This window comes from Pseudophryne corroboree, unplaced genomic scaffold (assembly GCF_028390025.1).
Source record: "Pseudophryne corroboree isolate aPseCor3 unplaced genomic scaffold, aPseCor3.hap2 scaffold_745, whole genome shotgun sequence".
Classification (NCBI taxonomy): Eukaryota; Metazoa; Chordata; class Amphibia; order Anura; family Myobatrachidae; genus Pseudophryne; species Pseudophryne corroboree.
The window spans coordinates 184,954-250,866 of record NW_026970325.1 but is presented as its reverse complement, the minus strand read 5'-3'; the positions used below and the strand labels follow the sequence as shown (position 1 = coordinate 250,866).

Sequence of the window (65,913 nt, the reverse complement as noted above, 5' to 3'; positions counted from 1 at the left end):
CGCCTACTGCTGCTGGCGCTGCTGTTGTTGCCGCTGGGAGTCGATGGTCATCCCAGAGGGGAAGTCGTAAGCCCACTTGTACTACTTCCAGTAAGCAATTGACTGTTCAACAGTCCTTTGCGAGGAAGATGAAATATCACAGCAGTCATCCTACTGCAAAGCGGATAACTGAGGCCTTGGCATCCTGGGTGGTGAGAAACGTGGTTCCGGTATCCATCATTACTGCAGAGCCAACTAGAGACTTGTTGGAGGTACTGTGTCCCCGGTACCAAATACCATCTAGGTTCCATTTCTCTAGGCAGGCGATACCGAAAATGTACACAGACCTCAGAAAAAGAGTCACCAGTGTCCTAAAAAATGCAGCTGTACCCAATGTCCACTTAACCACGGACATGTGGACAAGTGGAGCAGGGCAGGGTCAGGACTATATGACTGTGACAGCCCACTGGGTAGATGTATGGACTCCCGCCGCAAGAACAGCAGCGGCGGCACCAGTAGCAGCATCTCGCAAATGCCAACTCTTTCCTAGGCAGGCTACGCTTTGTATCACCGCTTTCCAGAATACGCACACAGCTGAAAACCTCTTACGGCAACTGAGGAAGATCATCGCGGAATGGCTTACCCCAATTGGACTCTCCTGTGGATTTGTGGCATCGGACAACGCCAGCAATATTGTGTGTGCATTAAATCTGGGCCAATTCCAGCACGTCCCATGTTTTGCACATACCTTGAATTTGGTGGTGCAGAATTTTTTAAAAAACGACAGGGGCGTGCAAGAGATGCTGTCGGTGGCCAGAAGAATTGCGGGACACTTTCGGCGTACAGGCACCACGTACAGAAAACTGGAGCACCACCAAAAACTACTGAACCTGCCCTGCCATCATCTGAAGCAAGAAGTGGTAACGAGGTGGAATTCAACCCTCTATATGCTTCAGAGGTTGGAGGAGCAGCAAAAGGCCATTCAAGCCTATACAATTGAGCACGATATAGTAGGTGGAATGCACCTGTCTCAAGTGCAGTGGAGAATGATTTCAACGTTGTGCAAGGTTCTGATGCCCTTTGAACTTGCCACACGTGAAGTCAGTTCAGACACTGCCAGCCTGAGTCAGGTCATTCCCCTCATCAGGCTTTTGCAGAAGAAGCTGGAGGCATTGAAGGAGGAGCTAACACGGAGCGATTCCGCTAGGCATGTGGGACTTGTGGATGCAGCCCTTAATTCGCTTAACAAGGATTCACGGGTGGTCAATCTGTTGAAATCAGAGCACTACATTTTGGCCACCGTGCTCGATCCTAGATTTAAAGCCTACCTTGGATCTCTCTTTCCGGCAGACACAGGTCTGCTGGGGTTGAAAGACCTGCTGGTGACAAAATTGTCAAGTCAAGCGGAACGCGACCTGTCAACATCTCCTCCTTCACATTCTCCCGCAACTGGGGGTGCGAGGAAAAGGCTCAGAATTCCGAGCCCACCCGCTGGCGGTGATGCAGGGCAGTCTGGAGCGACTGCTGATGCTGACATCTGGTCCGGACTGAAGGACCTGACAACGATTACGGACATGTCGTCTACTGTCACTGCATATGATTCTCTCAACATTGATAGAATGGTGGAGGATTATATGAGTGACCGCATCCAAGTAGGCACGTCACACAGTCCGTACTTATACTGGCAGGAAAAAGAGGCAATTTGGAGGCCCTTGCACAAACTGGCTTTATTCTACCTAAGTTGCCCTCCCACAAGTGTGTACTCCGAAAGAGTGTTTAGTGCCGCCGCTCACCTTGTCAGCAATCGGCGTACGAGGTTACATCCAGAAAATGTGGAGAAGATGATGTTCATTAAAATGAATTATAATCAATTCCTCCGCGGAGACATTGACCAGCAGCAATTGCCTCCACAAAGTACACAGGGAGCTGAGATGGTGGATTCCAGTGGGGACGAATTGATAATCTGTGAGGAGGGGGATGTACACGGTGATATATCGGAGGGTGAAGATGAGGTGGACATCTTGCCTCTGTAGAGCCAGTTTGTGCAAGGAGAGATTAATTGCTTCTTTTTTGGGGGGGGTCCAAACCAACCCGTCATATCAGTCACAGTCGTGTGGCAGACCCTGTCACTGAAATGATGGGTTGGTTAAAGTGTGCATGTCCTGTTTGTTTATACAACATAAGGGTGGGTGGGAGGGCCCAAGGATAATTCCATCTTGCACCTCTTTTTTCTTTTCTTTTTCTTTGCATCATGTGCTGATTGGGGAGGGTTTTTTGGAAGGGACATCCTGCGTGACACTGCAGTGCCACTCCTAGATGGGCCCGGTGTTTGTGTCGGCCACTAGGGTCGCTAATCTTACTCACACAGCTACCTCATTGCGCCTCTTTTTTTCTTTGCGTCATGTGCTGTTTGGGGAGGGTTTTTTGGAAGGGACATCCTGCGTGACACTGCAGTGCCACTCCTAGATGTGCCCGGTGTTTGTGTCGGCCACTAGGGTCGCTAATCTTACTCACACAGTCAGCTACCTCATTGCGCCTCTTTTTTTCTTTGCGTCATGTGCTGTTTGGGGAGGGTTTTTTGGAAGGGCCATCCTGCGTGACACTGCAGTGCCACTCCTAGATGGGCCCGGTGTTTGTGTCGGCCACTAGGGTCGCTAATCTTACTCACACAGCTACCTCATTGCGCCTCTTTTTTTCTTTGCGTCATGTGCTGTTTGGGGAGGGTTTTTTGGAAGGGACATCCTGCGTGACACTGCAGTGCCACTCCTAGATGGGCCCGGTGTTTGTGTCGGCCACTAGGGTCGCTTATCTTACTCACACAGCGACCTCGGTGCAAATTTTAGGACTAAAAATAATATTGTGAGGTGTGAGGTATTCAGAATAGACTGAAAATGAGTGTAAATTATGGTTTTTGAGGTTAATAATACTTTGGGATCAAAATGACCCCCAAATTCTATGATTTAAGCTGTTTTTTAGTGTTTTTGGAAAAAAACACCCGAATCCAAAACACACCCGAATCCGACAAAAATAATTCGGTGAGGTTTTGCCAAAACGCGTTCGAACCCAAAACACGGCCGCGGAACCGAACCCAAAACCAAAACACAAAACCCGAAAAATTTCAGGCGCTCATCTCTAGTTCTAAGTACTTCAGCTTAGTATCTTTACTGACCCCTCTTTACCCCACACTACATAACTGACCCCTCTATACCCTACACTACATCACTGACCTTTCTATAACCATCACTGCATTACTGACCCCTCTATTAGAGATGTGCACTTGAAATTTTTCGGGTTTTGTGTTTTGGTTTTGGGTTCGGTTCCGCGGCCGTGTTTTGGGTTCGACCGCGTTTTGGCAAAATCTCACCAAATTTTTTTTGTCGGATTCGGGTGTGTTTTGGATTCGGGTGTTTTTTTCAAAAAACACTAAAAAACAGCTTAAATCATAGAATTTGGGGGTCATTTTGATCCCAAAGTATTATTAACCTCAAAAACCATAATTTCCACTCATTTTCAGTCTATTCTGAACGCCTCACACCTCACAATATTATTTTTAGTCCTAAAATTTGCACCGAGGTCGCTGGATGACTAAGCTAAGCGACCCTAGTGGCCGACACAAACACCTGGCCCATCTTGGAGTGGCACTGCAGTGTCACGCAGGATGGCCCTTCCAAAAAACACTCCCCAAACAGCACAAGACGCAAAGAAAAAAAGAGGCGCAATGAGGTAGCTGTGTGAGTAAGCTAAGCGACCCTAGCGGCCGACACAAACACCTGGCCCATCTAGGAGTGGCACTGCAGTGTCACGTAGGATGGCCCTTCCAAAAAACACTCCCCAAACAGCATATGATGCAAAGAAAAAAAGAGGCGCAATGAGGTAGCTGTGTGAGTAAGATAAGCGACCCTAGTGGCCGACACAAACACCTGGCCCATCTAGGAGTGGCACTGCAGTGTCACGCAGGATGGCCCTTCCAAAAAACACTCCCCAAACAGCACATGACGCAAAGAAAAAAAGAGGCGCAATGAGGTAGCTGTGTGAGTAAGATAAGCGACCCTAGTGGCCGACACAAACACCTGGCCCATCTAGGAGTGGCACTGCAGTGTCACGCAGGATGGCCCTTCAAAAAAATACTCCCCAAACAGCACATGACGCAAAGAAAAATGAAAGAAAAAAGAGGTGCAAGATGGAATTGTCCTTGGGCCCTCCCACCCACCCTTATGTTGTATAAACAGGACATGCACACTTTAACCAACCAACCCATAATTTCAGTGACAGGGTCTGCCACACGACTGTGACTGAAATGACGGGTTGGTTTGGACCCCCACCAAAAAAGAAGCAATTAATCTCTCCTTGCACAAACTGGCTCTACAGAGGCAAGATGTCCACCTCATCATCATCCTCCGATATATCACCGTGTACATCCCCCTCCTCACAGATTATCAATTCGTCCCCACTGGAATCCACCATCTCAGCTCCCTGTGTACTTTGTGGAGGCAATTGCTGCTGGTCAATGTCTCCACGGAGGAATTGATTATAATTCATTTTAATGAACATCATCTTCTCCACATTTTCTGGAAGTAACCTCATACGCCGATTGCTGACAAGGTGAGCGGCGGCACTAAACACTCTTTCGGAGTACACACTTGTGGGAGGGCAACTTAGGTAGAATAAAGCCAGTTTGTGCAAGGGCCTCCAAATTGCCTCTTTTTCCTGCCAGTATAAGTACGGACTGTCTGACGTGCCTACTTGGATGCGGTCACTCATATAATCCTCCACCATTCTTTCAATGGGGAGAGAATCATATGCAGTGCCAGTAGACGACATGTCCGACTCCGTAATCGTTCTCAGGTCCTTCAGTCCGGACCAGATGTCAGCATCAGCAGTCGCTCCAGACTGCCCTGCATCACCGCCAGCGGGTGGGCTCGGAATTCTGAGCCTTTTCCTCGCACCCCCAGTTGCGGGAGAATGTGAAGGAGGAGATGTTGACAGGTCGCGTTCCGCTTGACTTGACAATTTTCTCACCAGCAGGTCTTTGAACCCCAGCAGACTTGTGTGTGCCGGAAGAGAGATCCAAGGTAGGTTTTAAATCTAGGATCGAGCACGGTGGCCAAAATGTAGTGCTCTGATTTCAACGGATTGACCACCCGTGAATCCTTGTTAAGCGAATTAAGGGCTCCATCCACAAGTCCCACATGCCTAGCGGAATCGCTCTGTGTTAGCTCCTCCTTCAATGTCTCCAGCTTCTTCTGCAAAAGCCTGATGAGGGGAATGACCTGACTCAGGCTGGCAGTGTCTGAACTGACTTCACGTGTGGCAAGTTCAAAGGGCAGCAGAACCTTGCACAACGTTGAAATCATTCTCCACTGCGCTTGAGACAGGTGCATTCCACCTCCTATATCGTGCTCAATTGTATAGGCTTGAATGGCCTTTTGCTGCTCCTCCAACCTCTGAAGCATATATAGGGTTGAATTCCACCTCGTTACCACTTCTTGCTTCAGATGATGGCAGGGCAGGTTCAGGCGTTTTTGGTGTTGCTCCAGTCTTCTGTACGTGGTGCCTGTACGCCGAAAGTGTCCCGCAATTCTTCTGGCCACCGACAGCATCTCTTGCATGCCCCTCTCGTTTTTTAAATAATTCTGCACCACCAAATTCAAGGTATGTGCAAAACATGGGACGTGCTGGAATTTGCCCATATTTTATGCACACACAATATTGCTGGCGTTGTCCGATGCCACAAATCCACAGGAGAGTCCAATTGGGGTAAGCCCTTCCGCGATGATCTTCCTCAGTTGCCGTAAGAGGTTTTCAGCTGTGTGCGTATTCTGGAAACCGGTGATACAAAGCGTAGCCTGCCTAGGAAATAGTTGGCGTTTGCGAGATGCTGCTACTGGTGCCGCCGCTGCTGTTCTTGCGGCGGGAGTCCATACATCTACCCAGTGGGCTGTCACAGTTATATAGTCCTGACCCTGCCCTGCTCCACTTGTCCACATGTCCGTGGTTAAGTGGACATTGGGTACAGCTGCATTTTTTAGGACACTGGTGAGTCTTTTTCTGACGTCCGTGTACATTCTCGGTATCGCCTGCCTAGAGAAGTGGAACCTAGATGGTATTTGGTAACGGGGGCACACTACCTCAAGAAATTGTCTAGTTCCCTGTGAACTAACGGCGGATACCGGACGCACGTCTAACACCAACATAGTTGTCAAGGCCTCAGTTATCCGCTTTGCAACAGGATGACTGCTGTGATATTTCATCTTCCTCGCAAAGGACTGTTGGACAGTCAATTGCTTGGTGGAAGTAGTAAAAGTGGGCTTACGACTTCCCCTCTGGGATGACCATCGACTCCCAGCAGCAACAACAGCAGCGCCAGCAGCAGTAGGCGTTACACGCAAGGATGCATCGGAGGAATCCCAGGCAGGAGAGGACTCGTCAGAATTGCCAGTGACATGGCCTGCAGGACTATTGGCATTCCTGGGGAAGGAGGAAATTGACACTGAGGGAGTTGGTGGGGTGGTTTGCGTGAGCTTGGTTACAAGAGGAAGGGATTTACTGGTCAGTGGACTGCTTCCGCTGTCGCCCAAAGTTTTTGAACTTGTCACTGACTTATTATGAATGCGCTGCAGGTGACGTATAAGGGAGGATGTTCCGAGGTGGTTAACGTCCTTACCCCTACTTATTATAGCTTGACAAAGGCAACACACGGCTTGACACCTGTTGTCCGCATTTCTGTTGAAATACTTCCACACCGAAGAGCTGATTTTTTTGGTATTTTCACCAGGCATGTCAATGGCCATATTCCTCCCACAGACAACAGGTGTCTCCCCGGGTGCCTGACTTAAACAAACCACCTCACCATCAGAATCCTCCTGGTCAATTTCCTCCCCAGCGCCAGCAACACCCATATCCTCCTCATCCTGGTGTACTTCAACACTGACATCTTCAATCTGACTATCAGGAACTGGACTGCGGGTGCTCCTTCCAGCACTTGCAGGGGGCGTGCAAATGGTGGAAGGCGCATGCTCTTCACGTCCAGTGTTGGGAAGGTCAGGCATCGCAACCGACACAATTGGACTCTCCTTGTGGATTTGGGATTTCGAAGAACGCACAGTTCTTTGCTGTGCTTTTGCCAGCTTGAGTCTTTTCATTTTTCTAGCGAGAGGCTGAGTGCTTCCATCCTCATGTGAAGCTGAACCACTAGCCATGAACATAGGCCAGGGCCTCAGCCGTTCCTTGCCACTCCGTGTGGTAAATGGCATATTGGCAAGTTTACGCTTCTCCTCCGACAATTTTATTTTAGATTTTTGAGTTCTTTTTTTACTGATATTTGGTGTTTTGGATTTTACATGCTCTGTACTATGACATTGGGCATCGGCCTTGGCAGACAACGTTGCTGGCATTTCATCGTCTCGGCCATGACTAGTGGCAGCAGCTTCAGCACGAGGTGGAAGTCGATCTTGATCTTTCCCTATTTTTGGAACCTCAACATTTTTGTTCTCCATATTTTAATAGGCACAACTAAAAGGCACCTCAGGTAAACAATGGAGATGGATGGATACTAGTATACTTATGGATGACGAGCGACTGCCGACACAGAGGTAGCTACAGCCGTGGACTACCGTACTGTGGCCCTCATTCCGAGTCGTTCGCTCGGTATATTTCATCGCATCGCAGTGAAATTCCGCTTAGTACGCATGCGCAATATTCGCACTGCGACTGCGCCAAGTAATTTAACAATGAAGATAGTATTTTTACTCACGGCTTTTTCTTCGCTCCGGCGATCGTAATGTGATTGACAGGAAATGGGTGTTACTGGGCGGAAACACGGCGTTTCAGGGGCGTGTGGTTAAAAACGCTACCGTTTCCAGAAAAAACGCAGGAGTGGCCGGAGAAACGGAGGAGTGTCTGGGCGAACGCTGGGTGTGTTTATGACGTCAAACCAGGAACGACAAGCACTGAACTGATCGCAGATGCCGAGTAAGTCTGAAGCTACTCTGAAACTGCTAAGTAGTTTGTAATCGCAATATTGCGAATACATCGGTCGCAATTTTAAGAAGCTAAGATTCACTCCCAGTAGGCGGCGGCTTAGCGTGTGTAACTCTGCTAAAATCACCTTGCGAGCGATCAACTCGGAATGAGGGCCTGTGTCTGCTGCTAATATAGACTGGATGATAATGAGATAAAATTAAAATATATATATATATATATATATCACACTAGTACTGCAGCCGGACAGGTATATATTATGTAATGACGGACCTGCTGGACACTGTCTGTCAGCACTGCAGACTCCTAAAGTAAGCTACTAGTATCAAGAAGATAGAAAAAAAAAAACCACGGGTAGGTGGTATACAATTATGGATGGACGAGCGACTGCCGACACAGAGGTAACTACAGCCGTGGACTACCGTACTGTGTCTGCTGCTAATATAGACTGGATGATAATGAGATAAAATTAATATATATATATATATCACACTAGTACTGCAGCCGGACAGGTATATATTATGTAATGACGGACCTGCTGGACACTGTCTGTCAGCACTGCAGACTCCTAAAGTAAGCTACTAGTATCAAAAAGATAGAAAAAAAAAAAACCACGGGTAGGTGGTATACAATTATGGATGGACGAGCGACTGCCGACACAGAGGTAGCTACAGCCGTGGACTACCGTACTGTGTCTGCTGCTAATATAGACTGGATGATAATGAGATAAAATTAAAATATATATATATATATATATATCACACTAGTACTGCAGCCGGACAGGTATATATTATGTAATGACGGACCTGCTGGACACTGTCTGTCAGCACTGCAGACTCCTAAAGTAAGCTACTAGTATCAAGAAGATAGAAAAAAAAAAAACCACAGGTAGGTGGTATACAATTATGGATGGACGAGCGACTGCCGACACAGAGGTAGCTACAGCCGTGGACTACCGTACTGTGTCTGCTGCTAATATAGACTGGATGATAATGAGATAAAATTAAAATATATATATATTATATATCACACTAGTACTGCAGCCGGACAGGTATATATTATGTAATGACGGACCTGCTGGACACTGTCTGTCAGACTCAGCACTGCAGACTCCTAAAGTAAGCTACTAGTATCAAGAAGATAGAAAAAAAAAAAACCACGGGTAGGTGGTATACAATTATGGATGGACGAGCGACTGCCGACACAGAGGTAGCTACAGCCGTGGACTACCGTACTGTGTCTGCTGCTAATATAGACTGGATGATAATGAGATAAAATTAAAATATATATATATATCACACTAGTACTGCAGCCGGACAGGTATATATTATGTAATGACGGACCTGCTGGACACTGTCTGCAGAATGCGTTTATAAAAACACCACACGACGAGTGTTTTACTTTTTCAGGCAGACAATCACAATATACTGGTGGTCAGCAGACAATCACAATACTGGTGGTCAGTGGTCACTGGTCAGTCACACTGGCAGTGGCACTCTGGCAGCAAAAGTGTGCACTGTACTTAAAATATGTACTCCTGCTATAACTGCTCCCCAGTCTCCCCCACAATTAAGCTGTGTGAGCAGTGAGCACTCAGCACAGTCAGATAATGATATACAGTATTACATATAATGCAGCACACTGGGCTGAGCACAGATATGGTATGTGACTGTGTCACACTGTGTATCGTTTTTTTTCAGGCAGAGAACGGATTAATTAAACTGGTGGTCACTGGTCACACTATCAGCAGCAAGTAGTACTCCTCCTAATAATATGCTCCCCAAAATTTGTGTCTCTCTCTAGTACTCTAGTCTAAACGGAGAGGACGCCAGCCACGTCCTCTCCCTATCAATCTCAATGCACGTGTGAAAATGGCGGCGACGCGCGGCTCCTTATATAGAATCCGAGTCTCGCGATAGAATACGAGCCTCGCGAGAATCCGACAGCGGGATGATGACGTTCGGGCGCGCTCGGGTTAACCGAGCAAGGCGGGAAGATCCGAGTCGCTCGGCCCCGTGTAAAAAAACCTGAAGTTCGGGCGGGTTCGGATTCCGAGGAACCGAACCCGCTCATCTCTACCCTCTATACAGTACACTGACCTCTATATACCTGCTAGTACATCCCTGATGCCTATATTCCCTAAGCTAAATCCCAGACGCCTCTATTCCCTACGCTACATCCCTGACGCCTCTATTCCCTATGCTACATCCCTGACGCCTCTATACCCTACGCTACATCCCTGATGCCTCTATTCCCTACGCTACATTCCTGATGCCTCTATAACCTACGCTACATCCCTGACGCCTCTATACCCTACGCTACATCCCTGACGCCTCTATACAGTACAATGCATTACTGATCCCTCTAGACCATACATCAGAGAGATAGTGAAACACTGGAAAAAATAAGAATTTACTTACCGATAATTCTATTTCTCATAGTCCGTAGTGGATGCTGGTGACTCCGTAAGGACCATGGGGAATAGCGGCTCCGCAGGAGACTGGGCACATCTAAAGAAAGCTTTAGGACTAGCTGGTGTGCACTGGCTCCTCCCCCTATGACCCTCCTCCAAGCCTCAGTTAGGATACTGTGCCCGGACGAGCGTACACAATAAGGAAGGATTTTGAATCCCGGGTAAGACTCATACCAGCCACACCGATCACACCGTATAACTTGTGATCTGAACCCAGTTAACAGTATGATAACAGAGGAGCCTCTGAAAAGATGGCTCCCAACAATAATAACCCGATTTTTGTAACAATAACTATGTACAAGTATTGCAGACAATCCGCACTTGGGATGGGCACCCAGCATCCACTACGGACTATGAGAAATAGAATTATCGGTAAGTAAATTCTTATTTTCTCTAACGTCCTAAGTGGATGCTGGGGACTCCGTAAGGACCATGGGGATTATACCAAAGCTCCCAAACGGGCGGGAGAGTGCGGATGACTCTGCAGCACCGAATGAGAGAACTCCAGGTCCTCCTCAGCCAGGGTATCAAATTTGTAGAATTTAGCAAACGTGTTTGCCCCTGACCAAGTAGCTGCTCGGCAAAGTTGTAAAGCCGAGACCCCTCGGGCAGCCGCCCAAGATGAGCCCACTTTCCTTGTGGAACGGGCTTTTACAGATTTTAGCTGTGGCAGGCCTGCCACAGAATGTGCAAGCTGAATTGCACTACAATCCAACGAGCAATAGTCTGCTTAGAAGCAGAAACACCCAGCATGTTGGGTGCATACAGGATAAACAGCGAGTCAGATTTCCTGACTCCAGCCGTCCTGGAAACATCTTTTTCAGGGCCCTGACAACATCCAGCAACCTGGATTCCTCCAAGTCCCTAGTAGCCGCAGGCACCACAATAGGTTGGTTCAGGTGAAAACGCTGGAACCACCTTAGGGAGAAACTGAGGACGAGTCCTCAATTCCGCCCTGTCCGAATGGAAAATCAGATAAGGGCTTTCACAGGATAAAGCCGCCAATTCTGACACGCGCCTGGCCGAGGCCAGGGCCAACAGCATGACCACTTTCCATGTGAGATATTTTAACTCCACAGATTTAAGTGGTTCAAACCAATGTGACTTTTGGAACCCAAACTACATTGAGATCCCAAATTGCCACTGGAGGCACAAAAGGAGGCTGTATATGCAGTACCCCTTTTACAAACGTCTAAACTTCAGGGACTGAAGCTAGTTCTTTTTTGGAAGAAAATTGACAGGGCCGAAATCTGAACCTTAATGGACCCCAATTTCAGGCCCATAAACACTCCTGTTTGCAGGAAATGTAGGAATCGACCCAGTTGAATTTCCTCCGTCGGGCCTTACTGGCCTCGCACTACGCAACATATTTTCGCCAATTGCGGTGATAATGTTTTTTGCGGTTACATCCTTCCTGGCTATTGATCAGGATAGGGATGACTTCATCCGGAATGCCTTTTTTCCTTCAGGATCCGGTGTTCAACCGCCATGCCGTCAAACGCAGCCGCGGTAAGTCTTGGAACAGACAGGGTCCTTGCTGGAGCAGGTCCCTTCTTAGAGGTAGAGGCCACGGATCCTCCGTGAGCATCTCTTGAAGTTCCGGTTACCAAGTCCTTCTTGGCCAATCCGGAGCCACGAATATAGTGCTTTCTCCTCTCCATCTTATCAATCTCAGTACCTTGGGTATGAGAGGCAGAGGAGGGAACACATATACTGACTGGTACACCCACGGTGTTACCAGAGCGTCTACAACTATTGCCTGAGGGTCTCTTGACCTGGCGCAATACCTGTCGAGTTTTTTAATCATGTGGACGACTTCTGGGTGAAGTCCCCACTCTCCCGGGTGGAGGTCGTGCTGAGGAAGTCTGCTTCCCAGTTGTCCACTCCCGGAATGAATACTATTGACAGTGCTATCACATGATTTTCCGCCCAGCGAAGAATCCTTGCAGCTTCTGCCATTGCCCTCCTGCTTCTTGTGCCACCCTGTCTGTTTACGTGGGTGACTGCCATGATGTTGTCCGACTGGATCAACACCGGCTGACCTTGAAGCAGAGGTCTTGCTAAGCTTAGAGCATTGTAAATGGCCCTTAGCTTCAGGATATTTATGTGAAGTGATGTATCCCGGCTTGACCCTAAGCCCTGGATATTCCTTCCCTGTGTGACTGCTCCCCAGCCTCGCAGGCTGGCATCCGTGGTCACCAGGACCCAGTCCTGAATGCCGAATCTGCAGCCCTCTAGAAGATGAGCACTCTGCAACCACCACAGGATGGATACCCTTGTCCTTGGTGACAGGGTTATCCGCTGATGCATCTGAAAATGCGACCCGGACCATTTGTCCAGTAGGTTCCACTGGAAAGTTCTTGCGTGGAATCTAACGAATGGGATTGCTTCGTATGAAGCCATCATTTTTTCCCAGAACCCTTGTGCATTGATGCACTGAGACTTGGTTCGGTTTTAGGAGGTTCCTGATTAGCTCGGATAACTCCCTGGCTTTCTCTTCCGGGAGAAACACCTTTTTTCTGGACTGTGTCCAGGATCATCCCTAGGAAACAGAAGACAAGTCGTCGGAACCAGCAGCGATTTTGGAATATTGAGAATCCAATCGTGCTGCCGCAACACTACCTGAGATAGTGCTACACCGACCTCCAACTGTTCCCTGGATCTTACCCTTATCAGGGAATCGTCCAAGTAAGGGATAACTAAAATTCCCTTCCTTCGAAGGGATATCATTTCGTCCATTACCTTGGTAAAGACCCGGGGTGCCGTGGACCATCCCTACGGCAGCGTCTGAACTGATAGTGACAGTTCTGTACCATAACCTGAGGTACCCTTGGTGAGAAGGGTAAATTTTGACATGAAGGTAAGCATCCTTGATGTCCCGAGACATCATGTAGTCCCCTTCTTCCAGGTTCGCAATCACTACTCTGAGTGACTCAATCTTGAATTTGAACCTCTGTATGTAAGTGTTCAAAGATTTTAGATTTTAGATTTAGAATCGGTCTCACCGAGCCGTCTGGCTTCGGTACCACAATAGTGTGGAATAATACCCCGTTCCCTGTTGCAGGAGGGGTACCTTGATTATCACCTGCTGGGAATACAGCTTGTGAATGGCTTCCAAAACTGCCTCCCTGTCAGAGGGAGACGTCGGTAAAGCCAACTTTTGGAAACGGCGAGGGGGAGACGTCTCGAATTCCAATATGTACCCCTGAGATATTACCTGAAGGATCCAGGGGTCTACTTGCGAGTGAGCCCACTGCGCACTGAAATTCATTGAGAACGGGCCCCCACCGTGCCTGAGCTTGTATAGCCCTAGCGTCATACTGAGGGCTTGGCAGAGGCGGGAAAGGGTTTCTGTTCCTGGGAACTGGCTGATCTCTGCAGCCTTTTTCCTCTCCGTCTGTCACGAGCAGAAAAGAGGAACCTTTTGTCCGCTTGCCAACAAAGGACTGCGCCTGATAATACGGCGTCTTATTTTGAGAGGCGACCTGGGGTACAAACGTGGATTTCCCAGCTGTTGCCGTGGCCACCAGGTCTAAAGGACGACCCCAAATGTCCCCTTTCAAAGGCAATACTTCCAAATGCCGTTTGGAATCCGCATCACCTGACCATTTTACTGGTAGAATTGGACAACGCACTTATACTTGATGCCAGTCGGCAATTATTCCGCTGTGCATCATGCATATATAGAAATGCATCTTTTAAATGCTCTATAGGCAATAATATACTATCCTTATCTAGGATATCAATATTTCCAGTCAGGGAATCCGACCATGCCAACCCAGCACTGCACCTCCAGGCTGAGGCGATAGCTGGTCGCAGTATAACACCAGTATGTGTGTAAATACATTTTTGGATACCCTCCTGCTTTCTATCAGCAGGATCCTTAAGGGCGGCCATCTCATGAGAGGGTAGAGCCCTTGTTCTTACAAGCGTGTGAGCGCCTTATCCCCCCTAGGGGGTGTTTCCCAACGCACCCTAACCTCTGGCGGGAAAGGGTATGCAGCCAATACTTTTTAAGAAATTATCAAGTGTTATCGGGGGGAAACCCACGCATCATCACACACCTCATTTTATTTTTCAGATTTAGGAAAACTACAGGTAGTTTTTCCCCCACCGAACATAATACCCCTTTTTGGTGGTACTCGTATTATCAGAAATGTATAAAAACATTTTCCATTGTATCAATCATGTAACGTGTGGCCCTACTGGAAATCACGGTTGTCTCTTCACCGTCGACACAGGAGTCAGTATCCGTGTCGGCGTCTGTATCTGCCATCTGAGGTAACGGCCGCTTTAGAGCCCCTGACGGCCTATGAGACGTCTGGACAGGCACAAGCTGAGTAGCCGGCTGTCTCATGTCAACCACTGTTTTTATATAGAGCTGACACTGTCACGTAATTTTCAACAGTACATCCACTCAGGTGTCGACCCCCTAGGGGGTGACATCACTGTTACAGACACTCTGCTCCGTCTCCACATCATTTTTCTCCTCATATATGTCGACACAAACGTACCGACACACAGCACACACACAGGGAATGCTCTGATAGAGGACAGGACCCCACTAGCCCTTTGGGGAGACAGAGGGAGAGTATGCCAGCACACACCAGAGCGCTATATATATACAGGGATAACCTTATATAAGTGTTTTTCCCCTTATAGCTGCTGTATGTTTTAATACTGCGCCTAATTAGTGCCCCCCTCTCTTTTTTAACCCTTTCTGTAGTGTAGTGACTGCAGGGGAGAGCCAGGGGAGCTTCCCTCCAACTGAGCTGTGAGGGAAAATGGCGCCAGTGTGCTGAGGAGATAGGCTCCGCCCCCTTTCCGGCGGCCTTATCTCCCGGTTTTTTGTATATTTTGGCAGGGGTTAAATGCATCCATATAGCCCAGGAGCTATATGTGATGTATTTTTTGCCATGTAAGGTATTTCTGTCGTGTTTTATTGCGTCTCAGGGCGCCCCCCCCAGCGCCCTGCACCCTCAGTGACCGGAGTATGAAGTGTGCTGAGAGCAATGGCGCACAGCTGCAGTGCTGTGCGCTACCTTATTGAAGACAGGAACGTCTTCTGCCGCCGATTTTTCCGGACCTCTTCGCTCTTCTGGCTCTGTAAGGGGGCCGGCGGCGCGGCTCCGGGACCCATCCAGGCTGGACCTGTGATCGTCCCTCTGGAGCTAATGTCCAGTAGCCAAGAAGCCCAATCCACTCTGCACGCAGGTGAGTTCCCTTCTTCTCCCCTTAGTCCCTCGATGCAGTGAGCCTGTTGCCAGCAGGTCTCACTGAAAATAACAAACCTAAACTAAAACTTTCACTAAGAAGCTCAGGAGAGCCCCTAGTGTGCACCCTTCTCGTCGGGCACAGAAATCTAACTGAGGCTTGGAGGAGGGTCATAGGGGGAGGAGCCAGTGCACACCAGCTAGTCCTAAAGCTTTCTTTAGATGTGCCCAGTCTCCTGCGGAGCCGCTATTCCCCATGGTCCTTACGGAGTCCCCAGCATCCACTTAGGACGTTAGAGAAAATAAGGATAAAGTGGACTACAGAAACTGATGCTCTAAACAAAGGAGAGAGAGAGAGAGAGAAAAGCACAAGGGAAAGTGGGCAATCGGAACACCATAGAGAGAGGAGAGATAGAAATGCCTGAAAAAGTAAAGGGGGTTGGGTATGGCATCCGGCGCTCGGGATTCCAGCAGTCACATGATACCTAATCCTAATCCTAACCCTCTGGGGGGGGGTGGCGGATAGGGCTAACCCTCAGGGGGTGGCAGCTAGGACTAACCTACCTCCTAGTGCCTTCCCTAACACCCCCTCCCCCGGTCCTAACCCTCCCTCCAATACTCGCCTACGGGATGTTGGCTGTCTGTGTGCCGGCACCAGTCTCCCAAGTGGTGTCAGGATTCCAACATCGGTCAAATGACCGCCGGTATACCGTCTGCCGGGATGGTAAATGTATCCTGAGGACAGGTAGTGAGTGTGGAGGGATAGGTGGTTCAGTAAAATGTAACAGCTCAAACTGCGATCATTCACTGATAAATTGATTTATAGCTCTCCCTTTTTAACCATTGCAGTCATAAAAGCAATGTTTTTTAAACTTTTAAATAAAGCTTGTTAGCATCCCCAGCACACTGTATATGCTGGGAGATGTAGTTCTCAATATGAAAACATTTAATTACTGTATGAACTCTAATTCCCCAACTGAAACCTCTCACAAACACACACTCCTAAATCTAGTACACACACACACACACACACACATTTCCCCAGTACTGACAACTCTCATCACTTCCACACACTGACAACTCCCTCCTGCTCCTCTCCCCACTGACACTGACAGCTCCCTCACAGTCACACACATCCTCCACCCCCCCACACACACACTGATAGCACACATGCACAAATCCCCCCCTCCTCGACACTAACTGTCACGGACTGCTTGGGCAGCAGGCTCTGACTTGAAGTGCTGAAATTCAACAGCTCTCTCGAACTTGCAAGGCATGGCTGTGCAGCTGTCTCCAGCCATCTCCTTGCCCACTGTGTAATTTGTGGCGTTCTCTGATGTTCCCCGCTCAGCCTCTACAACCGGCACATAATGTACAGCAGTGGTGACTCCTGAGTATGGGCCTGGAGAACTCCGCCTACCGGGGGGTAGGGATTAATAATTTCAAAGGGGCAGAGCTAGGAGTGAAGCAGTGGACAGCAGTTGAGGGGCGTTTCAAACTGTAACAGGGTTGGGACAATTTCAGTATCCTTCCCTCACCGTCTAATTGGTCAGTCCCACGCTGATTGCCATAGCGCCCTTTTGAGACAGCAGAACTCTATCCCTTAGCCACGGTTGGCACAGCTGGATGGTGCCCCTGGCAAGTGCCATCCTGGCCAAGGGGTAGATACGCCCCTGAGGGTCAGGGTCAGCAACAGAAATCTCGGGGCCCAGTACACTGATATCTCTGGGGCCCCCTCAACCCCCCCTTAACTTGGCAGAGGGATCTTTAAAAAAAAATGGAGCCTTTGACTCGGACCGTCAGTGAGGCCGGCAGGTGGTTTTCATACTGGGCTATCCAGCTCTTCGGTGGCGGTGGCAGGGACATTCAGAAAAGGGCCAGCACAGCAACATGCATAATAATGGCAATACAGTATGGACCACAGGGACTGGACAAAGTGATGGGGTAAAAGGAGGGGGGAGGGTTTAGTTGGCCTGTTAATTGTTTTCCTGCTTAAATTGAGCAGTTGGTGGATACACTTTAAAAAGCAATATTGGCACTGTGGCCCCATTATTTCTGTTCTTAATACTTGGAGCCCTGAACAAGTGTCCCCTTTGTCCCCCCTGTCACCGGGCCTGTTCAGGCGTTACCTATGGAGAAGCTGCGACATGACATCCTAGGACACGATACTGCACCATGCATCACCATTATATTTCAGTGTGCCTTGTCAATATTTAAATCTTGTTCTGTGTGACGTGAGTTGTAAATGGTTGAAAATCTCTGTGCTACAGTATCGTCACCATGTAGTTATAACAACACCGCAAAACCACCAAAAGACGTGTTTTGGTAGAGGGACTGCTGGAGGGGCCCATTGGGGCCCCCAGTTTGCTACCCCACCCCAGTATACCTGTGCTGTAGCCAGTGGAAGGGGCACTATCTTCCCGGTGATCTCTTCGGGAAGATGGTGCCGCACATAGAAAGCAAAGACTCTGGCTGCACTCTCCTGCCCTCGCTCTAAGCAAGGTGATCGGGCCACAAAAGGACCCCTGTCGGACCCCGGCCTGTGGGCCACAAAATGATGCATTGGGGGCGGCATGCGGCCAATGGGTTTGACACCCCTGCCCTAGAGTATTTTATAATATATGGTAAAAATTAATAGATGTATAAAGATTAAATAAGCAACAAATTGGTGAAATAGATAAGTTTTGATAGGAGCGCTGGGTTCTATATATATATATATATTGACATTTGGTTATATATATGTATAGACTTTATAAATTCTTGACAGAGATGTGCCTGAGCAGCAGCCCTCCCCAGCCCTATCTCAAATCATACTTATTTTGCATAGGAGATACCATGGTCATGAAGATTGTTCTCCCAGGGTGAGGTTCATTCATTGCATTCTGGGTATGCTGATCCCTGTGATTTCCCCAAATGTGGGAAACTGGACTGCATTATTTGTGGTAGTGAGGTACTGTGTTTGTGCTTTCCTCTGGTCAGCTCTGGTAAAAGTCAGATTTCTTTATCTCAGATCTTCCTCTAGCCTTGTTCTTCTTTCGAGAGTTCCCTTGTGCTGCCTCAGTTGGATCTCCTTCACTTGACAGGGGGGTGCCCGAGCAGCGACCCTCCCCAGCTCTAGCCCAACTCCTACTTACCTGCCAGGTGAGATACTATGATCATGAAGGTGCTTCTCCCAGGGCAAGGCTCACCCATTGCACTCTGGGTGTGCTGCTCCTGCGGTTTCCCCAAATGTTGGACACTTGACTGCATAATTTGTGTTTCCCCTGGTCGGCTCTCGTATAATATAGATCTCTTTGTCTCAGGTCTCTCTCCAGCCTAGTTTGCTGTCTGTTTCCACTTCTCTTTTCTTGAGCCACTCCCTTCTATGCCCTTGCTCACTATCCTGACTTCTCCAGTCTGCTTACTTTGTGCCTTCCAACGCACAATACAAACTACAGGTAGTGCTGCAGGGCCCACGCCCTTTTACTTGCCTTACAGAGCAGCTCTGGAGCTGTTACAGTGCCCAGCTGCTGCAAGAAATCAGCTTGAATGCTTCAGGGGCTGGGGCATAGCCAACATGAGCCCCACACCGAAGGAGGGTGGAGGTGTTTAATGTGAACTAGGGGTCATCCAAGCGCCGCAAAAGGCCGCCATGCCCTGCACGCCCCTTTTCTCTTTTCATATGCAGACGAGGGTTGACGCCAACTTTGACCCACTGCTTGGATGACATCACCATATGCAAATCCATCTGCTGCAGGCCTTCCCCCAGGAATGCTTGCACTAGTTGTTGCATTTGGTTTGTTGTTTGGGGGTGCTTCAGTATTAGGCAGCCTTCTGCCCTCCCATGTTCATCTGAAAATATGTGTTCTCCCTGCAGTTGTTGTCCCCAGATGAGAGTTTCCTTATGCTGCCTCAGTCGTTAACCGTGGCTGGATCTTATTGGCACTCGCGGTCGGGATATTCCTCCCTGCCGTGGGGTAGAGACCTCCTTTTGCTCGGTCTCAAATTGCTTTTTCCCCTTCACCGCTGTCTTTACATCAGACGTCCGCCGTGATGTAGCTCGTTCATGAATGGGCTTATATCTCAGCAATCAGAGTGTCTGGTAGTCACCTTCCTTACGCGTTTCTCCGCTGTTATCCAAGAGCGGTTTCGTCAGAGGATACATCAGCAGCCTAGCAGGCTCTTTTTAAAATGCACCGGACCAATAGCATTACTAATTAGTTGATTGGATATATACATGTACTAATTGGATGCATACATGTAATGACTCACATATGGAACAACTTTCTAATTGCAATTGCACATATAAAGGCATTTCATAATATAAAAATAAGCAACATGGTGATTAAAAATAATAATAAAATAAGCAACAAGGTGGTTTAAAAAATAACAGAAAATATATAATCTATATACAGATTAACCTCTAATCCAGGCCTGGCCAACCTGTGGCTCTCCAGCTGTTGTAAAACTACAAGTCCCATCATGCTTTGCCACAGTTTTGCTATTAGGGAATGCTAAAACTGTGGCAATGCATGCTGGGATGTGTAGTTTCACAACATCTGGAGAGCCACAGGTTGGCCAGGCCTGCTCTAATCTTTCAATCAATACCTCATCTCTATAATCACATACACATAATTCAGAGACCCAGCACTAAGGATCCCCATTTACTTATATAAAACCTTTTAGGGTAACATAAATCCAACACACTACTAAAGCAGCTCTTGTGGCGCAGGGGAAACATCACCTGCACTCTATGCAGCGAGTCCCATGTTCGAATCCAACCCGCTCAGCTTAACATCCATATTATTTATTTACTTTTAATGGGATCATTCTATCAATTCATTTTTACCTTTAATTTTTGTTAATATTATTTCTATATTTCATTATTTTAACCCCTGGAATAATTACATTGCTGCTTAAACAACAAAAAGAATTGAAGAAAGAATAATTATTAAACAGACAATTTAAGGATTCGAAGATTTAAAGATTTAAAGATGTAAAAATTTAAAACAGGGAGGGGGGGGGGGGAGGGAGGGGGGCCTTTTGGGAGAAGGAGGGGAAAAAAATAAAAAAATAAAAAATATATATATATATAGAACCAAGAGAAAGTGTAAAAAGAGGATGGAGGAAGAAATCTGATGTTCATCATTACTAGTGGATTTTACTAAAGAACTTTAAAGGAACACACACAACAGGATTATACAGTTTCATACTAAGAGGAATGCTGTTCCCAAAATAGCTACTTCTAATAATTTTGTTTATTTATTAAACATACAATAAATGGATATTCAATAAATAATATATTAGGTAAATCAATAGATAAAATCTTCAGAGACTGCCAATGTTGTTCAGTTCGATGCTCTCAATCAGACCATCAGGTGTAGGGGTACCCAAAGAAAAAATCCAAAATGCCTCCCTTGTCAAGTAAAGGAGATTCAACTGAGGCAGCACAAGGGAACTCTCATCTGGGGACAACAACTGCAGGGAGAACACATATTTTCAGATGAACATGGGAGGGCAGAAGGCTGCCTAATACTGAAGCACCCCCAAACAACAAACCAAATGCAACAACTAGTACAAGCATTCCTTGGGGAAGGTCTGCAGAAGATGGAATTGCATACGGTGATGTCATCCAAGCAGTGGGCCAAAGTTGGCTGGAACCCTTATCTGCATATGAAAAGAGAAAAGGGGTATGCAGGGCATGGCGGCCTTTTGCTGCGCTTGGATGACCCCTAGTTCGCATTAAACACCCCCACCCTCCTTCGGTGTGGGGCTCATGTTGGCCATGCCCCAGCCCCTGAAGCATTCAAGCTGATTTCTTGCAGCAGCTGGGCACTGTAACAGCTCCAGAGCTGCTCTGTAAGGCAACTAAAAGGGTGTGGGCCCTGCAGCACTACCTGTAGTTCGCATTGTGCGTTGGAAGGCACAAAGTAAGCAGACGGGAGAAGTCAGGGTAGTGCGCAAGGGCATAGAAGGGAGCGGCTCAAGAAAAGAGAAGTGGAAACAGTCAGCAAACTAGGCAGGAGAGAGACCTGAGACAAAGAGATCTGAATTATATGAGAGCCGACCAGGGGAAACACAAATTATGCAGTCAAGTTTCCCACATTTGGGGAATTCAAAGGGGCAGCACACCCAGAGTGCAATGGGTGAGCCTTGCCCTGGGAGAAGCACCTACATGATCATAGTATCTCACCTGGCAGGTAAGTAGGAGTTGGGCTAGAGCTGGGGAGGGTCGCTGCTCGGGCACCCCCCTGTCAAGTGAAGGAGATCCAACTGAGGCAGCACAAGGGAACTCTCGAAAGAAGAACAAGGCTAGAGGAAGATCTGAGACAAAGAAATCTGACTTTTACCAGAGCTGACCAGAGGAAAGCACAAACACAGTCCCCCACTACCACAAATAATGCAGTCGAGTTTCCCACATTTGGGGAAATCACAGGGGTCAGCATACCCAGAATGCAATGAATGAACCTCACCCTAGGAGAACAATCTTCATGACCATGGTATCTCCTATGCAAAATAAGTATGATTTGGGATAGGGCTGGGGAGGGCCGCTGCTCAGGCATATCTCTGTCAAGTAAAGGAGATTCAACTGAGGCAGCACAAGGGAACTCTCATCTGGGGACAACAACTGCAGGGAGAATACATATTTTCAAATGAACATGGGAGGGCAGAAGGCTGCCTAATACTGAAGCACCCCCAAACAACAAACCAAATGCAACAACTAGTACAAGCATTCCTGGGGGAAGGTCTGCAGAAGACGGATTTGCATACAGTGATGTCATCCAAGCAGTGGGCCAAAGTTGGCTGGAACCCTCATCTGCATATGAAAAGAGAAAAGGGGTATGCAGGGCATGGCGGCCTTTTGCGGCGCTTGGATGACCCTTAGTTCGCATTAAACACCCCCACCCTCCTTCGGTGTGGGGCTCATGTTGGCAATGCCCCAGCATTCAAGCTGATTTCTTGCAGCAGCTTGGCACTGTAACAGCTCCAGAGCTGCTCTGTAAGGCAAGTAACAGGTTGTGGGCCATGCAGCACTACCTGTAGTTTGCATTGTGCATTGGAAGGCACAAAGTAAGCAGACAGGAGAAGTCAGGATAGTGCACAAGGGTATAGAAGGGAGGGGCTCAAAAAAAAAGAAGTGGAAACAGACAGCAAACTAGGCTGGAGAGAGACCTTAGACAAAGAGATCTGAATTATATGAAAGCCGACCAGTGGAAACACAAATTATGCAGTCAAGTTTCCCACATTTGGGGAAATCACAGGGGCAGCACACCCAGAGTGCAATGGGTGAGCCTTGCCCTGGGAGAAGCACCTTCATGATCATAGTATCTCACCTGGCAGGTAAGTAGGAGTTGGGCTAGAGCTGGGGAGGGTCGCTGCTCGGGCACCCCCCTGTCAAGTGAAGGAGATCCAACTGAGGCAGCACAAGGGAACTCTCGAAAGAAGAACAAGGCTAGAGGAAGATCTGAGACAAAGAAATCTGACTTTTACCAGAGCTGACCAGAGGAAAGCACAAACACAGTCCCCCACTACCACAAATAATGCAGTCAAGTTTCCCACATTTGGGGAAATCACAGGGGTCAGCATACCCAGAATGCAATGAATGAACCTCACCCTGGGAGAACAATTTTCATGACCATGGTATCTCCTATGCAAAATAAGTATGATTTGGGATAGGGCTGGGGAGGGCCGCTGCTCAGGCACATCTCTGTCAAGTAAAGGAGATTCAACTGAGGCAACACAAGGGAACTCTCATCTGGGGACAACAACTGCAGGGAGAACACATATTTTCAAATGAACATGGGAGGGCAGAAGGCTGCCTAATACTGAAGCACCCCCAAACAACAAACCAAATGCAACAACTAGTACAAGCATTCCTGGGGGAAGGTCTGCAGAAGACGGATTTGCATACAGTGATGTCATCCAAGCAGTGGGCCAAAGTTGGCTGGAACCCTCATCTGCATATGAAAAGAGAAAAGGGGTATGCAGGGCATGGCGGCCTTTTGCGGCGCTTGGATGACCCTTAGTTCGCATTAAACACCCCCACCCTCCTTCGGTGTGGGGCTCATGTTGGCAATGCCCCAGCCCCTGAAGCATTCAAGCTGATTTCTTGCAGCATCTGGGCACTGTAACAGCTCCATAGCTGCTCTGTAAGGCAAGTTAAAGGGTGTGGGTCCTGCAGCACTACCTGTAGTTCGCATTGTGCATTGGAAGGCACAAAGTAAGCAGACGGGAGAAGTCAGGATAGTGCGCAAGGGCATAGAAGGGAGCGGCTCAAGAAAAGAGAAGTGGAAACAGACAGCAAACTAGGCTGGAGAGAGACCTGAGACAAAGAGATCTGAATTATACGAGAGCCGACCAGGGGAAACACAAATTATGCAGTCAAGTGTCCCACATTTGGGGAAATCGCAGGAGCAGCACACCCAGAGTGCAATGGGTGAGCCTTGCCCTGGGAGAAGCACCTTCATGATCATAGTATCTCACCTGGCAGGTAAGTAGGAGTTGGGCTATAGCTGGGGAGGGTCGCTGCTCAAGCACCCCTCTGTCAAGTGAAGGAGATCCAACTGAGGCAGCACAAGGGAACTCTCAAAAGAAGAATAAGGCTAGAGGAAGAAATGAGACAAAGAAATCTGACTTTTACCAGAGCTGACCAGAGGAAAGCACAAACACAGTCCCCCACTACTACAAATAATGCAGTCAAGTTTCCCACATTTGGGGAAATCACAGGGGTCAGCATACCCAGAATGCAATGAATGACCCTCACCCTGGGGGAACAATCTTCTTGACCATGGTATCTCCTATGCAAAATAAGTATGATTTGAGATAGGGCTAGGGAGGTCCGCTGCTCAGGCACATCTCTGTCAAGTAAAGGAGATTCAACTGAGGCAGCACAAGGGAACTCTCATCTGGGGACAACAACTGCAGGGAGAACACATATTTTCAGATGAACATGGGAGGGCAGAAGGCTGCCTAATACTGAAGCACCCCCAAACAACAAACCAAATGCAACAACTAGTGCAAGCATTCCTGGGGGAAGGCCTGCAGCAGATTGATTTGCATATGGTAATGCCATCCAAGCAGTGGGTCAAAGTTGGCTTCAACCCTCGTCTGCATATGAAAAGAGAAAAGGTGCGTGCAGGGCATGGCGGCCTTTTGCGGCGCTTGGATGACCCCTAGTTCGCATTAAACACCTCCACCCTCCTTCGGTGTGGGGCTCATGTTGGCTATGCCCCAGCCCCTGAAGCATTCAAGCTGATTTCTTGCAGCAGCTGGGCACTGTAACATCCCCAGAGCTGCTCTGTAAGGCAAGTAAAAGGGTGTGGGCCCTGCAGCACTACCTGTAGTTTGCATTGTGCATTGGAAAGCACAAAGTAAGCAGACGGGAGAAGTCAGGATAGTGCGCAAGGGCATAGAAGGGAGCGGCTCAAGAAAAGAGAAGTGGAAACAGACAGCAAACTAGGCTGGAGAGAGACCTGAGACAAAGAGATCTGAATTATACGAGAGCCGACCAGGGGAAACACAAATTATGCAGTCAAGTTTCCCACATTTGGGGAAATCGCAGGAGCAGCACACCCAGAGTGCAATGGGTGAGCCTTGCACTGGGAGTAGCAACTTCCTGATCATAGTATCTCACCTGGCAGGTAAGTAGGAGTTGGGCTAGAGCTGGGGAGGGTCGCTGCTCGGGCACCCCCCAGTCAAGTGAAGGAGATCCAACTGAGGCAGCACAAGGGAACTCTCGAAAGAAGAACAAGGCTAGAGGAAGATCTGAGACAAAGAAATCTGACTTTTACCAGAGCTGACCAGAGGAAAGCACAAACACAGTCCCCCACTATCACAAATAATGCAGTCGAGTTTCCCACATTTGGGGAAATCACAGGGGTCAGCATACCCAGAATGCAATGAATGAACCTCACCCTGGGAGAACAATCTTCATGACCATGGTATCTCCTATGCAAAATAAGTATGATTTGGGATAGGGCTGGGGAGGGCCGCTGCTCAGGCATATATCTGTCAAGTAAAGAAGATTCAACTGAGGCAGCACAAGGGAACTCTCATCTGGGGACAACAACTGCAGGGAGAACACATATTTTCAAATGAACATGGGAGGGCAGAAGGCTGCCTAATACTGAAGCACCCCCAAACAACAAACCAAATGCAACAACTAGTACAAGCATTCCTGGGGGAAGGTCTGCAGAAGACGGATTTGCATACAGTGATGTCATCCAAGCAGTGGGCCAAAGTTGGCTGGAACCCTCATCTGCATATGAAAAGAGAAAAGGGGTATGCAGGGCATGGCGGCCTTTTGCTGCGCTTGGATGACCCTTAGTTCGCATTAAACACCCCCACCCTCCTTCGGTGTGGGGCTCATGTTGGCAATGCCCCAGCCCCTGAAGCATTCCAGCTGATTTCTTGCAGCAGCTGGGCACTGTAACAGCTCCAGAGCTGCTCTGTAAGGCAACTAAAAGGGTGTGGGCCCTGCAGCACTACCTGTAGTTCGCATTGTGCGTTGGAAGGCACAAAGTAAGCAGACGGGAGAAGTCAGGATAGTGCGCAAGGGCATAGAAGGGAGCGGCTCAAGAAAAGAGAAGTGGAAACAGACAGCAAACTAGGCTGGAGAGAGACCTGAGACAAAGAGATCTGAATTATACGAGAGCCGACCAGAGGAAACACAAATTATGCAGTCAAGTGTCCCACATTTGGGGAAATCGCAGGAGCAGCACACCCAGAGTGCAATGGGTGAGCCTTGCCCTGGGAGAAGCACCTTCCTGATCATAGTATCTCACCTGGCAGGTAAGTAGGAGTTGGGCTAGAGCTGGGGAGGGTCGCTGCTCGGGCACCCCCCTGTCAAGTGAAGGAGATCCAACTGAGGCAGCACAAGGGAACTCTCGAAAGAAGAACAAGGCTAGAGGAAGATCTGAGACAAAGAAATCTGACTTTTACCAGAGCTGACCAGAGGAAAGCACAAACACAGTCCCCCACTACCACAAATAATGCAGTCGAGTTTCCCACATTTGGGGAAATCACAGGGGTCAGCATACCCAGAATGCAATGAATGAACCTCACCCTGGGAGAACAATCTTCATGACCATGGTAACTCCTATGCAAAATAAGTATGATTTGGGATAGGGCTGGGGAGGGCCGCTGCTCAGGCATATCTCTGTCAAGTAAAGGAGATTCAACTGAGGCAGCACAAGGGAACTCTCATCTGGGGACAACAACTGCAGGGAGAACACATATTTTCAAATGAACATGGGAGGGCAGAAGGCTGCCTAATACTGAAGCACCCCCAAACAACAAACCAAATGCAACAACTAGTACAAGCATTCCTGGGGGAAGGTCTGCAGAAGACGGATTTGCATACAGTGATGTCATCCAAGCAGTGGGCCAAAGTTGGCTGGAACCCTCATCTGCATATGAAAAGAGAAAAGGGGTATGCAGGGCATGGCGGCCTTTTGTGGCGCTTGGATGACCCTTAGTTCGCATTAAACACCCCCACCCTCCTTCGGTGTGGGGCTCATGTTGGCAATGCCCCAGCCCCTGAAGCATTCAAGCTGATTTCTTGCAGCAGCTGGGCACTGTAACAGCTCCAGAGCTGCTCTGTAAGGCAAGTAAAAGGGTGTGGGTCCTGCAGCACTACCTGTAGTTCGCATTGTGCATTGGAAGGCACAAAGTAAGCAGACGGGAGAAGTCAGGATAGTGCGCAAGGGCATAGAAGGGAGCGGCTCAAGAAAAGAGAAGTGGAAACAGACAGCAAACTAGGCTGGAGAGAGACCTGAGACAAAGAGATCTGAATTATACGAGAGCCGACCAGGGGAAACACAAATTATGCAGTCAAGTGTCCCACATTTGGGGAAATCGCAGGAGCAGCACACCCAGAGTGCAATGGGTGAGCCTTGCCCTGGGAGAAGCAGCTTCATGATCATAGTATCTAACCTGGCAGGTAAGTAGGAGTTGGGCTATAGCTGGGGAGGGTCGCTGCTCAAGCACCCTTCTGTCAAGTGAAGGAGATCCAACTGAGGCAGCACAAGGGAACTCTCAAAAGAAGAATAAGGCTAGAGGAAGAAATGAGACAAAAAAATCTGACTTTTACCAGAGCTGACCAGAGGAAAGCACAAACACAGTCCCCCACTACTACAAATAATGCAGCCAAGTTTCCCACATTTGGGGAAATCACAGGGGTCAGCATACCCAGAATGCAATGAATGACCCTCACCCTGGGAGAACAATCTTCTTGACCATGGTATCTCCTATGCAAAATAAGTATGATTTGAGATAGGGCTGGGGAGGGCCGCTGCTCAGGCACATCTCTGTCAAGTAAAGGAGATTCAACTGAGGCAGCACAAGGGAACTCTCATCTGGGGACAACAACTGCAGGGAGAACACATATTTTCAGATGAACATGGGAGGGCAGAAGGCTGCCTAATACTGAAGCACCCCCAAACAACAAACCAAATGCAACAACTAGTGCAAGCATTCCTGGGGGAAGGCCTACAGCAGATGGATTTGCATATGGTGATGTCATCCAAGCAGTGGGCCAAAGTTGGCTGGAACCCTCATCTGCATATGAAAAGAGAAAAGGGGTATGCAGGGCATGGCGGCCTTTTGCAGCGCTTGGATGACCCTTAGTTCGCATTAAACACCCCCACCCTCCTTCGGTGTGGGGCTCATGTTGGCAATGCCCCAGCCCCTGAAGCATTCAAGCTGATTTCTCTGCAGCAGCTGGGCACTGTAACAGCTCCAGAGCTGCTCTGTGAGGCAGTAAAAAGGGTGAGGGCCCTGCAGCACTACCTGAAGTTTGCATTGTGTGTTGGAAGGCATAGAAGGGAGCGGCTCAAGAAAAGAGAAGTGGAAACAGACAGCAAACTAGGCTGGAGAGAGACCTGAGACAAAGAGATCTGAATTATACGAGAGCCGACCAGGGGAAACACAAATTATGCAGTCAAGTTTCCAACATTTGGGGAAATCACAGGGGCAGCACACCCAGAGTGCAATGGGTGAGCCTTGCCCTGGGAGAAGCACCTACATGATCATAGTATCTCACCTGGCAGGTAAGTAGGAGTTGGGCTAGAGCTGGGGAGGGTCGCTGCTCGGGTACCCCCCTGCGCATTGTGGCGCATACGCATGTGCAGTGCAAACCAAATTGCCCGCTGGGTGAAAATAAATTGAAACGATCTGGTCTGAATAAGCCTCAATCTCTATTCACGGGAGACAGAGGGGCTGGGGCATGGCCAGCAGCTCACAGAGCACCTATAATGACAAAAATGGGAGACATGGCTCATGATCGCGATATACCTGCGAAGGTACGCCCTCTACTGATTGACAGGCAGAGGCATTCGCATTTTCTACAACCACCAATATATTCTGCTGCACTATATCTATATTTGCAAAGCTAATTCTGCTGGGTAATTACAATTGACTACAACCACCAATATATTCTGCTGCACTATATCTATATATGAAAAGCTAATTCTGCTGAGTAATTACAATTGACTACAACCACCAATATATTCTGCTGCACTGTATCTATATATGCAAAGCTAATTCTGCTGGGTAATGCAAATTGAAACATTATTGCATAGTATGTGATTTTTAAGTACTTTTTTAAAGTTTTGAATGATATAGACCCAGTTTAATCTTTGTGGAATGCCTGGTTGTTGTTTTTAAGGTAATTTATTGCCTGGCATTTGAGGGGGTGGGGTGTGGTTACAGATTTCAATTATTGGTTTCACTTGTAATAGTCTTCTACTTAAGTCCAATGGTGTAGGCTGTGCAAAGCCGTTTGGCTGTGCATTTATTGATCCAAGCGTGCATTTTTATCAAAGCGTGATAAAATTGACACATAACAGCAGCGTTCAATCAGCGTTAATTTATCTTCAGCTGATATCGATTGTGAATTGACGTTTCTTCTCTTCTTGTCACCTACAGGTAATTACAATTGACTACAACCACCAATATATTCTGCTGCACTATATCTATATATGCAAAGCTAATTCTGCTGGGTAATGCAAATTGAAACATTATTGCATAGTATGTGATTTTTAAGTACTTTTTTAAAGTTTTGAATGATATAGACCCAGTTTAATCTTTGTGGAATGCCTGGTTGTTGTTTTTAAGGTAATTTATTGCCTGGCATTTGAGGGGGTGGGGTGTGGTTACAGATTTCAATTATTGGTTTCACTTGTAATAGTCTTCTACTTAAGTCCAATGGTGTAGGCTGTGCAAAGCCATTTGGCTGTGCATTTATTGATCTAAGCGTGCATTTTTATCAAAGCGTGATAAAATTGACACATAACAGCAGTGTTCAGTCAGCGTTCAATCGAAGTGAAAAAGAAGGAAAACAGAAGCACACCAATCTAACAAAACAAAGAAAACTGAAGAACTAATAACAAATGTGAGTCACTTACTCCTCAGATCACTCACCTCCTGATTGTTGCATCTGATTACATAGCACAGAACTACCTTACTTGGACATTTCATAAACCATCCATTTCACCTACAAATGCCTGTATCTGTATTATTGTAATTTTGTTTTTTAAGCACAGCTGCACCAATGCAATTTTACCTGCAAACACTTAAAACATCTAACATAATTACCATTGCTTCTTAAACCTCTCACAATCCTTTCATTTCTTACACTCCAAATACATTTCTGCACCCACTTTATCTACGCTTTTGACTCATTTCATACCTTGAAAATCTAATTCACATCTCTCCCACAAACTCATACCCCCTATCCTGTGCCCTCTGGAATGCCAGATCTGTTTGTAACAAACTGGTCCCCACTCATGACCTTTTCATTTCCAACTCCCTACACCTACTAGCCATTACTGAAACTTGGATTATGCCCTCTGACACTACTTCTGCTGCTGCTCTCTCTGCTGGGGGCCTTACATTCACACACACACCCCGACCTGGGGGTCGCCATGGGGGTGGTGTTGGGGTCCTTTTACCTTCTAGTTACTCCTACCAACTCATACCACCAGAACCATCCCTTATATTCTCTACATTTGAGGTCCACGCCATATGCCTCTTCCAACCAGTCCATCTTAGAGTAGCTGTCATTTACCGCCCCCCTGGCACTGCTTCCAAATTCATCGACAACTTTGCTTACTGGCTTCCTCACTTCCTCTCTTCTGACATTCCCACCATTATCCTAGGCGATTTCAACATCCCTATTGACATCCCCACACAATCCCCTGCCTCTAAACTCCTTAACCTCACCTCTTCACTTGGTCTCTCCCAGTGGACCTCCTCACCCTCCCATGTGAATGGGAGCTCACTGGATCTGGTCTTCACTCACCGCTGTGATATTTCTGATTTTTCCAACTCCCCATTTCCCCTCTCTGACCACCACCTGCTCTCCTTCAACCTATCTCTCTCGACTTCCCCATCTCTACCTCCTAAGGCTACCATCACTAAGCGTAACATTGAAGCTATTGACACCACATTCCTTTCCTCCCTGTTTGACTCACTTCTCTCTCCTATTCTCTCTCTCTCATGCCCTGAACAAGCCACTTCCACATACAATGCTTCCCTTACTTCTGCTCTTGACTCTGTTGCTCCACCAACCACTATTCACCCTTGCAAATTAACACCTCAACCCTGGCACACCAAATGCACCAGATATCTGCAAAAATGCTCATGTACTGCTGAGCGACACTGGAGGAAATCACGCTCTAAGGCAGACTTCCTCCATTTCAAACTTATGCTCTCATCCTTCAGTGCTGCCCTTTCTCTTGCTAAACAGTCATACTTCAAGAACCTCATCTCCTCCCAGTCTTCCAACCCCCGGCGCCTCTTTGCCACTCTCAACTCACTCCTCTGCCCACCTCCACCTCGTCTCCCTTCCTCACTCTCTGCTCTTGACTTTGCCACTTACTTCACATCCAAAATTGACTCCATACGTCAGGACATCACATCACACCAGACTATCAGTAACCAGCCTTCTCCCATCCCTTACCAACCCTCCCCATCCCTCGCACCAACTCTGTCATCTTTCTCCCATGCATCTGGAGAGGAAGTCATGGCCCTCATTCATTCCTGTCCCCTCACCACCTCCCCACTTGACCCTATCCCCTCCCGCCTCCTTTGCCACCTCTCTTCTTCTGCTTGTTCCCATCTTTCCCACCTTCTCAATCTCTCCCTCTCATCAGGCACTGTCCCCTCTGCCTTCAAGCACGCTCTCATCTCTCCTATTCTTAAAAAACCTACCCTTGATCCAAACACTCTCTCCAACTACCGACCCATCTCTCTCCTCCCTTTTGCCTCCAAACTCCTTGAGCGTATTGTCTACAACCGCCTTACTTCCTTTCTTTCCTCACACTCACTGCTTGACCCATTCCAGTCTGGCTTCCGTCCTCTCCACTCCACTGAAACTGCCCTTACAAAAGTATGCAATGACCTCCATGCTGCTAAATCTAAGGGACACTACTCTCTACTTATTCTACTTGATCTCTCTGCTGCTTTTGACACTGTGGACCATCCTCTCCTACTGCAAATCCTTCACTCCATTGGTCTGCGTAACACTGCCCTCTCTTGGTTGTCGTCCTACCTTTCTGACCGTTCATTCTCTGTCTCCTCTCATGACTCCACCTCCCCCTCACTTCCACTAACTGTAGGGGTACCCCAAGGTTCTGTCCTTGGTCCTCTTCTCTTCTCTCTCTATACGTCCTCACTAGGTAAGCTCATTAGTTCTTTTGGTTTCCAATATCATCTCTATGCTGATGACACTCAAATCTATCTTTCCTCTCCAGACCTCTCCCCTACTCTCCTCACTCGTATCTTCAACTGTCTCTCTGCTATCTCTTCCTGGATGTCCCAGCGCTTTCTTAAACTTAACATGTCTAAGACCGAGCTGATCATCTTCCCTCCCTCCCGCATAATCTCACCTCCTACAATCTCATTATCTATTGATGGCACTACTATCTCCTCTACCCCCCAAGCGCGCTGTCTTGGAGTAATCCTTGACTCCTCCCTCTCCTTCAAACCACACATTCAGCACCTCTCACAAACCTGCCGTTTTCATCTAAAAAATATTTCCAGGATCAGACTTTTTCTGACCCAGGATGCTACTAAGACTCTTATCCACTCACTGGTCATCTCCAGACTGGACTGCTGTAATCTCTTCCTGACTGGCATTCCTGACAAATACCTCTCTCCACTCCAATCTATCCTCAATGCTGCTGCCCGGCTCATTTTCCTCACCAAACGCACTACGTCCACCTCTCCTCTCTTACTAGTCCTTCACTGGCTCCCCTTCCCTTTCAGAATCCATTTCAAGCTTCTCACACTTGCTTACAAAGCCCTCACCCACTCCTCTCCCATCTACATCTCTGATCTTATCTCGCTTTACACTCCCACCCGTCCTCTTCGCTCTGCTAATGCACACCGACTCTCCTGCCTACGGATTACTTCCTCCCACTCCTACCTCCAAGATTTTTCACGTGCTGCACCACTTCTCTGGAATTCCCTACCTCTCCCCCTCAGACTCTCCACCTCTCTACAAAACTTCAAACGGGCTCTCAAGACCCACTTCTTCACCAAACCCAGCCAAATCTCATCCTAAACCTCTGTTCCATGCTCTCTATGTACCCCATCTGTCTCACCCCTGTCTGTCTACCCCTCCCTTTTAGAATGTAAGCTCTCACGAGCAGGGCCCTCTTCCCTCATGTGCTTACTCTTTTCTTACTTTAATAATCTTCAGCTGCACCAAATCCAGCAGTCTTCTGCCACCTGATACTTATTCCAGTGTCATCTGCTGATGTAGCTATGTTTATTTACCCTGTACTTGTCCTATATTGTCGTCAACTGTAAGTTGCTGTTTTCCTGTTTGATTATTTGTTTATGTACTCTGTAATTGGGCACTGCGGAACCCTTGTGGCGCCATATAAATAAAGGATAATAATAATAATAAATAATATAATATATAGCAGTACGGTACAGTAGGCCACTGCTCTACCTACCTCTGTGTCGTCAAGTATACTATCCATCCATACCTGTGGTGCATTTTAGAAAAAAACATGTCTCGGCAGAGCAATCTATAAATCCATCATTTTTCAGACAGCAACAGTGGGTATTGTAATAGTCACCCAATCCATCACTTTTATAGGGTTACATGCACCCACATGCTACAGCCTGTCTCAATAATTTTACTGTCACGCTGTGTGTGTTTGTGTTTTTATTTGGGTATTTTGTGTTGTTGTAGAACTACAGGTACCAGCAAGCCCGTTATTTCCCCGCCTGCTGGTACTTGAGGTTCTCCAAGTACCAGCAAGCGGGGGAGGCTTGCTGGGCCTTGTAGTTCCACAACGAAAAAACAATATTCTTTTTTTACACACATGGCTATCAGCCCGGCACCCACCACCCAGGGGTGCTGGGGACAGCCTCGGGCTTCACCCCTGGCCCTTGGGTGCCTCGAGGGGAGGAACCTCTTGATTTAAGGGGTCCCCACTCCTCCAGGGAACCCCGGCCAGGGGTGACTAGTTGGAGGGGTAATGCCAGGGCCGCAGGGACCTACATAAAAGTGTCCCCCGGCTGTGGCATTATCTCTCTGGCTAGTGGAGCCCGGTGCTGGTTTTAAAAATATGGGGGACCCCTACATCTATTGTCCCACGTATTTTTGGAACCTGGACCGGTCTAAGAGCCCGGTGCTGGTTGTCTAAATACGGGGAACCCCTGTCCAATTTTTCCCCCAGTATTTAAATAACCAGGACCGGCTCAAAGAGCCCGAGGCTGGTTATACTAAGGAGGGGGGACCTCACGCATTTTTTTAACCCATTCAGACCCTTCTCCTTTAAGTTAATGGAAGCCCTGGACAACAAAATTGCATTCATGTCCTCCTCCCTCACCCTTCCCAGTCCCAAACACTCATTTTTTTTTTCTTTAAAAATTTATAATATATAACGAGAACAATGAGCAGGCAGGCAGCGGGCATTGGCGGCATCGGACTGAGATAGAAATTAGTGGTGGAGGGCTGGGTCAGTTGATTGTGGGCGAGTTTGTAAGCCATTGGCGGTGGCAGCGGGTATCGGCTCAGAGGCAGTAGCGGGCATTGGCTAAGGGTCATCGGCAGGATTCGGCGGACATTATGGCTGTAGTGCCTCACTAGCCACTGACCTCACCGCACGCCACTGTGGGACAGATGTAACATGCAGAGAGAGGTAGATTTGGGAGGGGGAATGTCCTAGCATAACTGTTAATTGCAGTGTAATACTGTAATTCAGCTGTGCAGCATTTGTGGCTAAATGTCAAAGAAGCCAGTATTTACCCTGCATGCAAAACAATAAATGTATTTGAACATACCTCCCAACTATCCCAATTTTTGCAGGACAGTCACTTTTTTGGGGAATGTCCAGCTAACCCAAACAACCCCCCCCCCTTCCCATGGGAAAGGGGTGGGGGGGTGGAAGGCTCCCTGTAGCTTGTTGCTCTGCAAATATGCACATTGTGGGTAATTCAGACCTGATCGCTAGGGTGTGTTTTTTGCATCCCTGTAATCAGGTAGTTGTCGCCTACAGCGGAAGGGAAAATTTGCTGTGCAGGTGTGTGATCACATGTGCACAAGAGCTGCACAGCTCAGCACTTACTCAGCCATTGAGGTGACGTCACAAATCCTCCCACAAAACGCCGGGTCCCTCCAGTGTTTTTCCGGACACTCCCTAGAAACATTCAGTTGCCACCCACACAAACACCCTCTTCTTGTCAATCTTCTTGTGATCTCCGGACCGTCGCACTTACGCATTGTGGCGCATACGCATGTGCAGTGCAAACCAAATTGCCCGCTGGGTGAAAATAAATTGAAGCGATCTGGTCTGAATAAGCCTCAATCTCTATTCACGGGAGACAGAGGGGCTGGGGCATGGCCAGCAGCTCACAGAGCACCTATAATGACAAAAATGGGAGACATGGCTCATGATCGCGATATACCTGCGAAGGTACGCCCTCTACTGATTGACAGGCAGAGGCATTCGCATTTTCTGCGGGGCACCCGGAGAAAATGTAGGCACACGCACAGGATGGACCCTGCGTATATGCCCCCATCCTCTTCATAGTTTTTGCGGTTGGAACGCGTATTACGATCCAAACTGAATTAGGCCCTATGTCTTATATACACGAGCAGTGTGAAAACATCAATCGATGGGGGTAATTCCAAGTTGATCGCAGCAGGAATTTTGTTAGCAGTTGGGCAAAACCATGTGTACTGCAGGGGAGGCAGATATAACATGTGCAGAAAGAGTTAGATTTGGGTGAGTTATTTTGTTTCTGTGCAGGGTAAATACTGACTGCTTTATTTTTACACTGCAAATTAGATTGCAGATTGAACACACCACACCCAAATCTAACTTTCTCTGCACATGTTAAATCTGCCTTCCCTGCAGTGCACATAGGTGGTCATTCCGAGTTGTTCGCTCGGTAATTTTCTTCGCATCGCAGCGATTTTCCGCTTAATGCGCATGCGCAATGTTCACACTGCGACTGCGCCAAGTAAATTTGCTATGCAGTTAGGAATATTACTCACGGTTTTTTCATCGTTCTGGTGATCGTAATGTGATTGACAGGAAGTGGGTGTTTCTGGGCGGAAACAGGCCGTTTTAGGGGCGTGTGGGAAAAAATGCTACCGTTTCTGGGAAAAACGCGGGAGTGGCTGGAGAAACGGAGGAGTGTCTGGGCGAACGCTGGGTGTGTTTGTGACGTCAAACCAGGAACGACAAGCACTGAACTGATCGCACTGGCAGAGTAAGTCTCGAGCTACTCAGAAACTGCACAGAGATGTCTTATCGCAATATTGCAAATCTTTCGTTCGCAATTTTAAGATGCTAAGATTCACTCCCAGTAGGCGGCAGCTTAGCGTGTGCAATGCTGCTAAAAGCAGCTTGCGAGCGAACAACTCGGAATGAGGGCCATGGGGGGTAATTCTGAGTTGATCGCAGCAGGATTTTTGTTAGCAGTTGGGCAAAACCATGTGCACTGCATTTACGAACAGATGATTTTTTATATAAATTTTAAAATGTTAGTAAATGTGTGTTTTTTTTTTCAACCTGGAAGCCCAACATCGATTAAGATCGATCTTAAATAGACCCCTGGGTTTTAAGGATAACCATGGTTGAGTCCAATGGTTAATTCACATTGACCGAAGTTCTAATTAAGTCACCTGTGCTCAAGCATGATATCCTTAAAATCTGGATTGCAATGACAGCATTTTGGAACTATGCCTAAGGGTTTAATTTTTACATTTATCCACTGACAATAAATCTACCTACAATATCCCTGTAACTGTTATGATTACAGTATTTCACTAAATAATTTAATTTGCTGAACCTTCTGTAAAAAGAAATATTAAGCTGCTGTAATTCCCAGATGCAGCAAATTTGTTAGCTAGTGGGCAAAACCATGTGCACTGCAGGGTTGGGGGGGGGGGCAGATATAACATTTGCAGAGAGATTTAGGTGGGTTATATTGTTTGTGTGCAGGGTAAATACTGGCTGTTTTGTTTTTACACTGCAATTTAGATTTCAGTTTGAACACACCGCACCAAAATCTAACTCTCTCTGCACATATTATACACCCCCCCCCCCCTGCAGTGTACATGGTTTTAGCTAATACATTTGCTGCTGTGATCAGATCTGAGTTAAGCCCTATGTATTTGGCACTGGCAAAGGGTTAGAGGCCTTGCTGTAGAGCTCACACCTTTCTTATCATGCATTGTAATATTTCCTATGTCCTGATGTTGTGCTCTCTGCTCCATCCAAGTAAACAGCAATGTAGCATGGCTATCAAAGAGCGTGAAGATTGCAGATTTCCTGGGATTAATGCTAAGGAATGCTATTCCAGAGGCTGCTGCTTTAATTCAAGTGTCACTGGGGTTAAATGGTGTTTTTACCTTAAAAACACAGGTAGAGTATATAGTACAGTGGTAAAGTGGGAGCATGTAGTGCTATTGATTACAGTTTTGATGGAGCTTAAACATGGATAAGGTCCATGGCTCTAAGAGTTTATCTTGTGTATCCTTTATTCTTAGTCATGGTCAGATAAGATTAGAAAATACCATTTAAGTGGAAATTTCCTGTTAGCTGTTTTTCAGTTTGCTCAACTGTCTGATTAACTGGTCCTAAAAAAGGACCAAAGGCGCTAAATTGCCCTGTGATCTAGCTAAATTGCCCCAGTTAAAAAAAAAAAAAAACTAAGCTGCTGTAATTCCTGGATGTTTCTTTACTGCATCAACAGGAAGTGACAAGAAACAATGTAATGTGGAACCGTACAGCAGAAGGGATTGCGGCTACCCCACAATAAGTGCAGCGGAATGTAAGAAGAGAAATTGTTGCTTTGACTGCAGCATTCCCGGGGTTAACTGGTGTTTCTTCAAGTCACAAGGTATGGAGCTGCTGTATAGTTACTCGCAAGTCAGTAGTTGTATGATGCTCACACCTGTTAAACTGGATACACACAGAATGCCCTACACAGGGGGTGAAATGAGCGCCCCCCCCCCCCCCGTACGCTCAGCACACATCACGCTGTGCTGAGCGGGGGCAGAGATGTGTGCTGAGCAGTTCGCTCAGCACACATCTCTCCCCAAAATCGGGCCGTGAATACGGACCTTTAAACTGGATCCACACTTAGATTATCTGTCCAATTTTTTTTTTCTAGTTGAAACAAAATTATGCTAATATGTGGCAGCAAATGACAATTGACCATTTGCTCACAAACACTGGAAAACATCCAAAAATGGTCATTTAGATAAATTGGTTAAATCCATTTCATTTAGCTAATTTATCCAAACTACCTTTATTGTATCTTTGTGGGTGAATGATGTGTGGGTCAGTGTTGAGGGTGGTGGAGGAGATGGGTAATAGGCACAGCAGGGTGTGGACAGTCAAATAGTGTGCTTAGAGGTTCAGAGTCATTGTATGAGACTCTGGCAACAGTGACTTGATGAGTCTGGTGTCCATAGGGTGGGACGCATTAACCTTTTTATGCTATTGAAATAGTTCTCCTCCTGACCGACGCAGTTCCTTGCTCCGAGGTTGGTGTATTGTCCTGTTGCAGCGCCTCTCCACTGTGGTCACAGTGAGCTGTGTGGTGTTGCTGGCGCATGCCAATCTCCCCCCAACCTCCCTCTTGCATTTCAGACCTACGTACGCATGATGGGATCTTGTATGATATGCGCGTGTGCTGTAGAGATGAAAGTGGGGGTGAGGAGGCAGATCGTGAGATGGGGAAACTTTGTGGACTGTTAGCAAAGGGGAGCACTGGGCAATCTGAGTTGCAAAGAGGGCAGCAGAAGAGGTTATTGCATGTGCACTGGTGACAGGTCCATCCTTGGTGGCCAGCCTCAGTGGTAAAGGGGTACATGAGCTAGTGTCCCTTGGCCAGCCATGTACCATGGCCACCTCCCTACCTCCTATATATTCTCCCTGATCTGTCACTTTGTTACGGTCTGCTGCTGGCACTGGTGTATCGTCCTGCAGATGCCGTCTCCGCCCATTGCTGTGACTTCCCCCAGAGTTAGCCACACAGAGTGACAGATCTGGGAAAATATATAGGAGATCATTACTTTCACTTGCAGCCTACCTTATTTTTTGCAGCCTAGCATGCTCCTGACCCCTTCTCTCACTAATACTTATACAACATTCATGAACTCATCTTAAGGTTTCTTTATTATTCAGTCACACTGTCTTGGATCCAAACCATTTCCTGTGGCATTGCAGTCAAACAATTGAGCTATTTACCCTTGCATAGAAAGGTATAATCTAAGCTAGAGAATTCTATTTGGAGCTCACCTTGTACTTTGTGAAGAAATAATCAGCTTTGTGGCTGAGCAGATATATGGAGTGTGTGGCTGCACACTGCATTGATCTGCTGAGTTGCAATGCTAATAATTTTTTTTTTTTGCAAAGTACCAATAGCTTCATTGTGAAGGTGGAAAGAAGGGTGTTACGGCATGGAATGTACAAACTGCGAGACCCTGCTGGTAGCGCCTTTGTCTATTTAGTAGGAAGGGCACGTAACAGCCGGGGGGCAATGGAGGAAGCCCCTTTAGGGCTGGAGCCCGGCGGAAACTGACTCCGTTGTCTCTGGCAGTTCCGCCCCTGGACTAGAGGAATGGTCAAGAACATGGCAACATTTAATGCCAAAAAATGCAAAATCATACACGTCTCAAAAATGCAAAGGCTAACTATAATATTAAGGGCATTATAATGGCAAGAGGAAAGCTATCTAAGTATTACTATTTCAGGTGAGCAATGTAACAAAGCAATAGGAAAGGCAAGTCAGATGCTTGTTTGCATAGGTTAAAGAACCAGTAGCAGAAAAAAGTAATACAGGTTGAGTATCCCATATCCAAATATTCCGAAATACGGAATATTCCGAAATACGGACTTTTTTGAGTGAGACTGAGATAGTTAAACCTTTGTGTTTTGATGGCTCAGTGTACACAAACTTTGTTTAATACTCAAAGTTATTAAAAATATTGTATTAAATGAACTTCAGACTGTGTGTATAAGGTGTATATGAAACATAAATGAATTCTGTGAATGTACACACACTTTGTTTAATGCACAAAGTTATAAAAAATATTGGCTAAAATGACCTTCAGGCTGTGTGTATAAGGTGTATATGAAACATAAATGCCTTCTGTGCTTAGATTTAGGTCCCATCACCATAATATCTCGTTATGGTATGCAATTATTCCAAAATACAGAAAAATCCGATATCCAAAATTCCTCTGGTCCCAAGCATTTTGGATAAGGGATACTCAACCTGTAATGCCACTGTATAGGTCCTTGGTACAGCCACATTTAGAATCCTGTGTTCAGTTCCAGAAGCCATATCTCCAGAAGGCTGTAAATACATTAGGGCAACTAAAATTGTGCATGCCCTACATCACAAAACTTACCTGGAAATACTAAAAAATGTTGATGTGTATAGTTTGGAGAAGGGAAGAGGGAACATACAGTAATAGAAACATTTAAATATATAGGGAGGAATGTAATAGGGTGTGAGAATCAGAAAGTGAGAGATTTTGTGTTTTTTCCTGTTGTTTTTTGTTTTTTTTGTTTGATTGTTTGTTTTTAAAGTGGCAATCCTTTACATGGCAAAACCAGGTTGATATTTGCCATGTAAAGGATTGCCACCGTGGGCATGTGTAGAAGGGGCACTGCTACTGTTGGCATTATGTGTGTAAGCTGCACTGATATGGTGGTTATGTGTATAAAGGGCACTGCGACTGTGGGTATTATTATTATTATTATTATTATTACATGCGGTGTAATGACAATAAGATAGTGCTACTGTGTGGCGTATTTTGATTTGGGGTGCTATTGTGTGGCCATGCCCCTTCCTTGTGATACCACACCTTCTTTTTTTAAGGAGCGCACTGTCCCTTTATTAAGTATTGGAGAGAGGGCCCAAATTAATAGTTTGCAGGGAGGCGCCAAACACCCTAGCACTGGCCCTTTGGTAGGGGACAGGATTTGCTTCTGCTTGTGCACATATGTTATGATTGCCAGCCAACAGCACTGGTTTTGCCTATAACACTAACTATAAATATTTTGAATTGGTCCTGGACCACCAATCCAAGGCACCCCTGCAAGTGTCCTGAGGCACCCCAGGGTGCAGTTTGAGAACCACTGGTATAGTGAGTACCCAGGATAATTATTGTAGCTGGTCTGCGGGTAACAGCTCTCAGATCCACTTCTAGAAAAAATGCAGCAATGTAATTTGAGTGACAAACTGCAGAGATGAACCCTTTCTGTGACTGCTGCACAGGGATCACACAAACTCTATTCATAGGGCTGACTTCACTTAGGGGAGATGTTCTCACCCCGCAAAGAAGTGCGAGTATATACCGCACTTACGGTACCATTGGATTTACAGATATTTTCTTGCAATACACTATGGGGGTCATTCTGAGTTGATTGCTCGCTAGCAGTTTTTAGCAGCCATGCAAACGCATTGTCGCTGCCCACTGGAGAGTGTATATTCACTTTGGAGAAGTGCGAATACTTGAGTAGCAGAGCGCCTGCAAAATCGTTTCAAAATAAGACCAGCACTGTAGTTACACTTCGTGTGCGTTGATTCTAACAACCGAGGGACGGCTTTTGATGTCACACACCCATCCAGCGAATGCCCAGCCACGTCTGCATTTCTTCTGCCACGCCTGCATTTTTCCAAGCACTCCCTGAAAACGGTCAGTTGACACCCAGAAACGCCCTCTTTCTGTCAATCTCCTTGTGGCCTGTTCTGTGATTGGAATAATCGCTAGAACTAGTGCAAAACCACAATGGACTTTGTACCCGTACGATGCGCATGCACATTACGGAGCATGCGCATGCACAGATTAGCCATTTTTTTTCAACTGATTGCTACGCAGCGAACAACGGCAGCAAGCGATCAACTCGGAATGACCCCCTATATACATAGAAACATGGATTTTTACTGCAGGAATTATGGTTAGTTTAGGGGTATCGGTTAGGGTCAACAGAGGTGTAGCTAGGGGTCCAAGCGCCCCTGGCAAAGTAAGGGACTGGCGCCCCCCCTTTCGATAAAGCATTGCAGTCCATTGGCGGTTACCATGTTGGAGCCACAGCAACTGACCCCCTCCCCCACACGCTGCCCTACATCATCGGCTGGGATTCACTGTTGGTGTGAAGCCACTGGGAACATTCTGGTAGCATTAGCAGCAGCCTGTGTCATAGATAGGGAAGGCAGAAGGTTAACTAGCTAATAGCAGTCTGTTGGCAGCAGAGGCTGGGCGGGGGGCTGAGAATGAGCCAACGCTGATCAGTGTCCAGTCTGCTCAGACAAAAATATTTTGTGATCAGGGCTGGTTCTAGACCAAAGGAGCCAATGGCAAAAATTTCCTTTGGCACCCCCCCCCCCCCCCCCCACACACACACACACATACACACACACACACACACACACACACACACACACACACACCAAAAAAGAACATATCCCAGTTTAACATAACGCTATGTGGTGCAAGGTGTGGAGCTGGTCACTTGTATCAGACCTCTGACATTTGCCTTTTCACCCATATTGCATACTTTTTCTTGCAGGTTGTGTCTTAATTCAAGAAGTGTTCTAAGTACTTCAGCTTAGTATCTTTACTGACCCCTCTTTACCCCACACTACATAACTGACCCCTCTATACCCTACACTACATCACTGACCTTTCTATAACCATCACTGCATTACTGACCCCTCTATTAGAGATCTGCACTTGAAATTTTTCGGGTTTTGTGTTTTGGTTTTGGGTTCGGTTCCGCGGCCGTGTTTTGGGTTCGACCGCGTTTTGGCAAAACCTCACCGAATTTTTTTTGTCGGATTCGGGTGTGTTTTGGATTCGGGTGTTTTTTTCAAAAAACACTAAAAAACAGCTTAAATCATAGAATTTGGGGGTCATTTTGATCCCAAAGTATTATTAACCTCAAAAACCATAATTTCCACTCATTTTCAGTCTATTCTGAATGCCTCACACCTCACAATATTATTTTTAGTCCTAAAATTTGCACCGAGGTCGCTGGATGACTAAGCTAAGCGACCCTAGTGGCCGACACAAACACCTGGCCCATCTAGGAGTGGCACTGCAGTGTCACGCAGGATGGCCCTTCCAAAAAACACTCCCCAAACAGCACATGACACAAAGAAAAAAAGAGGCGCAATGAGGTAGCTGTGTGAGTAAGCTAAGCGACCCCAGCGGCCGACACAAACACCTGGCCCATCTAGGAGTGTCACTGCAGTGTCACGCAGGATGGCCCTTCCAAAAAACACTCCCCAAACAGCACATGACGCAAAGAAAAAAAGAGGCGCAATGAGGTAGCCGTGTGAGTAAGATAAGCGACCCTAGTGGCCGACACAAACACCTGGCCCATCTAGGAGTGGCACTGCAGTGTCACGCAGGATGGCCCTTCCAAAAAACACTCCCCAAACAGCACATGACGCAAAGAAAAAAAGAGGCGCAATGAGGTAGCTGTGTGAGTAAGATAAGCGACCCTAGTGGCCGACACAAACACCTGGCCCATCTAGGAGAGGCACTGCAGTGTCACGCAGGATGGCCCTTCAAAAAAATACTCCCCAAACAGCACATGACGCAAAGAAAAATGAAAGAAAAAAGAGGTGCAAGATGGAATTGTCCTTGGGCCCTCCCACCCACCCTTATGTTGTATAAACAGGACATGCACACTTTAACCAACCCATCATTTCAGTGACAGGGTCTGCCACACGACTGTGACTGAAATGACGGGTTGGTTTGGACCCCCACCAAAAAAGAAGCAATTAATCTCTCCTTGCACAAACTGGCTCTACAGAGGCAAGATGTCCACCTCATCATCATCCTCCGATATATCACCGTGTACATCCCCCTCCTCACAGATTATCAATTCGTCCCCACTGGAATCCACCATCTCAGCTCCCTGTGTACTTTGTGGAGGCAATTGCTGCTGGTCAATGTCTCCACGGAGGAATTGATTATAATTCATTTTAATGAACATCATCTTCTCCACATTTTCTGGAAGTAACCTCGTACGCCGATTGCTGACAAGGTGAGCGGCGGCACTAAACACTCTTTCGGAGTACACACTTGTGGGAGGGCAACTTAGGCAGAATAAAGCCAGTTTGTGCAAGGGCCTCCAAATTGCCTCTTTTTCCTGCCAGTATAAGTACGGACTGTCTGACGTGCCTACTTGGATGCGGTCACTCATATAATCCTCCACCATTCTTTCAATGGGGAGAGAATCATATGCAGTGCCAGTAGACGACATGTCCGACTCCGTAATCGTTGTCAGGTCCTTCAGTCCGGACCAGATGTCAGCATCAGCAGTCGCTCCAGACTGCCCTGCATCACCGCCAGCGGGTGGGCTCGGAATTCTGAGCCTTTTCCTCGCACCCCCAGTTGCGGGAGAATGTGAAGGAGGAGATGTTGACAGGTCGCGTTCCGCTTGACTTGACAATTTTCTCACCAGCAGGTCTTTGAACCCCAGCAGACTTGTGTGTGCCAGAAAGAGAGATCCAAGGTAGGTTTTAAATCTAGGATCGAGCACGGTGGCCAAAATGTAGTGCTCTGATTTCAACGGATTGACCACCCGTGAATCCTTGTTAAGCGAATTAAGGGCTCCATCCACAAGTCCCACATGCCTAGCGGAATCGCTCTGTGTTAGCTCCTCCTTCAATGTCTCCAGCTTCTTCTGCAAAAGCCTGATGAGGGGAATGACCTGACTCAGGCTGGCAGTGTCTGAACTGACTTCACGTGTGGCAAGTTCAAAGAGCAGCAGAACCTTGCACAACGTTGAAATCATTCTCCACTGCGCTTGAGACAGGTGCATTCCACCTCCTATATCGTGCTCAATTGTATAGGCTTGAATGGCCTTTTGCTGCTCCTCCAACCTCTGAAGCATATATAGGGTTGAATTCCACCTCGTTACCACTTCTTGCTTCAGATGATGGCAGGGCAGGTTCAGGCGTTTTTGGTGTTGCTCCAGTCTTCTGTACGTGGTGCCTGTACACCGAAAGTGTCCCGCAATTCTTCTGGCCACCGACAGCATCTCTTGCACGCCCCTCTCGTTTTTTAAATAATTCTGCACCACCAAATTCAAGGTATGTGCAAAACATGGGACGTGCTGGAATTTGCCCATATTTAATGCACACACAATATTGCTGGCGTTGTCCGATGCCACAAATCCACAGGAGAGTCCAATTGGGGTAAGCCATTCCGCGATGATCTTCCTCAGTTGCCGTAAGAGGTTTTCAGCTGTGTGCGTATTCTGGAAACCGGTGATACAAAGCTTAGCCTGCCTAGGAAAGAGTTGGCGTTTGCGAGATGCTGCTACTGGTGCCGCCGCTGCTGTTCTTGCGGCGGGAGTCCATACATCTACCCAGTGGGCTGTCACAGTCATATAGTCCTGACCCTGCCCTGCTCCACTTGTCCAGATGTCCGTGGTTAAGTGGACATTGGGTACAACTGCATTTTTTAGGACACTGGTGAGTCTTTTTCTGACGTCCGTGTACATTCTCGGTATCGCCTGCCTAGAGAAGTGGAACCTAGATGGTATTTGGTAACGGGGGCACACTACCTCAAGAAATTGTCTAGTTCCCTGTGAACTAACGGCGGATACCGGACGCACGTCTAACACCAACATAGTTGTCAAGGCCTCAGTTATCCGCTTTGCAACAGGATGACTGCTGTGATATTTCATCTTCCTCGCAAAGGACTGTTGGACAGTCAATTGCTTGGTGGAAGTAGTAAAAGTGGGCTTACGACTTCCCCTCTGGGATGAGCATCGACTCCCAGCAGCAACAACAGCAGCGCCAGCAGCAGTAGGCGTTACACGCAAGGATGCATCGGAGGAATCCCAGGCAGGAGAGGACTCGTCAGAATTGCCAGTGACATGGCCTGCAGGACTATTGGCATTCCTGGGGAAGGAGGAAATTGACACTGAGGGAGTTGGTGGGGTGGTTTGCGTGAGCTTGGTTACAAGAGGAAGGGATTTACTGGTCAGTGGACTGCTTCCGCTGTCGCCCAAAGTTTTTGAACTTGTCACTGACTTATTATGAATGCGCTGCAGGTGACGTATAAGGGAGGATGTTCCGAGGTGGTTAACGTCCTTACCCCTACTTATTACAGCTTGACAAAGGCAACACACGGCTTGACACCTGTTGTCCGCATTTCTGTTGAAATACTTCCACACCGAAGAGCTGATTTTTTTGGTATTTTCACCAGGCATGTCAATGGCCATATTCCTCCCACGGACAACAGGTGTCTCCCCGGGTGCCTGACTTAAACAAACCACCTCACCATCAGAATCCTCCTGGTCAATTTCCTCCCCAGCGCCAGCAACACCCATATCCTCCTCATCCTGGTGTACTTCAACACTGACATCTTCAATCTGACTATCAGGAACTGGACTGCGGGTGCTCCTTCCAGCACTTGCAGGGGGCGTGCAATGGTGGAAGGCGCATGCTCTTCACGTCCAGTGTTGGGAAGGTCAGGCATCGCAACCGACACAATTGGACTCTCCTTGTGGATTTGGGATTTCGAAGAACGCACAGTTCTTTGCTGTGCTTTTGCCAGCTTGAGTCTTTTAATTTTTCTAGCGAGAGGCTTCCATCCTCATGTGAAGCTGAACCACTAGCCATGAACATAGGCCAGGGCCTCAGCCGTTCCTTGCCACTCCGTGTGGTAAATGGCATATTGGCAAGTTTACGCTTCTCCTCCGACAATTTTATTTTAGATTTTTGAGTCCTTTTTTTACTGATATTTGGTGTTTTGGATTTTACATGCTCTGTACTATGACATTGGGCATCGGCCTTGGCAGACAACGTTGCTGGCATTTCATTGTCTCGGCCATGACTAGTGGCAGCAGCTTCAGCACGAGGTGGAAGTCGATCTTGATCTTTCCCTATTTTTGGAACCTCAACATTTTTGTTCTCCATATTTTAATAGGCACAACTAAAAGGCACCTCAGGTAAACAATGGAGATGGATGGATACTAGTATACTTATGGATGACGAGCGACTGCCGACACAGAGGTAGCTACAGCCGTGGACTACCGTACTGTGTCTGCTGCTAATATAGACTGGATGATAATGAGATAAAATTAAAATATATATATATATATCACACTAGTACTGCAGCCGGACAGGTATATATTATGTAATGACGGACCTGCTGGACACTGTCTGTCAGCACTGCAGACTCCTAAAGTAAGCTACTAGTATCAAGAAGATAGAAAAAAAAAACCACGGGTAGGTGGTATACAATTATGGATGGACGAGCGACTGCCGACACAGAGGTAGCTACAGCCGTGGACTACCGTACTGTGTCTGCTGCTAATATAGACTGGATGATAATGAGATAAAATTAAAATATATATATATATATATATATCACACTAGTACTGCAGCCGGACAGGTATATATTATGTAATGACAGACCTGCTGGACACTGTCTGTCAGCACTGCAGACTCCTAAAGTAAGCTACTAGTATCAAGAAGATAGGGGGGGAAAAAACCACGGGTAGGTGGTATACAATTATGGATGGACGAGCGACTGCCGACACAGAGGTAACTACAGCCGTGGACTACCATACTGTGTCTGCTGCTAATATAGACTGGATGATAATGAGATAAAATTAAAATATATATATATATCACACTAGTACTGCAGCCGGACAGGTATATATTATGTAATGACGGACCTGCTGGACACTGTCTGTCAGCACTGCAGACTCCTAAAGTAAGCTACTAGTATCAAGAAGATAGAAAAAAAAAACCACGGGTAGGTGGTATACAATTATGGATGGACGAGCGACTGCCGACACAGAGGTAGCTACAGCCGTGGACTACCGTACTGTGTCTGCTGCTAATATAGACTGGATGATAAAGAGATAAAATTAAAATATATATATATATCACACTAGTACTGCAGCCGGACAGGTATATATTATGTAATGACGGACCTGCTGGACACTGTCTGTCAGCACTGCAGACTCCTAAAGTAAGCTACTAGTATCAAGAAGATAGAAAAAAAAAAAACCACGGGTAGGTGGTATACAATTATGGATGGACGAGCGACTGCCGACACAGAGGTAGCTACAGCCGTGGACTACCGTACTGTGTCTGCTGCTGATATAGACTCGATGATAATGAGATAAAATTAAAATATATATATATATATATCACACTAGTACTGCAGCCGGACAGTTATATATTATGTAATGACGGACCTGCTGGACACTGTCTGTCAGCACTGCAGACTCCTAAAGTAAGCTACTAGTATCAAGAAGATAGAAAAAAAAAAAACCACGGGTAGGTGGTATACAATTTTGGATGGACGAGCGACTGCCGACACAGAGGTAGCTACAGCCGTGGACTACCGTACTGTGTCTGCTGCTAATATAGACTGGATGATAATGAGATAAAATTAAAATATATATATATTATATATCACACTAGTACTGCAGCCGGACAGGTATATATTATGTAATGACGGACCTGCTGGACACTGTCTGTCAGACTCAGCACTGCAGACTCCTAAAGTAAGCTACTAGTATCAAGAAGATAGAAAAAAAAAACCACGGGTAGGTGGTATACAATTATGGATGGACGAGCGACTGCCGACACAGAGGTAGCTACAGCCGTGGACTACCGTACTGTGTCTGCTGCTAATATAGACTGGATGATAATGAGATAAAATTAAAATATATATATATATCACACTAGTACTGCAGCCGGACAGGTATATATTATGTAACGACGGACCTGCTGGACACTGTCTGCAGAATGCGTTTATAAAAACACCACACGACGAGTGTTTAACTTTTTCAGGCAGACAATCACAATATACTGGTGGTCAGCAGACAATCACAATACTGGTGGTCAGTGGTCACTGGTCAGTCACACTGGCAGTGGCACTCTGGCAGCAAAAGTGTGCACTGTACTTAAAATATGTACTCCTGCTATAACTGCTCCCCAGTCTCCCCCACAATTAAGCTGTGTGAGCAGTGAGCACTCAGCACAGTCAGATAATGATATACAGTATTACATATAATGCAGCACACTGGGCTGAGCACAGATATGGTATGTGACTGTGTCACACTGTGTATCGTTTTTTTTCAGGCAGAGAATGGATTAATTAAACTGGTGGTCACTGGTCACACTATAAGCAGCAAGTAGTACTCCTCCTAATAATATGCTCCCCAAAATTTGTGTCTCTCTCTAGTACTCTAGTCTAAACGGAGAGGACCCCAGCCACGTCCTCTCCCTATCAATCTCAATGCACGTGTGAAAATGGCGGCGACGCGCGGCTCCTTATATAGAATCCGAGTCTCGCGATAGAATACGAGCATCGCGAGAATCCGACAGCGGGATGATGACGTTCGGGCGCGCTCGGGTTAACCGAGCAAGGCGGGAAGATCCGAGTCGCTCGGCCCCGTGTAAAAAAACCTGAAGTTCGGGCGGGTTCGGATTCCGAGGAACCGAACCCGCTCATCTCTACCCTCTATACAGTACCTCTATATACCTGCTAGTACATCCCTGATGCCTATATTCCCTAAGCTAAATCCCTGACGCCTCTATTCCCTACGCTACATCCCTGACGCCTCTATTCCCTATGCTACATCCCTGACGCCTCTATACCCTACTCTACATCCCTGATGCCTCTATTCCCTACGCTACATTCCTGATGCCTCTATAACCTACGCTACATCCCTGACGCCTCTATACAGTACAATGCATTACTGATCCCTCTAGACCATACATCCTCATTACATCAGAGAGATAGTGAAACACTGGAAAAAATAAGGATAAAGTGGACTACAGAAACTGATGCTCTAAACAAAGGAGAGAGAGAGAGAGAGAAAAGCACAAGGGAAAGTGGGCAATCGGAACACCATAGAGAGAGGAGAGATAGAAATGCCTGAAAAAGTAAAGGGGGTTGGGTATGGCATCCGGCGCTCGGGATTCCAGCAGTCACATGATACCTAATCCTAACCCTCTGGGGGGGTGGCGGATAGGGCTAACCCTCAGGGGGTGGCAGCTAGGACTAACCCCCCCCCCCCCCCTCCTAGTGCCTTCCCTAACACCCCCTCCCCCGGTCCTAACCCTCCCTCCAATACTCGCCTTCGGGATGTTGGCTGTCTGTGTGCCGGCACCAGTCTCCCAAGTGGTGTCAGGATTCCAACATCGGTCAAATGACCGCCGGTATACCGTCTGCCGGGATGGTAAATGTATCCTGAGGACAGGTAGTGAGTGTGGAGGGATAGGTGGTTCAGTAAAATGTAACAGCTCAAACTGCGATCATTCACTGATAAATTGATTTATAGCTCTCCCTTTTTAACCATTGCAGTCATAAAAGCAATGTTTTTTAAACTTTTAAATAAAGCTTGTTAGCATCCCCAGCACACTGTATATGCTGGGAGATGTAGTTCTCAATATGAAAACATTTAATTACTGTATGAACTCTAATTCCCCAACTGAAACCTCTCACAAACACACACTCCTAAATCTAGTACACACACACACACACACACACACACACACACATTTCCCCAATACTGACAACTCTCATCACTTCCACACACTGACAACTCCCTCCTGCTCCTCTCCCCACTGACACTGACAGCTCCCTCACAGTCACACACATCCTCCACCCCCCCACACACACACTGATAGCACACATGCACAAATCCCCCCCTCCTCGACACTAACTGTCACGGACTGCTTGGGCAGCAGGGGGCAGGCTCTGACTTGAAGTGCTGAAATTCAACAGCTCTCTCGAACTTGCAAGGCATGGCTGTGCAGCTGTCTCCAGCCATCTCCTTGCCCACTGTGTAATTTGTGGCGTTCTCTGATGTTCCCCGCTCTGCCTCTACAACCGGCACATAATGTACAGCAGTGGTGACTCCTGAGTATGGGCCTGGAGAACTCCGCCTACCGGGGGGTAGGGATTAATAATTTCAAAGGGGCAGAGCTAGGAGTGAAGCAGTGACAGCAGTTGAGGGGCGTTTCAAACTGTAACAGGGTTGGGACAATTTCAGTATCCTTCCCTCACCGTCTAATTGGTCAGTCCCACGCCGAGACTGCAGAACTCTATCCCTTAGCCACGGTTGGCACAGCTGGATGGTGCCCCTGGCAAGTGCCATCCTGGCCAAGGGGTAGATACGCCCCTGAGGGTCAGGGCCAGCAACAGAAATCTCGGGGCCCAGTACACTGATATCTCTGGGGCCCCCTCAACCCCCCCTTAACTTGGCAGAGGGATCTTTAAAAAAAAATGGAGCCTTTGACTCGGACCGTCAGTGAGGCCGGCAGGTGGTTTTCATACTGGGCTATCCAGCTCTTCGGTGGCGGTGGCAGGGACATTCAGAAAAGGGCCAGCACAGCAACATGCATAATAATGGCAATACAGTATGGACCACAGGGACTGGACAAAGTGATGGGGTAAAAGGAGGGGGGAGGGTTTAGTTGGCCTGTTAATTGTTTTCCTGCTTAAATTGAGCAGTTGGTGGATACACTTTAAAAAGCAATATTGGCACTGTGGCCCCATTATTTCTGTTCTTAATACTTGGAGCCCTGAACAAGTGTCCCCTTTGTCCCCCCTGTCACCGGGCCTGTTCAGGCGTTACCTATGGAGAAGCTGCGACATGACATCCTAGGACACGATACTGCACCATGCATCACCATTATATTTCAGTGTGCCTTGTCAATATTTAAATCTTGTTCTGTGTGACGTGAGTTGTAAATGGTTGAAAATCTCTGTGCTACAGTATCGTCACCATGTAGTTATAACAACACCGCAAAACCACCAAAAGACGTGTTTTGGTAGAGGGACTGCTGGAGGGGCCCATTGGGGCCCCCAGTTTGCTACCCCACCCCAGTATACCTGTGCTGTAGCCAGTGGAAGGGGCACTATCTTCCCGGTGATCTCTTCGGGAAGATGGTGCCGCACATAGAAAGCAAAGACTCTGGCTGTACTCTCCTGCCCTCGCTCTAAGCAAGGTGATCGGGCCACAAAAGGACCCCTGTCGGACCCCGGCCTGTGGGCCACAAAAGGATGCATTGGGGGCGGCATGCGGCCCATGGGTTTGACACCCCTGCCCTAGAGTATCAAAATTTGTTTCACGGCACCCCTAGGCCAAAGTTTTTTTTATTGAGAAATTCAGAAAAAAATATAAAATTAAGTAAATTGTGTTTATAGCATGTCATCCTCAGGTTCAGTTATGTTGTGAGGGAATGGTTTTGCCAATTTAATAAAGTATAAATAATTTTAATTGGTCCTGGACCACCAAACTATGCTACCAGTGCAAGAACCCCAGTTTGGAAACTACTGCCATAAAATAAACCTTTTTTGTTTTTTTTAAACTACATGTAATACACCTTAGATCTCAGTTCCTAAAGGTTTTAAACCTTTGCATACAGTAAACTACACATATTTAAAAATCCTACACCGGGCACAAGTGCTCACGGGCCAATTTCATGGCAGTCTCGGATAGGAGGGCATTGTGGATTCACCAAGGGAATGCTGATGCTGACTCCAAGAAGAAAGGGAGTCTCTTCCCTATGAAGGTGAAGCCTTGTTTGGCGACGGCCTAGTTAATTTGATCTCGGCAGCTCCCGCAGGTAAGTCATCCTTCTTGCCCTATGTTCCCTCTCAACGGATGAAGACGCATCATTATCTGACGCAGTCATTTCGGCCCAATAGATATGCAAGAAGTTAAGATTCCCCTTTCTTTGCAGGTAGAGGAAGGAAAAGAGGGAAGAGGTCTGTAGCCTCTTCAAGATCGCAGGAGCAGAGATCGTCCTCTGCTTTTGCCAAATCCACTGCATGACGCTGGGGCTCTCTTGCAGGAGCCCGCACCAGTGGGGGGCACGTCTAAAACTCTTCAGTCAGTTCTGGATTCATTCGGACCTGGACTCGTGGGTTTTACAAATAGTGTCCCAAGGGTACAAACTGGGGTTTCAAGACGTTCCCCCTCACCGATTGTTCAAATCAGCCTTAGTCAGCAGGGAGAAGGTTTTTATTCAAGCCTCTTCGTGGTCCCGAAGCCGGACGGCTCAGTCAGACCAATCTGAAATCTGAAATCCCTTAATTTCTACCTAAAGAAATTCAATTTCAAGATGGAATCTCTCAGGGTAGTGATCTCCAGTCCGGGGGATAAAGGAGATTTCATGGTTTTGGTAGACATAAAGGATGCCTACTTATATGTTCCCATTTAGCCACTGCATCAAGCTACCTGAGGTTTGCAATTCAGGATTGTCATTACCAATTTCAGACGTTGCCGTTTGGTCTGTCCACGGCTCCGAGGATTTTCACCAGGGTGATGGCGGAAATGATGGTTCTCCTTCGCAAGCAAGGAGTCACAATTATCCCGTACTTGGATGATCTCCTGATAAAGGCGAGATCCAGGGACCAGTTGGTGCAAAACATCTACTCTCCCTGACAGTTCTTCAACAACATGGTTGGCTCCTAAACTTGCCAAAATCGCAGTTGGTCCCAATGACGCGGTTGTTGTTTTTGGGAGTGATACTGGACACAGAAGAGGTTTTCTTCTAGTGGAAAGGCTCTGGAGATCCAGAGTCTGGTCAAACAAATTCTGAAACCAGCAAGAGTGTTAATCCATCATTGCATTCAGTTGCTGGGGAAGATGGTTGCGGCCTATGAGGCCATTCAGTTTGGCAGGTTCCATGCCAGAGTGTTCCAGTGGGACCTGTTGGACAAGTGGTCCGGATCCCACCTACACATGCACCGGAGGATAATCCTGTCTTCCAAGACCAGAATCTCACTCCATTGGTGGCTGCACAGTTCTCACCACCTAGAGGGGCGATGGTTCGGGATCCAGGACGGGATCCTAGGGACCACGGATGCAACCCTCTGAGGCTGGAGAGCAGTCACACAGGGGGAAAACATCCAAGGAAGATGGTCAAGTCTTCCTTGGATGTTTTCATCTCCACATAAATTTTCTGGAGTTAAGGGCCATTTAATAACTGCAGACACAGTACGCACTGGGACGGGTGCCCAGCATCCTCTACGGACTAAGAGAAAAGGATTTACCGGTAGGTATTAAAATCCTATTTTCTCTAACGTCCTAGAGGATGCTGTGGACTCCGTAAGGACCATGGGGATAGACGGGCTCCGCAGGAGACATGGGCACTTTAAGAAAGACTTTAGTTCTGGGTGTGCACTGGCTCCTCCCTCTATGCCCCTCCTCCAGACCTCAGTTTGATACTGTACCCAGTGGAGACTGGGTGCTTTTCAGGAGCTCTCCTGAGCTTTCTGACAGAAAGTATTTTGTTAGGTTTTTCATTTTCAGGGAGCACTGCTGGCAACAGACTCCCTCATCGAGGGACTGAGGGGAGAGAAGCAGCCCTACTCTCTGAGTTGCAAGGTCCTGCTTCTTAGGCTACTGGACACCATTAGCTCCAGTGGGATTGGTACGCAGGATCTCACCCTCGCCGTCCGTCCCAGAGCCGCACCGCCGTCCCCCTCGCAGAGCCGGAAGATAGAAGCCGGGTGAGTATGAGAAGAAAAGAAGACTTCAGAGGCGGCAGAAGACTTCATGATCTTCACTGAGGTAACGCACAGCACTGCAGCTGTGCGCCTTTGCTCCCATACACCTCACATACTCCGGTCACTGTAAGGGTGCAGGGCGCAGGGGGGGCGCCCTGGGCAGCAATATAAACCTCTTTCGCAAAAATATAACATATATACAGCTGGGCACTTTATATATGTATAAGCCCCCACCAATTTTACAGTTTAAGCGGGACAGAAGCCCGCCTCCGAGGGGGCAGGCTTCTCCCTCAGCACTCACCAGCGCCATTTTTTCTCCACAGCACCGCTGAGAGGAAGCTCCCCGGACTCTACCCTGCTTATACCACGTTAGACAAGAGGGTTGAAAAGAGGGGGGGGGGGGGGCACATAATTCGCAAATTACATACAGCAGCACTACTGGGCAAACATTAAGTTACTGTTTTATTCCTGGGTTATATAGCGCTGGGGGGTGTGCTGGAATACTCTCTCTCTGTCTCTCCAAAGGGCCTTGTGGGGAAACTGTCTTCAGAAAAAGCATTCCCTGTGTGTGAAGTGTGTCGGTACACGTGTGTCGACATGTCTGAGGAAGAAGGCTATATTAGAGAGGAGCGGGAGCAAATGAATGTGGTGTCTCCGCCGACAGCTGATTGGATGGATATGTGGAATGTTTTAAATGCTAGTGTAAACTCATTGCACAAAAGATTAGACAAGGCAGAAGCTTTGGGACAGTCAGGGTTTCAACCCATGCCTGATCCTATGTTGCAGGGACTGTCAGGGTCTCATAAGCGCCCACTATCCCAGATTGTTGACACAGATACCGACACGTATTCTGACTCCAGTGTCGATTACGATGATGCAAAGTTACAGCCAAAATTGGCAAAATCCATTCGATTTATGATTATGGCAATAAAAGATGTTTTGCACATCACAGAAGAACCCCCTGTCGCTGACAAGAGGGTACATATGTACAAGGGAAAGAAGCCTGAGGTAACCTTTCCCCCCTCACACGAGCTGAACGAGTTATGTGAAAAAGCTTGGGAATCTCCAGATAAAAGACTGCAGATTTCCAAAAGGATTCTTATGGCGTATCCTTTCCCATCAACGGATAGGTTACGATGGGAATCCTCCCCTAGGGTGGACAGAGCATTAACACGCTTATCCAAGAAGGTAGCCCTCCCGTCCCAGGATACGGCTACCCTCAAAGAGTGTGCTGACCGCAAACAGGAGATTACCCTGAAGTCCATTTATACACATTCAGGTACCTTACTCAGACCGGCAATTGCGTCGGCCTGGGTGTGTAGTGCTGTAGCGGCATGGACAAATACCTTATCTGAGGGGATGGATAGCCTAGACAAGGATACTATTTTATTGACCCTGGGGCATATAAGAGATGCTGTCCTATATATGTGTGTATGCAAACTACAGGTGGTGCTGCAGGGCCCACACCCTTTTACTTGTCTTGTAGAGCAGCTCTGAAGCTGTTACAGTGCCCAGCTGCTGCAAGAAATCAGCTTGAATGCTTCAGGGGCTTGGGCATGGCCAACACGAGCCCCTAGCCCGAAGGAGGGTGGGGGTGTTTAATGCAAACTTGGGGTTATCCAAGCGCCGCAAAAGGCCGCCATGCCCTGCATGCCCCTTTTCTCTTTTCATATACAGATGAGGGTTCCAGCCAACTTTGGCCCACTGCTTGGATGACATCACCGTATGCAAATCCGTCTGCTGCAGACCTTCCCCCAGGAATGCTTGCAATAGTTTTTGCAAATTGTTTAATGTCTGAGGGTGCTTCAGTATTAGGCAGCCTTCCGCCCTCCCATGTTCATCTGAAAAGATGTGGTCTCCCTGCAGTTGTTGTCCCCAGACGAGAGTTCCCTTGTGCTTCCTCAGTTAAATCTCCTTAACTTGACGGGGGTGTGCCCGAGCAGCCACCCTCCCCAGCCCTATCCCAACACATACTTATCTTGCATATGAGATCTCTTGATCATGAAGATAGTTCTCACAGGTTGAGGTTCATCCTGGCCCCGCTCCCCGCTGGAGAGCGCTGATGGGGACAGCAGCGGGGCTTCAGCAGAAGGGTGAGTACGTGTGGCCAGAGACCTCCCTTCCCATGTGCAGGCCTGCAGAGTCTGCCGCGCAGGATGGGGCATGTGGCACTCTCCCTCCCAGGGGCTCTTCCAGATGTAGCTCCTCAGCAGTATTTTTCCCGGGCTGCGCGGCGCTCTCCCCGACTGGCATCCGCCCTGGAACACTGCCTTCCTCAACGCAACATCAGCAGGGGGCCCTGGCCTCATCACCATCCCAGGTCTTTCTCATGTATGTATCATGTATGTGTGTGTGATATATGTATGAATCATATATGTTTGTGATAGATAGATAGATACATATATATATATTTATCTATCTATCTATCTATCTATCTATCTATCTATCTATCTATCTATCGTATGTGTGTGTATATATATGTATCTATCATGTATGTATGTATGTATCTATCTTGTATGTATGTGTTCTATCTATCTATCTATCTATCTATCTATCGTATGTGTGTGTATATATATGTATCTATCATGTATGTATGTATGTATCTATCTTGTATGTATGTGTTCTATCTATCTATCTATCTATCTATCTATCTATCTATCTATCTATCGTATGTGTGTGTATATATATGTATCTATCATGTATGTATGTATGTATCTATCTTGTATGTATGTGTTCTATCTATCTATCTATCTATCTATCTATCGTGTGTGTGATATATGTATGTATCTATCATGTATGTGTTATATGTATGTATCACACCTTCCTCTATACATATACATACATACATACATACATACATACACACACACACCTATATCTGTACGTACACTGACATACACACACCAACATCTATACATTAACACGCTGACCCCTAAACGTACACCAACGTACCCACACCTGCATCTATACCTACACATGCTGACACGTGGACGTACACCGGCTTACCCACATGTGAATCTATACATACATGTGCTGACACCTGGACATACACTGATGTACCCACACCTAACATCTATACATACACATGCTAACACCTGGACGTATACAGACGTACCCACATTTGCATCCATGCATATATAGATGTAGGTGTGTGTACGTCAGTGTACGTCCAGGTGTCAACGCGTGTATGTATAGATGCAGGTGTGGGTACGTCTGTGTATGTCCAGGTGTCAGAATGTGTATGTATAGATGCAGGTGTGGGAAGGTCAGTGTAGGTTCAGGTGTCAGCGCGTGTATGTATAGATGCAGGTGCTTGTATGTCCAGATGTCAGTGCATGTATGTATAGATGCAAGTGTGGGTACGTCGGTGTATGTCCATTTGTCAGCGCGTGTATATATAGATGCAGGTGCTTGTATGTTGGTGTATGTCCAGGTGTCAGCATGTGTATGTATAGATGCAGGTGTGGGAATGTTGGTGTATGTCCAGGTGTCAGGGCGTGTATGTATGGATATTAGGTGTGGGTACATCAGTGTATGTCCAGGTGTTAGCGCATGTATGTATAGTAGAGATGAGCGCCTGAAATTTTTCGGGTTTTGTGTTTTGGTTTTGGGTTCGGTTCCGCGGCCGTGTTTTGGGTTCGAACGCGTTTTGGCAAAACCTCACCGAATTTTTTTTGTCGGATTCGGGTGTGTTTTGGATTCGGGTGTTTTTTTCCAAAAACACTAAAAAACAGCTTAAATCATAGAATTTGGGGGTCATTTTGATCCCAAAGTATTATTAACCTCAAAAACCATAATTTACACTCATTTTCAGTCTATTCTGAATACCTCACACCTCACAATATTATTTTTAGTCCTAAAATTTGCACCGAGGTCGCTGTGTGAGTAAGATAAGCGACCCTAGTGGCCGACACAAACACCGGGCCCATCTAGGAGTGGCACTGCAGTGTCACGCAGGATGTCCCTTCCAAAAAACCCTCCCCAAACAGCACATGACGCAAAGAAAAAAAGAGGCGCAATGAGGTAGCTGTGTGAGTAAGATTAGCGACCCTAGTGGCCGACACAAACACCGGGCCCATCTAGGAGTGGCACTGCAGTGTCACGCAGGATGGCCCTTCCAAAAAACCCTCCCCAAACAGCACATGACGCAAAGAAAAAAAGAGGCGCAATGAGGTAGCTGTGTGAGTAAGATTAGCGACCCTAGTGGCCGACACAAACACCGGGCCCATCTAGGAGTGGCACTGCAGTGTCACGCAGGATGGCCCTTCCAAAAAACCCTCCCCAAACAGCACATGACGCAAAGAAAAAAAGAGGCGCAATGAGGTAGCTGACTGTGTGAGTAAGATTAGCGACCCTAGTGGCCGACACAAACACCGGGCCCATCTAGGAGTGGCACTGCAGTGTCACGCAGGATGTCCCTTCCAAAAAACCCTCCCCAAACAGTACATGACGCAAAGAAAAAAAGAGGCGCAATGAGGTAGCTGTGTGAGTAAGATTAGCGACCCTAGTGGCCGACACAAACACCGGGCCCATCTAGGAGTGGCACTGCAGTGTCACGCAGGATGTCCCTTCCAAAAAACCCTCCCCAAACAGCACATGACGCAAAGAAAAAAAGAGGCGCAATGAGGTAGCTGACTGTGTGAGTAAGATTAGCGACCCTAGTGGCCGACACAAACACCGGGCCCATCTAGGAGTGGCACTGCAGTGTCACGCAGGATGTCCCTTCCAAAAAACCCTCCCCAATCAGCACATGATGCAAAGAAAAAGAAAAGAAAAAAGAGGTGCAAGATGGAATTGTCCTTGGGCCCTCCCACCCACCCTTATGTTGTATAAACAAAACAGGACATGCACACTTTAACCAACCCATCATTTCAGTGACAGGGTCTGCCACACGACTGTGACTGATATGACGGGTTGGTTTGGACCCCCCCCAAAAAAGAAGCAATTAATCTCTCCTTGCACAAACTGGCTCTACAGAGGCAAGATGTCCACCTCATCTTCACCCTCCGATATATCACCGTGTACATCCCCCTCCTCACAGATTATCAATTCGTCCCCACTGGAATCCACCATCTCATCTCCCTGTGTACTTTGTGGAGGCAATTGCTGCTGGTCAATGTCTCCGCGGAGGAATTGATTATAATTCATTTTAATGAACATCATCTTCTCCACATTTTCTGGATGTAACCTCGTACGCCGATTGCTGACAAGGTGAGCGGCGGCACTAAACACTCTTTCGGAGTACACACTTGTGGGAGGGCAACTTAGGTAGAATAAAGCCAGTTTGTGCAAGGGCCTCCAAATTGCCTCTTTTTCCTGCCAGTATAAGTACGGACTGTGTGACGTGCCTACTTGGATGCGGTCACTCATATAATCCTCCACCATTCTATCAATGTTGAGAGAATCATATGCAGTGACAGTAGACGACATGTCCGTAATCGTTGTCAGGTCCTTCAGTCCGGACCAGATGTCAGCATCAGCAGTCGCTCCAGACTGCCCTGCATCACCGCCAGCGGGTGGGCTCGGAATTCTGAGCCTTTTCCTCGCACCCCCAGTTGCGGGAGAATGTGAAGGAGGAGATGTTGACAGGTCGCGTTCTGCTTGACTTGACAATTTTGTCACCAGCAGGTCTTTCAACCCCAGCAGACCTGTGTCTGCCGGAAAGAGAGATCCAAGGTAGGCTTTAAATCTAGGATCGAGCACGGTGGCCAAAATGTAGTGCTCTGATTTCAACAGATTGACCACCCGTGAATCCTTGTTAAGCGAATTAAGGGCTGCATCCACAAGTCCCACATGCCTAGCGGAATCGCTCCGTGTTAGCTCCTCCTTCAATGCCTCCAGCTTCTTCTGCAAAAGCCTGATGAGGGGAATGACCTGACTCAGGCTGGCAGTGTCTGAACTGACTTCACGTGTGGCAAGTTCAAAGGGCATCAGAACCTTGCACAACGTTGAAATCATTCTCCACTGCACTTGAGACAGGTGCATTCCACCTACTATATCGTGCTCAATTGTATAGGCTTGAATGGCCTTTTGCTGCTCCTCCAACCTCTGAAGCATATAGAGGGTTGAATTCCACCTCGTTACCACTTCTTGCTTCAGATGATGGCAGGGCAGGTTCAGTAGTTTTTGGTGGTGCTCCAGTTTTCTGTACGTGGTGCCTGTACGCCGAAAGTGTCCCGCAATTCTTCTGGCCACCGACAGCATCTCTTGCACGCCCCTGTCGTTTTTTAAAAAATTCTGCACCACCAAATTCAAGGTATGTGCAAAACATGGGACGTGCTGGAATTGGCCCAGATTTAATGCACACACAATATTGCTGGCGTTGTCCGATGCCACAAATCCACAGGAGAGTCCAATTGGGGTAAGCCATTCCGCTATGATCTTCCTCAGTTGCCGTAAGAGGTTTTCAGCTGTGTGCGTATTCTGGAAAGCGGTGATACAAAGCGTAGCCTGCCTAGGAAAGAGTTGGCATTTGCGAGATGCTGCTACTGGTGCCGCCGCTGCTGTTCTTGCGGCGGGAGTCCATACATCTACCCAGTGGGCTGTCACAGTCATATAGTCCTGACCCTGCCCTGCTCCACTTGTCCACATGTCCGTGGTTAAGTGGACATTGGGTACAGCTGCATTTTTTAGGACACTGGTGACTCTTTTTCTGAGGTCTGTGTACATTTTCGGTATCGCCTGCCTAGAGAAATGGAACCTAGATGGTATTTGGTACCGGGGACACAGTACCTCCAACAAGTCTCTAGTTGGCTCTGCAGTAATGATGGATACCGGAACCACGTTTCTCACCACCCAGGATGCCAAGGCCTCAGTTATCCGCTTTGCAGTAGGATGACTGCTGTGATATTTCATCTTCCTCGCAAAGGACTGTTGAACAGTCAATTGCTTACTGGAAGTAGTACAAGTGGGCTTACGACTTCCCCTCTGGGATGACCATCGACTCCCAGCGGCAACAACAGCAGCGCCAGCAGCAGTAGGCGTTACACGCAAGGATGCATCGGAGGAATCCCAGGCAGGAGAGGACTCGTCAGAATTGCCAGTGACATGGCCTGCAGGACTATTGGCATTCCTGGGGAAGGAGGAAATTGACACTGAGGGAGTTGGTGGGGTGGTTTGCGTGAGCTTGGTTACAAGAGGAAGGGATTTACTGGTCAGTGGACTGCTTCCGCTGTCACCCAAAGTTTTTGAACTTGTCACTGACTTATTATGAATGCGCTGCAGGTGACGTATAAGGGAGGATGTTCCGAGGTGGTTAACGTCCTTACCCCTACTTATTACAGCTTGACAAAGGGAACACACGGCTTGACACCTGTTGTCCGCATTTCTGGTGAAATACCTCCACACCGAAGAGCTGATTTTTTTGGTATTTTCACCTGGCATGTCAACGGCCATATTCCTCCCACGGACAACAGGTGTCTCCCCGGGTGCCTGACTTAAACAAACCACCTCACCATCAGAATCCTCCTGGTCAATTTCCTCCCCAGCGCCAGCAACACCCATATCCTCCTCATCCTGGTGTACTTCAACACTGACATCTTCAATCTGACTATCAGGAACTGGACTGCGGGTGCTCCTTCCAGCACTTGCAGGGGGCGTGCAAATGGTGGAAGGCGCATGCTCTTCACGTCCAGTGTTGGGAAGGTCAGGCATCGCAACCGACACAATTGGACTCTCCTTGTGGATTTGGGATTTCGAAGAATGCACAGTTCTTTGCTGTGCTGCTTTTGCCAGCTTGAGTCTTTTCATTTTTCTAGCGAGAGGCTGAGTGCTTCCATCCTCATGTGAAGCTGAACCACTAGCCATGAACATAGGCCAGGGCCTCAGCCGTTCCTTGCCACTCCGTATGGTAAATGGCATATTGGCAAGTTTACGCTTCTCCTCCGACAATTTTATTTTAGGTTTTGGAGTCCTTTTTTTACTGATATTTGGTGTTTTGGATTTGACATGCTCTGTACTATGACATTGGGCATCGGCCTTGGCAGACGACGTTGCTGGCATTTCATCGTCTCGGCCATGACTAGTGGCAGCAGCTTCAGCACGAGGTGGAAGTGGATCTTGATCTTTCCCTAATTTTGGAACCTCAACATTTTTGTTCTCCATATTTTAATAGGCACAACTAAAAGGCACCTCAGGTAAACAATGGAGATGGATGGATTGGATACTAGTATACAATTATGGACGGGCTGCCGAGTGCCGACACAGAGGTAGCCACAGCCGTGAACTACCGCACTGTACTGTGTCTGCTGCTAATATATAGACTGGTTGATAAAGAGATAGTATACTCGTAACTAGTATGTATGTATAAAGAAAGAAAAAAAAACCACGGTTAGGTGGTATATACAATTATGGACGGGCTGCCGAGTGCCGACACAGAGGTAGCCACAGCCGTGAACTACCGCACTGTACTGTGTCTGCTGCTAATATAGACTGGTTGATAAAGAGATAGTATACTCGTAACTAGTATGTATGTATAAAGAAAGAAAGAAAAAACCACGGTTAGGTGGTATATACAATTATGGACGGGCTGCCGAGTGCCGACACAGAGGTAGCCACAGCCGTGAACTACCGCACTGTACTGTGTCTGCTGCTAATATATAGACTGGTTGATAAAGAGATAGTATACTCGTAACTAGTATGTATGTATAAAGAAAGAAAAAAAAACCACGGTTAGGTGGTATATACAATTATGGACGGGCTGCCGAGTGCCGACACAGAGGTAGCCACAGCCGTGAACTACCGCACTGTACTGTGTCTGCTGCTAATATAGACTGGTTGATAAAGAGATAGTATACTCGTAACTAGTATGTATGTATAAAGAAAGAAAAAAAAACCACGGTTAGGTGGTATATACAATTATGGACGGGCTGCCGAGTGCCGACACAGAGGTAGCCACAGCCGTGAACTACCGCACTGTACTGTGTCTGCTGCTAATATATAGACTGGTTGATAAAGAGATAGTATACTCGTAACTAGTATGTATGTATAAAGAAAGAAAAAAAAACCACGGTTAGGTGGTATATACAATTATGGACGGGCTGCCGAGTGCCGACACAGAGGTAGCCACAGCCGTGAACTACCGCACTGTACTGTGTCTGCTGCTAATATATAGACTGGTTGATAAAGAGATAGTATACTCGTAACTAGTATGTATGTATAAAGAAAGAAAAAAAAACCACGGTTAGGTGGTATATACAATTATGGACGGGCTGCCGAGTGCCGACACAGAGGTAGCCACAGCCGTGAACTACCGCACTGTACTGTGTCTGCTGCTAATATAGACTGGTTGATAAAGAGATAGTATACTACTAATATTATATACTGGTGGTCAGGTCACTGGTCACTAGTCACACTGGCAGTGGCACTCCTGCAGCAAAAGTGTGCACTGTTTAATTTTAATATAATATTATGTACTCCTGGCTCCTGCTATAACCTATAACTGGCACTGCAGTAGTGCTCCCCAGTCTCCCCCACAATTATAAGCTGTGTGAGCTGAGCAGTCAGACAGATATATAATATATATAGATGATGCAGCACACTGGCCTGAGCCTGAGCAGTGCACACAGATATGGTATGTGACTGACTGAGTCACTGTGTGTATCGCTTTTTTCAGGCAGAGAACGGATATATTAAATAAACTGCACTGTGTGTCTGGTGGTCACTCACTATATAATATATTATGTACTCCTGGCTCCTGCTATAACCTATAACTGGCACTGCAGTAGTGCTCCCCAGTCTCCCCCACAATTATAAGCTGTGTGAGCTGAGCAGTCAGACAGATATATATAATATTATATATAGATAATAGATGATGCAGCACACTGGCCTGAGCCTGAGCAGTGCACACAGATATTGTATGTGACTGAGTCACTGTGTGCTGTGTATCGCTTTTTTCAGGCAGAGAACGGATTATATTATGTACTCCTGGCTCCTGCTATAACCTATAACTGGCACTGCAGTAGTGCTCCCCAGTCTCCCCCACAATTATAAGCTGTGTGAGCTGAGCAGTCAGACAGATATATATAATATTATATATAGATAATAGATGATGCAGCACACTGGCCTGATCCTGAGCAGTGCACACAGATATGGTATGTGACTGAGTCACTGTGTGCTGTGTATCGCTTTTTTCAGGCAGAGAACGGATTATAAATAAAAGTGGTGGTCACTGGTCACTATCAGCAAAACTCTGCACTGTACACTACTGAGTACTCCTAATGCTCCCCAAAATTAGTAAATCAAGTGTCTCTCTAATCTATTCTAATTCTAAACGGAGAGGACGCCAGCCACGTCCTCTCCCTATCAATCTCAATGCACGTGTGAAAATGGCGGCGACGCGCGGCTCCTTATATAGAATCCGAGTCTCGCGATAGAATCCGAGCCTCGCGAGAATCCGACAGCGTCATGATGACGTTCGGGCGCGCTCGGGTTAACCGAGCAAGGCGGGAAGATCCGAGTCGCTCGGACCCGTGAAAAAAAACATGAAGTTCTGGCGGGTTCGGATTCAGAGAAACCGAACCCGCTCATCTCTAATGTATAGATGTATATATACACACACATACGATAGATAGATAGATAGATAGATAGATAGATAGATAGATATTATAAGGGCACGGTCGTGCCCTTATATTAAGGCTGAATCGAACAAACGGAATTCTCCCATAGGGAACTTCTGAGATGGGGGCATGGTGTTTGAGGGGCTACACCTCAAAACTGATTGGACGTACTGAGCTAAAATTTGGCATGGGCGTGTAGAATCGTCACCCGGTGCTGCATGCCAAATTTCAGGGCAAAATAATAAAAAATGAGGAATTGGGAGTAACCTAAAGTTCCAACTGTCAGTTTTTTTCTGTGACTTCCTTTGTGGCTTTTTGACACCGTTTTCCTATAGAGTGAATTAGATATTTTTTGGGAAGGCATAACTCCGGATAGAGGACGAATTAAGACTTGGGGTTTGTTTTACTAGATAGAGTATGCCCCAGTGTAGTGCCTTTTGGGGTTGTGGTTTTTCAGAAAGTTATAGGGGTATATGCAATTCACGGCGAATCGCGGCAATTTTTCGCCGTTTTTTAATTCGACTAAATTCGCCAGGTGAATTCCGGAAGGTGGCTTCCGGAATTCACCATATTCAATGAAAAACGGATTCGCCAGAGTCGCGGGCGAAAATCGGCCGATTTGGCGGATTTTGCCGCGATTGTAAAAAACGGGAAAAAACGGGAAAAACCCGGAAAAAAAAATGGCGTAGGGTCCCCCCTCCAAAGCATAACCAGCCTCGGGCTCATCGAGCT

The 65,913-nt window shown here is 47.3% G+C and overlaps 13 non-coding genes and 2 pseudogenes across 13 annotated transcripts; 2 read left to right on the top strand and 13 right to left on the bottom strand.

Annotated features, from left to right (window-relative positions):
* The first annotated feature begins 18,455 nt into the window (after window positions 1–18,455).
* On the top strand, window positions 18,456–18,619 carry LOC135040548 (U1 spliceosomal RNA). Its single transcript, XR_010234439.1, has one exon. It is a non-coding gene; the product is annotated as a U1 spliceosomal RNA (small nuclear RNA).
* Window positions 18,620–18,771: 152 nt separating this feature from the next.
* Window positions 18,772–18,913, top strand: LOC135040571 (U1 spliceosomal RNA; annotated as a pseudogene).
* A 2,777-nt stretch (window positions 18,914–21,690) lies between these two features.
* Window positions 21,691–21,832, bottom strand: LOC135040568 (U1 spliceosomal RNA; annotated as a pseudogene).
* Window positions 21,833–21,984: 152 nt separating this feature from the next.
* On the bottom strand, window positions 21,985–22,148 carry LOC135040551 (U1 spliceosomal RNA). The gene has a single exon (XR_010234442.1). It is a non-coding gene; the product is annotated as a U1 spliceosomal RNA (small nuclear RNA).
* A 662-nt stretch (window positions 22,149–22,810) lies between these two features.
* On the bottom strand, window positions 22,811–22,973 carry LOC135040557 (U1 spliceosomal RNA). Its single transcript, XR_010234448.1, has one exon. It is a non-coding gene; the product is annotated as a U1 spliceosomal RNA (small nuclear RNA).
* A 152-nt stretch (window positions 22,974–23,125) lies between these two features.
* On the bottom strand, window positions 23,126–23,289 carry LOC135040539 (U1 spliceosomal RNA). The gene has a single exon (XR_010234431.1). It is a non-coding gene; the product is annotated as a U1 spliceosomal RNA (small nuclear RNA).
* A 671-nt stretch (window positions 23,290–23,960) lies between these two features.
* Window positions 23,961–24,123, bottom strand: LOC135040554 (U1 spliceosomal RNA). Its single transcript, XR_010234445.1, has one exon. It is a non-coding gene; the product is annotated as a U1 spliceosomal RNA (small nuclear RNA).
* Window positions 24,124–24,275: 152 nt separating this feature from the next.
* On the bottom strand, window positions 24,276–24,439 carry LOC135040545 (U1 spliceosomal RNA). The gene has a single exon (XR_010234436.1). It is a non-coding gene; the product is annotated as a U1 spliceosomal RNA (small nuclear RNA).
* A 671-nt stretch (window positions 24,440–25,110) lies between these two features.
* LOC135040565 (U1 spliceosomal RNA) lies at window positions 25,111–25,273 on the bottom strand. Its single transcript, XR_010234455.1, has one exon. It is a non-coding gene; the product is annotated as a U1 spliceosomal RNA (small nuclear RNA).
* Window positions 25,274–25,425: 152 nt separating this feature from the next.
* LOC135040532 (U1 spliceosomal RNA) lies at window positions 25,426–25,589 on the bottom strand. Its single transcript, XR_010234424.1, has one exon. It is a non-coding gene; the product is annotated as a U1 spliceosomal RNA (small nuclear RNA).
* A 671-nt stretch (window positions 25,590–26,260) lies between these two features.
* Window positions 26,261–26,423, bottom strand: LOC135040552 (U1 spliceosomal RNA). The gene has a single exon (XR_010234443.1). It is a non-coding gene; the product is annotated as a U1 spliceosomal RNA (small nuclear RNA).
* Window positions 26,424–26,575: 152 nt separating this feature from the next.
* On the bottom strand, window positions 26,576–26,739 carry LOC135040537 (U1 spliceosomal RNA). Its single transcript, XR_010234429.1, has one exon. It is a non-coding gene; the product is annotated as a U1 spliceosomal RNA (small nuclear RNA).
* A 671-nt stretch (window positions 26,740–27,410) lies between these two features.
* LOC135040575 (U1 spliceosomal RNA) lies at window positions 27,411–27,573 on the bottom strand. Its single transcript, XR_010234459.1, has one exon. It is a non-coding gene; the product is annotated as a U1 spliceosomal RNA (small nuclear RNA).
* Window positions 27,574–27,725: 152 nt separating this feature from the next.
* On the bottom strand, window positions 27,726–27,889 carry LOC135040541 (U1 spliceosomal RNA). Its single transcript, XR_010234433.1, has one exon. It is a non-coding gene; the product is annotated as a U1 spliceosomal RNA (small nuclear RNA).
* Window positions 27,890–28,518: 629 nt separating this feature from the next.
* On the bottom strand, window positions 28,519–28,681 carry LOC135040561 (U1 spliceosomal RNA). Its single transcript, XR_010234451.1, has one exon. It is a non-coding gene; the product is annotated as a U1 spliceosomal RNA (small nuclear RNA).
* Between the last annotated feature and the right edge of the window lie 37,232 nt (window positions 28,682–65,913).